This window comes from Ochotona princeps, chromosome 10 (genome assembly GCF_030435755.1).
Source record: "Ochotona princeps isolate mOchPri1 chromosome 10, mOchPri1.hap1, whole genome shotgun sequence".
Classification (NCBI taxonomy): Eukaryota; Metazoa; Chordata; class Mammalia; order Lagomorpha; family Ochotonidae; genus Ochotona; species Ochotona princeps.
In genome coordinates, this window is record NC_080841.1 from 40,496,356 (window position 1) to 40,561,790 (window position 65,435).

General features: G+C 45.3%; 1 protein-coding gene across 1 annotated transcript; it reads left to right on the top strand.

Moving 5' to 3' along the window:
• Positions 1 to 22,593: 22,593 nt before the first annotated feature.
• On the top strand, positions 22,594 to 60,724 carry TRIM67 (tripartite motif containing 67). The gene is made up of 10 exons (XM_004578544.2): positions 22,594 to 23,643; positions 43,871 to 43,966; positions 50,403 to 50,525; positions 51,667 to 51,777; positions 52,802 to 52,955; positions 54,904 to 55,049; positions 56,361 to 56,499; positions 57,967 to 58,270; positions 59,651 to 59,813; positions 60,574 to 60,724. Exons 1-10 carry the CDS (start codon positions 22,612 to 22,614, stop codon positions 60,637 to 60,639), a joined length of 2,334 nt encoding a protein of 777 aa, XP_004578601.2. The 5' UTR covers positions 22,594 to 22,611; the 3' UTR covers positions 60,640 to 60,724.
• The last annotated feature ends 4,711 nt before the right edge of the window (positions 60,725 to 65,435 follow it).

Consider the following 65,435-nt stretch of genomic DNA (forward strand, 5'->3'; position numbering starts at 1 on the left):
GACATCAGATCTGCTCATCAAACTGGCCTTTATGTGCTGAAATATCACAGAGAGCTTTGTCCCAAGTTCTGAAGTTGACAGCCTGTTTCCCACCCGAAAGACCCAAATCCTTCATCAAAATTGTAAATAGCAGAGCATTTCATCTTTGAAATGCTGCCAGTCCAAGGACTTGCTTCAATAGCCTGGGGCTGGAACATACAGTGCATGTGTGTGTGGTGAAAGGAGCCTTTATGATTTGGCTGCTGCTAGAGGTCAAAGGAAGAGGGGATGGAATGTACTGGAATGTCTGGCACATAGCACAGGCAGATTCTGGGACTACACGATGCAGCAGACCCTGCAGAGTTAAGTTTTAATCTCTATCACATGTGTGACTCCAGACTACCTACCTAATCAGCTTCTGTACTGGTCACCACAGCCAGAAAGAGTTGGCATGAAAGAGAGAACTCCCTTCAGCTGGCTGCTGCCAGAACATTGGAAGGCATGATCTGTGATACCTGGAGGTTTTAAGCATTCGCAGCTCTGGCACCCTCCTGAATTTCAGGGAGGCCTCTCTTCCTCCCAGAGCCTGTCCCCAGCCTCCTGCTTGTGTTCAACAAAGCAACTGGGAGCATCACACCAGGTGCTTCAACTCACTTATCTTTCACTGATTCTCGCTCTCTGTCTGCAACAACCTGCCCTACAAATGACACTTTAAGATGCTCTCTTGACAGACAAGAGGAATAGCACCAAACAAAACCAAACGCAAATGGGAAGAACATCCCAATAAAATGACAACGGAAGACTAAACCAATGAACAACCCATTCCTAAAATGACAGGACCAAAATACTATCCATACATATTAACCCTGAATATAAATGGTTTAAGCTCAATCAAAAGTCATACATTAATAGATTGGATTAAAAACCAAACCCATCTATTTGCTGTCTAGAGGAGACGCATTTCACCAACAAAAATCAGCAGAAACTATATTGCATGGGTTTTGATGTTTTCTGTCAGTTTCATCTCTTCTGATTAAATTCTTCAATGACTCATAGAGCATACAGTAGCATCATTTTCTTCAAGAAGGTTCTTGATTTTCATTTCTTCAGCTACACCTTACTCATTTAGTAGCATATTATTTAACTTTATGGTATTGTTAATTTCTTTTTTCTTCCTGACGTTGATTTTGTTTTGTGGCTTTTCATTTAAGGGGATGTATAGTAGCTGTGTAAGGGAGACTGTCATATCTAGTAACATGTTATTTAACTTCATGCATTGTAAATTTCTATTTTTTTTTCTATTGTTGATTTCGTATTATGACTTTTCATTTGAGGGGATGTACAGTAGCTGTGAAATGGAGACTAACATATCCAGATGTGAGGATACAATGTAGTATGCATTTCTACTTCCAGACAAAGATGGACTTACAATGAAACCTGTTTACTATATCTTGACAATAGGATGCTGGACTCTGGTATTGTCCATGCCCGCAATGATGGATATATGACTGTGTATGAAGAACTATACTTTAGTAATGATATAGAGGAACTAGGTGTGGGGGAGAATTGGGGCTGGGATAAGGGAAATACCAGGAGCCTATGGAACTGTATCATAAAATGATAATAATAATAACAGTAATAATAAAATGTAAAAAAAAAAAGAGCTTGGAAGATTCTGGCAGCAGCAAGGAGGCCAGTAGGGCTGCTACTGCAGAGCAAAGGGAGAACAAAAGCTAAATGTGGAGAGTCACAAGGGGTGTGTCCTCACATGACTCAAGTTGGTATTTAGTGGAAAAGGGAAGCAATAGAAATTTTTTCCTTTTTTTTTTTAATTTGCGTCATCACTATAAGCATAGGTAGTTATTATACAGCAATATTCCCAGATTAACAACTGTGTAGTTTTCTCCATTTGCTGAATAGCTGTAGACTGGCATACCCTTTAATTTCAATTTCTACTCTTATATGTGTACTTTATTTTTTCATTATTATATTTATATTTAGCAGTTTATAGTATTCAAGTGAGATTTTACAGAACTTTGTGCATTTTAGGATAATCAAAACAGATTTATAGTTCTAACAAGCCATATATAAACAACTGAGGAGTAGAACAGTCTTAGGCGGGTGCACAGAGAAATCTCCAATAACTTAGCTAGTGAGGAATAACTGAACTCTGCATCCTATTTAGTGAGTTCTAGGAAAAGACAAGTCGGGAGCCTGATTGTAAAGTACAGGCTGAGCAATTATAGGCCAGCTGACTTTTTCCTATCTATTCAAATCTTTCTAAATTAGTCTGTCCCTGTCTATCTGAGCTAATTGTGGGGCTCCTGAGTGACCCTGATCGTCATTGCAAGAGAGGATGTGGAACCCAAGTTGGAACTAAGTAAGGACCGGAGAAAGAAACAATAGAAATTAAGCAGCAGTTAAAGTGAGGTGGTGTGTGTGTGTGTGTGTGTGTGTGTGTGTGTGTGTGTGTGTGAAATCACTGTAGCTGTTGAATAGAGAACGGGGGCAAGAGTAGAAAGAAGGGAAATCACAACTGCAACAGAATAGGCCAGGGAAAAAGACAACGGTAGCATATACTACAGGGGTGGGTTATAAACTGGGGAAGGGCTGATTAGAAACTGAGTCAGAGATTTGAGAGGAAGGTGAGAAATCCAAGACAAGTATTAGGAGTTTTACTAGAACAAAACTGGTAGACAGCAGCAGATTCTGATGTGGACAAGCCTGGGAGTAGGAAGCATACATTTTAACAAAGCAGTGATAAGGTGCAGAGCCGCTTTAGGGAGCAAGAATGGCAGACAAGTCCTCCGTGACTCCTCAGAGGGAGTTCCTTACTCAACACAATGCAACTGTCCCCTCTGACTGGACCCACGCACCCCAATCCTGAGGTGCACCTGGTCTCTGCCTTGGCCAGACTCCTGCTCCCTGTCCATTCAGGGACTCCTCCTCATTACTGACAGCTCCCTCCCAGGTCCTCCAAGGGAAGACGGAGATTCTTGGCACTTACATGTGTTAATTATTTATTTTACTTCCTTTTTAGTCCTCTGCTGTCAGAACTGAGCAGATGAAACTGTTCTGAGATCTGGCAGTGTACAGTGGAGAAGAAACCAGGGCCAAGGAGCTAGCTTCATAAAGAGAAGGCCTCCCCTAAGAGCAGCCACCAGCAGAGCAATTCCAGTTCTGAGACTGAGGGCTACAAATTAGCTAAGAGAGCTGGGGTCAAATGTAGTATACTTACGGCCCCCTGCGCTAGTCTTATTGGGAAAAGAGTGTCAGTTATCAGCCACAAGGACAGGAAATGTAGTCTAACCCTAAGGGAAAATGAAAGAAGACCAGTAAAAATTGGGCAGGGCCCACAGCTATTATCATATTCAATGATTTTCCTCTAAAACTAAGCACAAAATAAGAGTGTCCATTTCCATGACTTTTCAATACTGCTAGAAATTCTTGCCAGCATGACTAGGCAACAAAAAGAATTAAGACATCCAAATCAGAAAGGAAGAAGTAAAACTATCGGGCCCGGTGGCGTGGCCTAGCGGCTAAAGTCCTCACCCCGGGATCCCATATGGGCGCCGGTTCTAATCCCGAAAGCTCCACTTACCATCCAGCTCCCTGCCTGTGGCCTGGGAAAGCAGTCGAGGACGGCCCAAAGATTTGGGACCCTGCACCCGCGTGGGAGGCCTGGAAGAGGTTCCTGGTTCCTGGCTTCGGATCGGCGCGCACTGGCCCGTTGCAGCTCACTTGGGGAGTGAATCATCGGACGGAAGATCTTCCTCTCTGTCTCTCCTCCTCTCTGTATATCTGACTTTGTAATAAAATAAATAATTCTTTAAAAAAAAAAAAAGAAGTAAAACTATCGCTAATTGAAGATAGGAGATTTTATATAGAAAACCCTAAAAACCCTATTAGCAAACATGCTAGAAATAATAAAAAATTAAGTAGAGTTTAAGAACACAATATCAACACTAAAAAAATTAGTATCATTGCTATACACTAAGAACCAACTAATAAAAAAAAAAAAAAAAGAACCAACTAACAGAAAGAGAAGTCAAGGGTGGATATGTTAAGCAGAGGTTACATGCCTCTTGGGATACCTGACTCCAGTGGTGGTTATTCCAATTCTTCATTATTATTATTATTATTTTTAATTTTCTTTATTTTTATTGGAAAGTCAGATTTATAGAGAGAAGGAGAGACAAAGATCTTCTGTCCGCTGGCAAAGGAGCTGAGCCAATATTAAACCAGGAGCCAGGAGCTTCTTCTGGGTCTCCCATGTGGGTACAGGATCCCAAGGCCCTAGGTCATCCTCTACTACTTTCCCAGACCACAAGCAGGGAACTGGATGGGAAGTGCAGCAGCCAGGACACAAACTGGCACCCAAATGGGATCCACGTGTGTGCAAGGCAAGGATTTAGCCACTCTCACAGTACGCCAGGACCCAGCTCCTCTGCTTTTACACTGGAAAGTTAACATGTGAGAGGAACTGAAGAAGACACAAACGTGAGGGCATTTCATATAATTTCTAGGAAATACAAAATTAAAAGGTAAGTTAATTCTGGTACATAATTTTTTTTAAAAACCCAACCTATGGAATGGTAATAAAAAAACATTTTGAACCATACAGGAAGATCTTCCCTTCTCTCTGTCCTTTTCTTTTTCTCTAACTCTGAATTTTCAAGTAAAATCAATAAATCTAAAAACAGGACTCAGCGTGGTGTGGCCTAGCAGCTAAAGTCCTTGTCTTGAACACGCCGGGATCCCATTTGGGTCCCAGTTCTAATCCTGGCAGCCCCACCTCCCATTCAGCTCCCTGCTTGTGGCCTGGGAAAGCAGTCAAAGATGGCCCAAAACCTTGGGACCCTGCACCCACATGGGAGACCCGGAAGAAGCTCCTGGCTCCTTGCTTCAGATTGGCTCAGCTCTGCCCATTGCGGTCACTTGGAGAGTGAATCATTGGACGGAAGACCTTTCTCTCTGTCTCTCCTCTCTGTATATCTGACTTTGAAATGAAAATAAATAAATCTTTAAAAAATTTTTAAAACAAAAGAAGGCAAGAAGTAGAAAAAAAAAAAAAACTAAGATGCCCAAAGAACCTGAATAGACATTTCTCAAAAGAAGATATAAATGTTCCACAAATTTATGGAAAAAATGCTCTTCCTTACTAATTAACAGGGGAATATAAATAAAAACCACAATGGTATCATCTGACAACCATACCGAACAGTCCAGCTCTATGCTGCCCAACGATGTGTCTCATCCTTTCTTCAGCATATTCCCACTCCACAGGCTACCTACCCAGCAGTCACCTAGCTGCTATCTAGATTATCCAATTGACAGTTGTGCCCTGGCAGTACTGGTATTCGAATAACCCCTATTTCACTAAAATGCCCCTCCCCCTCCCAGTGACAGAAATGAAACAAGAGAGACATCAGGGCATGAACTATGGGGGGAGCAATTAATTCTAGACTGATCCAGAACACCATGTAGATACCAAAATCCATGGAGGCTCAAGTCCTTTATATAAACTAGTACAGTATTTGCAAATAGCTATTCACATCTTCCAGTGCACTTGGAATCACCTCTAGATTACTTACAACACCTGGCACAACAGAAATACTATGTGAATAGTTGTTATGCTATTGTAATTTACAGAGTAATGGCAAGATAAATGTTCCTGTTTGGTACAGAAGCATTCTTTTGGGCATTTCCATCCACATTTGGCTGAATCAGTGGATGTAGTTCTTGGTTGCAGAACCCATAAATACAGATGCTAACCTATGTGGCAATGCTGTAGGGAATGTGAGAAAACACAGGAACCATAAAGTTTGCCTTCATCCATGCCTTCCACAGGGGATCTTGGAATGCATTCCGCTTATCTAAGAGAGATTTGTATTGTATGCATCAAAACATCTATCTGCCAAGGGTCTGCAGCTGTTGGCCAGAATCGTGCCACTTCTCTCCCTAAAGCGCACCTAAGAAGCCATCTACTGGGCAGCTGCCTGTAGCAGGAACACAGGGAAAGGCTGCTGCTGTGTAGGTGACCGTTAGAAGACCCTAGACAGCCAGACAGCTCAGGCCAGTGGTCAGAGATAAGGACTGGGAGGTTTCCCTCCCATCTACTAACTGAGCCTCCTGCTGTCCCATTCTTCGTTTAAATGCACTATTCAGGTATTTGCCATGAACTTAAACTAAATCCACTGCCTATTGTTTCATATCTGATATACAAAACTTGTTTCTTCCTCCCTTCCTCCTCTATTCTGCTTCACAGGATCACTGCCCGCTGTATTTATGCCAATAGCTAGGTGCCTTTCATATTGCATTAGGTCAGGTTGCTAGCTGCTACGGTACTAGGATCCCCAATTTGCCTGGAGGCTCTCAAAACTTTACCTCACACCTGCTATCATACCACCATGTGTGTTATTTCCCTATGGAAGTAAGCACTACCACCAGTCCCATTATACGGATGTGGACACTGAAACTCAGACAGGTTGTGCTCGAAGCTGTCTGTGGTGGAATCAGGACAGGATCCCAGATGGCTCTAACTGGGAACTCTTACCCTTTCCACAACAACACCTCACCTTGATGGAGCTTAGTTCAGGACAGGGTAGAGTTCAACATGAAGGCAAAGGCAGGTGTGCCAGTGCCTGTGGGCTTTGCAGACAGGGGAGCAGGCAATGACAGGCAGCTTTCTCGCTGTCCAACCTGCTCTGCTGTCTGTTGGAGGGCCTCCCTGTGGTCTGTAGCAATCAGGAAGAATGTCACTGGCCTTTAGTGCTTCAGTACCTGCAACCCAGGACTTTGTCTAGCTACATCCTTCTGTGGGATAGGGTAGACCCTCCCCACTGCTGCCCTGCCTTAAGAGGCATAATTCTGTTCTGCCAGGTACTGTGCATTTTCCCCTCTTCCACAGCAGTCTTACAACCCCTGTGCCAGCACTTCACAAACTCTTTTTACCAGATAGCGTATTTTTAAAAATGACATTGGTAGAACTTGCAAGTGACACACTGGGCTGGAAGCTCTGCCTGAGATGCCTCATTGGGAACCACTGATGCCTTTGTCTCTATCATTTCCCATTTGGAGTTTATCTCTCCAATTGGCTGAGGACATAATGCCAGAAGGATTCGGCTCTGCCTCCTGACAATCACAGCCACAGTTCTGCACGTTGAAAATTGTGTCTACTCTTCCAATCCTCTCGGCTCCCCACTCTCTGCCATTTCCTTGGAATTGAGGGTGATTTGTGCTTTATATATGTAAAATGTCTAGCATGTGTCTGGCACATAGTTGACATTTGAAACATGCTGGCCAGGTCCCCCTGTGTCCTATCCTAACATATGTAGCAAGGCAATAATTAGATCATATGGCAAGCAACATAGCCAGCCCAGATTGTCTGGGACAGAACCAAATGCAAGTAAGTTACTCCTTTGCAAAAGGGTAACATTTTAAATGTCCAAATTGCAGTAAGTTTAACTTTTAAAAAAGATTTATTCAGATACTATGGTAGGTAGAATTTAAGGTGGCCCCTGGGGAATCCTTGCTTCCACCCCCCCCCCCCCGTGTTCTGCATAATGCCTGTGATTGTATGTGGGAGGGAATTTACTCTCCTAATTAAGTTTTTCAGATGGTACAGTGAATTTAAGATGTGCAATTATCTACATGGTGCGGAGTTCTGAAACAAGCCCTTGAAAGCCAGATTTCTTTGGCTTGTCATAGAAACGTGAAGCCCAGCAAAGGTTCAGTGTGCCCCTGTAGATGTGAAGATAAGCGATGTGGCCAAAGAATACAGGATTTTAGGAACTGAGCCATTCCCACTGACAGCCAAGGGGAAAGTGTACCTACGTGCTACCATGGCAAGGAACCAAATCCTGCTAATAAGAATGAGGTTGGAAGTGGCTTCTTCTCCGGAGTGTCCAGCCAACAACTTGACCTGGTCCATACCTCGGATTCACCTTTGTGATACCCTGACTCCTGTAGCCCATCTCAGCCTGATTGATAGAAGTATGAGTTCAATCGCTGTATCAGTTCATTCTCTGTTACTATAGTGATATACTTGAAAAGGGGATAATGTTGTGGCAGATTAAGTTGCTTGTTTGCTGTGCTGGCATTCATTATTAGAGTGCTCACTTTCTAACCTAACTCCTTGCATGTGCTTGGGAAGGCAACAGAAAATGACCCAAGGGCTTAGGACCCTGCCAACCATGTAAGAGGCCAGGATGAAGTCCCTGGCTCCTGGCTTTGACTTGACCCAGTTCTAACTGCTATAGCTACTTGGAAGTGAATCAGTGGATGAAAGATTTCTCTCTCGCTCTCTGCTCCACTTTCTCTCTGTAACCTGCGCCCATCCTGCCCACTGCCTAGTCAGTTGTACTGCTTTTCAAATAAATAAATCATTCAGAAAAACATTTTAAAATCTTGAAACAGAAAAGAGGGTTCCTTAGCTCAAACAATTGTGGAGGTAAATGCATGGTCCCCAGCATTAGCTTCATTGTGATAAGGTCCTCATGGTAGATGCTGTCACAACAGCATGCAAGGGAAGATCACCAGACAAAAGGCCATGGGACACAGGGCCAGCCAGTTATTATCCTTTTACAACACTCCTCTTGGGAAGCAAACCAAGTCCCATAATTGTTTCTAAGGGGAGCCCTCTCAATGACCTAAACCTCTTCTATGAGGCTCCTCCTCTTCAGGACCCCATCACTTCTCAATACTGCCACCCTGGGGCCGAAGCTGCAAATACATAAATGCTTAAGGTACAAATTCAAACCACAGCAGTAGACATTTTAAACTGCTGGATTTGTGTGATTCCTTACACAGTAATAGAAACTAACACAGGTATAAAATAAGTTCTATAAATGCATTAACAGCATCTAACTTGCTATGATGTAAGATCACTACATTTTAAAAAAAGATTTATTTATTTTATTATAAAGTCAGATATACAGAGAAGAGGAGAGACAGAGAGGAAGATCTTCCATCCGATGATTCACTCCCCAAGTGAGCCGCAACGGGCCAGTGCGCGCCAATCCGAAGCCAGGAACCAGGAACCTCTTCCAGGTCTCCCATGCGGGTGCAGGGTCCCAAATCTTTGGGCCGTCCTCGACTGCTTTCCCAGGCCACAGGCAGGGAGCTGGATGGTAAGTGGAGCTGAGGGGATTAGAACTGGCGCGCATATGGGATCCCGGGGCGTTCAAGGCGAGGACTTTAGCCGCTAGGCCACAGCGCCGGGCCCCAAGATCACTACTTTTAAGTGAGAAGCTCAGTGCAATTTGACAAATTTATGCAGTCATACAATCACCATCTCAATCAGCATATAGAACATTTCTATCACTCCAAATGTTTCCATATAACCCTCTGCTGCCAATTCTCTCAGTGCCTAGTATGTTTTGTGCTCTTATTCCCCATCCCTTTTATTGCCTTTTCCCAAAAAAATCATAAAATGAAACATACAATAAAGTCTTTTTTTGAATATCTTTTAAAAATTATTTTATGATACAGTTCCATAGGCTCTGGGATTTTCCCTCACCCCTCCCAAACTTCCGCCCTGGGTTAATTCCCCATAGAGTATTACAATAGTATAGTCCTTCATAAATTATAAGTCCATCATTCTGTTATTTAAGCATATCCTGACATTGTATGAACAATGGCAAAGTCCAGCATCCTATTGTCAAGATATATTCAACATTCATTGGCAGTCCATCCTCGATTTGCTAGTAGAGATGAATACTGCATTGTATCTTCACATCTGAATATAACAGTCTCTATTATACAGTTACTGTACATCCCCTTAAGTGAAAAGCCATCAAACAAAATCAACAACAGGAAGAAGAGTAGAAAATTTACAACAACATGAAGGTAAATAACATGTTACTGAATGACCTATGTGTCACTGAAGAAATGAAAATCAAAAACCTTCTTGGAGAAAATGATGCTACTATATAATGTGTCTCTGAGGAAATTAATAAGAAAAACTATTTTGAAGAAATGAAAATAAAAATAAGAATTTCAAAACCCATCCTTAAGAAGATGAACATAACAAACTTTTAGCCAGACTAGCAAAGAAAAATGAGAAAAAACAAGTAAAATTAGAGATGAAAAGAAAACATTCAAAAAAACTAGTAAGGTGATGTCTTAAATGGATCCTTTGATCACTACGTGGTGTCCTTCTTCATCACATTTAATATTTTTCACATCAAAGTCCATACTATCTTATATAAGAATGGCTACACCAGCTTGTTTTTCCTTTCCACTGGCCTGGAATATCTTTTTCCTTCCTTTCACTTTCAGTTACCACATAGCTTTGTTGGTGAAATGTATCTCCTGTGGATTTTGTTTTTTGATCCAATCCACTAATCTATGGATGCTGGCTTGATAAGGTTAAGCTATTTACATTCAGGGTTAATAACGACAGGTAATAATTTGGTACTGTTGTTTTAACAGTGGGTTGTTAATTGTTAGATTTAGTCTTTTTTTTTATATATATATATTCACATGTCTTCAGGTTTGGAAAGTGCTATACCTTTTCTCTGTCAAGAGAACATCTTTAAGTATTATTTGTAGTGTAGGTCTTGAAGAGGCTTTTTTTTTTCTTTTAGTTTTTTTTCACTGTGGAAGAATTTTATTGCACTTTCAAAGACAAAGGAAAGCTTTTCTGGATAAGTTATTCTTGGTTGACAACTTTTTTGCTTTTAGAATCTGGAATATGTCACTCCATTCTCTTCTGACCTGTGGAGTTTCTGTGAGAGGTCAGCTGTGAGTCTGATTGGGGTTCCTTTATATGTTAAATTAATTTTATGTGCATATTTAAGGATCTTTTTCCTGTATTCAACTGAAGAAAGCTTAATTATCACGTGTTGTGGCGAAGGTCAGTTTTGATCAACCCTATTGAGAGTTCTGTGCCCCTCCTGAATGTTGTTTCCAATTCTTTCTCCAAATTAGGGAAGTTTTCCTTCATTATTTCACTGAATATATGTTTAAATTAAGCTTCTCTTTCTACACCTTCTGGAACTCCCATAACTCTTACATTCATCCTTTTAATAGTGTCCCTTAATTCTTGAATATCTTAATTAGCTTGACTCAGTTCCACTTTCAGTTTTTGAATTTTTTTCCTATCGTTGAAGGAAATGTTTTCCAATTCTGAGATTCTTTTTTCTGCCTCACTCATTCTATTATTGAGGCTTTCTATTGAATTGTTTAAAAAATATATATTTATTTTATTTTTATTGGAAAGTCAGATATACAGAGAGAAGAGACAGAGAGGAAGATCTTCTGTCTGTTGATTCACTCCCCAAGTGGCAGCTGTCTCTTTTTTTGCTCTTTGTCATTGCTATTCTGGTTAGCAGATTGCTCTCCTTTAGGCATGTTTCTAAGCTGTTTTCTTCCACTGGCCTAGAAGTCTATTTTACTGATTGTGTTCAGTACCTGGTTCTTTGTTTGCAATTACTTGGGTCACTATCTCCAGCGAGTTTCAGTCCCAGGCTCTTGTGCTGGGCTTCCACTACAGTCTCCATTGCCTTAGCTCCTGGCTTACCAGTTTCCAACACCCACCCACCCCACTCCCCACCTCGCCCCCCAACCCTGTGATCCTGTACTGTGGCTTCACCATTGCCTGCACATCCTTCCTCCCACTCCTAGTTAGAGAAGTGCCTAAGTGTAGGGAGATGCCAGCTGCCCTAAATCCCTGGGTTGTCAGTGGTGCTGGGTCTTGCCGGAAGGGGCTAGCCATTAGGTCTGAGGGCTGCCTGAACTTATTTTGGGTGGAACTCACAGGATACTAAGTCAAACTATTTTCCCTGTGAGTCCAGCGCAAGGTATTGAGCTAGAAGTGAGTTCTCTCCTGATTCAGTGCCTGCTCAGGTTACTGTTGCTTCTTCAGCCCCCACAGTTTTTTTTTCCTCAGCACACAAAATGGCACCTGATATGGCACTGGTGGGAGTCCGGACCTGCTGGTTACTAGATCTGGGAGCCATCCAGACCTATCTTGGGTGGAACTTGTAGGATGCCAAATCAATACTGTTTTCCCTGTGGGACCAGTGGAATATATCAAGCAGAAAATGAGCTCGCTCCTGGCTTAGCGCATGCACAGCTCACTGTTGTTCCTCCAGCCCACCACAGCCTTTTTCTCAGTTCATAAAATAGTATCCAATGTGGCACTGGTAGGAATCTGAGTCAAGAAATCCATCCTCTTCCTGCACCTGCTTGCTTGGGCTCTGCCAGTCTGCTTCTGCTTGTGGTCCAATCAAGCAAATCAGCAGGATGTGCAGTTTTATGCCTGGGTTCACCTCCTGAGCTCCCGGTGAACTCTCCTTCCCACTTGGCCACTGTTGGATTTCCAGTTGCTAATTGCCAATCACAGCTGGGGTATCTGGTCGCTGCAGCACCACTTTGCTGTCTGCTGCTTCCCCGTGTCCATAGGTCTCCAGGTGTCCCTCTGCTGTCGGCCTGTTCTCTATTTCCCTGGTTCGTGCCCTCTCTGCTTCACCCTGGCTAATGATTCTCCATCTGTTTAAATGTGTCTCTACTCTATTCTACCACCTTGATTTTCCACCAGGATATTCAGCTTTTTATGTCCAATTTCTTCCATTTAACAGAGCGCATTTAGGATTCATTGGTGTTATTGCAGGTCAGTGGCTCGTTGCTTTATTGCTTAATAATATTTTGTGTATCATAATTTATCAACTCACCTACAGATATATTCTTGGATTATATTCAATTATTGGTAATTATGAGTAAACGTTTCTTTCTGCAGTATGCATCTTTACTCCTGAATAAAAGGACCCCCACAAAACTGATAAATATTTAGTAGAGATGCATGCACATGTGTCATGACATTGCAAGATGCTTTTTTTGAGCAAATATCTAAATGCATAATTGCTGGATTGCAAAAATTTTCACTTTTTAAAGAAACTACATTTTAGGGTTTGGCATAATGGCTCAATTGCTAATCTTCCCGTTGCAAGTGCTAGGATTCCATATGGGAGCTAGTTCATGCCTTGGCTGCCCCACTTCCCATCCAGCTTAATGCTTGTGGTCTGGGAAAGCAGTACAGGATGGCCCCAGTGTTTGGGACCCTGTACCCATGTGGGAGACCCAGAAGAAATCTCCTGGCTTCTGGCTTCAAATTGGCTCAACTCCCACTGTTGCAGACATTTAGGGAGTGAACCATTGGATGGAAGATCTTTCTCTCTCTCTCTGTAAATACATACATACATATATAAATCTTTTTAAAAATTGTGTTTTCCTTTTATTTGAAAGGTGGATAGACAAACACAGAGAGATCTTTTAATTGCTAATTGACTCAAATTCCCCCGACCCCTGCCCCTCCAAGGGCTGGGTTTAATTTACAAGAAAATTTTGAACTGTATTCCAAAGTCACTGTTCCATTAGAAAAGTATGCAATACTCTGTATTATCATCCTTGTATTCTTGTACATTTTAACCAATCATGAGTATGTAGTAATAGTCTCTGGGTTAAATTTGCATTTCCCTAATGACCAATGATGTTCAGCATCATCTCATCTGTCTTTTTGCTGTGTATCTTCACTGGAGAAAAGTTCATGCAAATATTTGACCCATTCACACAGGATACAGTGTCCTACGTACAAGTCTTCTATTAATTATTTCCTGGCTTCAGCCTAGACCAACCTCAGAATTGTGATCTCTTACATCTGTATGACACTGTTATGGGAAATCTCAGATAGCAGAAATTTAGCCAGAACAACAAGGGCTCAAATCTTTGCATAAAACTATTTTTCTTAGTGTCCATAAGAGGCAAGAGTGGGTACTTATGGAACTCAGAAGGAGCTGGGTTTCATATCCAAGACAATATGAAGTAAAAACAAAACAAAAACAGAAATTATTTGTGTTGCAGCAGATGCTCATAGGCAGAGGTAAAACTGAGATGTTAGGGTTTTGGACTTCCTTATGATGTGAAATTACGAATCTGAAATAAGACTATCTGGATTTCAAGGAGCAAGAACCCCTTAGATGATGCCTGTTGCATTTTAAATTGCTGTTTGATTCACTTGATCTTAGAGATCTGTAATGAGATAAATTACACCAGTCTTCCTCACTAATGGTACTTGACATATAACAAGCATGCAAACATTTAAAATGAATGATGATATGAAACCAAAAATGTGTGGATTGAATTCAATCCTATCACTTAATAGTCAAGCACATTTAAGCAGTCACTTCAATCTTTTCCATTTCTTATGCTCTCATCTTTAAAGTAAAATGATTAAAATTCCACTAAAATGGGTAGTTGTGATGATTAAGCAGAATATATGAATCAGACATGTCTCTCACACGACAAACAGGAGAATAAGACATGCAACTTTTTTTTCTGTAAGAGAATCTAGTTTCCATGCCTATCATTTATCAGCTGAATGATGCAGATTTATTATCAATTTATTGTCCTACTGGTAATTTGAAACAAACTCTTGCTTCTCTCTTTGGGTGGGCTAAGCATCAAGGATCCTATTCCATGATACTCACACTCACTAGCATTCCCACATAAGGCTGGTTTCAGGCTGGTTACTGGTCAAACAACTGCAGAGTTTAACTAAAAGGACTACAAAGGGGTTGCCAATTTCCTGGACCATGTCTGAACCACACAAGAAAAAATTCTGGAGTTTTACTCACTTTTGTGGAGTATAGTACCGGCAGGGTTGCCTTGGCCTGTCTGTGTGCATATGGTATACAGCCATTTCAGCATCACTGCCTTTAAGCTCATTAGGGTCCTCCATGGAGCTTGCAACTTCTCAGAAATTAGAGACCCAATTTCCTCTATTTTTTCTCAATCTGATAAATTCATAAGGAGAAATCAGTCAAATGTGGCTGATATTAGGAAGTCACAGTCACTGCATTAAAGTATAGTAAGTCTTGGTTTTGGAGAATGAGCTCAATGACAATAGGGTTTCTGAGTGATCTTCAGCCTGGCATGACAGCTCAGTGGCTAAACCCTTACCTTGCATGTGATGGGATTCCACATGGGCACTGGTCCATGTCCCAGCTGCTCCACTTCCCATCCAGTTCCTTGTGGCCTGGGAAAGCAGTATAGGATGGCTCAAAGCCTTGGGACCCTGCACCCACATGGGAGGTTCCTGGCTCCTAGCTTCAGATTGGCTAAGCTTTGGCCACTGAGGCCCTAGGGGAGGGAACCAGAGGATGGAAAATCTTTCTCTCTGTCTCTCACTCTCTCAGTAAATCCAACTTTCTAATAAAACATAAATAAATTTTTTTAAAAATGCCCTGTCTAGGCCAGGCCGGGCCAGGCTATAGCACCCACTAGTAAATGCCAAGGTGAGGTGGGCCATTCCAGACTGGGACACAGTGCAGCGTAGTAGGGACCAGGGAGAGAGAGGGTAAAGCTGGTATGGGGAATGTGGAGGGCGCTCCCCCTCTGGAACACCTCACCCACTGGAGAGCATGAATTGGGATGGGGGCAGACCACACTGGGCAAGGCTACATGTGAGCCAAATCAGGGAAGAGCCAGGCTTGGTTGACTATCCCTACTGGTGCAAACATAAAGCAGGATGGGTGAGGGTTGGTTGGGCTTTGCTGAAGCATCAGATAGCAGATGCTGGGACCATTGGCTAATCTGTCAAGTTAAACTACAGAACCATCCGGAAAGTGCATGATCCGGGAGTGGGAGTGGCCTAGGAAGGAAATAGGGGGCTCCTCCCTCTTGGGTTGCCACTCTCACTGCAGAGCATGAAAACCAGGACTGGGGTCGGGGTGGCTGGATAGAATGGCAACCACCAGCATGTGTGTGGGCTGGATAGTGGAGCTGGTTGAATTAGGCTTCAATACCCATTGACATGTATGAGAGCTAAATGTGATGTGGGATAGACTGAACTAGTCTGCTGTACATTCTGACAAGCACAGGAATTATGGCAGGGGGTGGGCCTGGTGGGGGTTATTGTGGATCGCTCCAACTAGGCTGCAGCTCCCACTGGTTTATGTGAGGTCCGAGTGTGTACTGGGCAGAATCAGGCTGGACTGCAACACCCATTGGTTCCAGTGGAAGAAAGGGTTGGACACAGAACCAACCTAGCAATTGAAACCACCAGCTAATTGGGGCAATGGACTGTACTGGGCCCTATACTTGCAAGTACACACAGGAATCTGGTCTGGGATCACCTCAGACAAAGTTTCTTTGGAGATCTCCCCAATTGAACTGCCGGACTCAGAACCCCAACCATGAAGAGAAGTGCAGGTTGCATGGTCTGCCATGGAGTGCAAATGCCAGAGCCGAGCCTGCTCCTCAGAGGCTCAGATGGAGCGGTGGACAGCACAATCAGGTGCACATGGAGGATATGGCAGTCTATCAGAACCTGCAGAGGATTCCTGGCACCACAACAGAGGACAGAACGAATCAATCAACTACCCTAGCCATATGTTGGCAGTGAAAAACTGGGCAAATGGAGACTCTAAGATGGACCATGTCAACCACTGGATTCTGCAGCGACTTCATCATGCTTGGAATGGCAAGATTGGCAGCAATTTATAACTGTTGAACTATCAAAACCACTTGAGCAAGACCCTCGGCACATGCCCCACATTGGGGACCAGAGATGGGTGGGAGGCTGGGTGGGGCTTCTCCATTATCTTCTCTTTTATCCCAGATACAGAAAAAAAACATAGTCTTACCCACTTTTCTGTAGCCCTTGACCTTTTGTGCCCCAATTAACTATGTAAAGATTGTCAAAAATAAAGAAATAATTTAAAAAATGCCCTGTCTGGTGAAACCTGTGCTCCCTCTCTGCCCCACTCCTCCACTCTTCTGATAAAGAGCTGCTAGAGAGATGGCCGAATAAACCTTCCAGGGTGTCTTTGCTTCCACATTCCACACCTTGTGTTGTACTGCCTCTTTCTTATTCCCATCTAGTAACAAGGAACTTGTTATCCCCTGCATAGCACTCTTCCATTAATAGCCCTTGGCGCTCTGTTCTTCATTTTAATAAGGGAGAATGCTGGGCTTACAGCATCCTCCTATCCAGTGTGTTCTAACGTCCCATTGATTTCCTGTCAAAGAAGATATTGAGTGGGGAGACTAAGGACATTGTGGAGCCATGGTTCCTGTTGTGGTTAGAGAGAAAGAGAAGGCAGCAACCCAATAAAGGGGGGTAAACAGCCCATTAGAGTCTGTGCAAGACTGAAAGCACCCAGAGAAACCCAATGCAAGAGACCAAAAATGTTGGGCTCTGGACATGAAACAGAATCAAAGAATGCAGGGGGAACAACCAACAGGCAAGGTCAAAATTCAATAGATACTCTGAGATGCAGGACTATTTCTTTTTCCTTTATTTTTGACAATCTTTACATAGTTAATTGGGGCACAAAAGGTCAAGGGCTACAGGAAAGTGGGTAAGACTATTGTTTCTACATTATTGCTTTTTTCCCCCTGTATCTGGAATAAAGGAGAAGATAAAGGAGAAGTCCCACCCAGCCTCCCACCCATCCCTGGTCCCCAATGTGGGGTATGTGCTGAGGGTCTTGCTCAAGTGGTTTTGATAGTGCACCTGATTGTGCTGTCCACCGCTCCATCTGAGCCTCTGAGGAGCAGGCTCGGCTCTGGCATTTGCACTCCATGGCAGACCGTGCAGCCTACACTTCTCTTCATGGTTGGGGTTCTGAGTCCGGCAGTTCAATTGGGGAGATCTCCAAAGAAACTTTGTCTGAGGTGATCCCAGACCAGATTCCTGTGTGTACTTGCAAGTATAGGGCCCAGTACAGTCCATTGCCCCAATTAGCTGGTAGAGAGATGCAGGAATATTTCAATATCCAGACAGAGCAACAAAAGTATCCAGCTACAGTTGTTTAAATATCAGATGTATCAACAAACCCTACTTTTCTGAACCACCCTCCACCTCTGCCAAAACAAGAAAATAAAGAAAAACACAGCCAGAAAGAAGAAAGGGAAGGAAGGAAACTGTAGGTATCACACCTCTAGAGGGGTGTTTTATGAACACAGGGAAGCAATGTAGCTGATCTCAGGAACGTGCAAAGCTACAAGAACTTCAGGAGGCCTCTTGTCTTGTTTGTGCTTTTTATTCTACACCCTTTCTCTGACTTTTCTAGAACCCTTAACTTCTGTTTTAGAAACCCATTCAGATCCTTCTTCTGGATCCCCATTCCATAACCCAGGAAGGAAAGAGTCTCGTCCATCAGGTGGCCACTGTGTGCAGGTTGGGCTGTTGTATTGGCAGGGCTGGTGAGAGCCTGCTTTGTGGGTGAGGACCCATCTTTAGGCTTCACTGTTTCCTAGAATAGTATATGCTGTTGTGAGGATCAAATCACATTTATGAAAGAGTGCCATGAAAAAGGAAAATTTAGTTGTAATTCATAAGACTAGAGTTGGTAACCCCAAAAAAGAACATGGAATCCAAACTGGTTTTGCAGGAATAGTACCTTCCATGCAGTGTAAAGTTTACAAAGATATCCTGGATACTTAATGAACCCTGTACATGAAATCAATCATTTGCTTTACCTGTGGTTTAATTCTAGAAGGGGAGGGCAAGTCTTTTTGAGACCAGGTCACCTATTCTGAAGAGAAGGTGTCTGACAGCAGTGGTGGTCATTACTTGGTTTTCTAAAAACTAACACAGTAAACAGCTAGGATTAAATCAAAGATGTCTGAAGGGGAAAGTGGCTGGATAGGATCTGTTTCTATAAAGTAAGCCAATTGTGCACCCTGTAGAGAATGCCTTATGTTGCTAGAGATACTTTGTTCTCATTAACCTTATCACAAAGAAGCTCCGATGTCTATACTAGATGTTGACATGGTCATTCTCTTTGGGTTGCATGCATAACGCTTGAGATCATGCTGTTCCTCAGCTGAACATATCTATTAAATTCCCTGAACCCTCCTGCACTATTAAAACAAGCATGCATGCTCACACACAACCAAAAGAATCCTATAAACTTTCATTTAAATTTTTGTTTTAGACATTCTTGAGATCACAGCATCTATTTTTTTTTAAAGATTTATTTTATTTTTATTACAAAGTCAGATATACTGAGAGGAGGAGAGATAGAGAGGAAGTGGAGCTGCCGGGATTAGAACCAGCGGCCATATGGGATCAAGGCGAGGACCTTAGCCACTAGGCCACGCTGCCGAGCCCCACAGCATCTATTTTATTCAATTAAAGCCTTAAATTACATTCTATTTCAAAGGGTTCAGAAGGCAACACAGACTAGCTGTCTTAGTTCTAACCTGCTGTGTAGGCTGTAGTAAATTATTTAACTTCTTTGTGCTGTTTTTGGAGGAGAAGTAACATGAGTCTGCTTCTTGAGTGTTCCTAGAACACTTAAAAACATCTTGGCATCCATTATCTAGAGTAACTTGTGCCTGAGTGTTTTCCCTTGATGGCAGTGGGCTTCAAGGCTTCAGTCGCAAATGTTCTTGGCATGATTCCAAGTCACAGTGAGATGTACCATCATCTTACTAAGAACTTTTTAAGATAACAGTAGGGAGAAACAAAGTATGAAACAATGGTAGTATACCTCTGGATTCCAACTGCACTAAAATGTGAAATATTTACATCTACCCATTGAGGAAATGTAGTGCTGCTTATCCCCTAGAGCTGTTGTGAACATTAAATGAGATTATATTTAAGAATATAATCGCATACTCTTAGGTGTTATAAATATTGATACTTGCTTGATCTGCTGTATAGCTCAGCCTTTAATAATGTACTAAAAAACCCCTAGGTGTCATTCAATCTTGAGATTAAATTTCTTAAGAGTAATTTTTTGAAAGGTAAGATATGTCATTCTTAACAACAATTAGTCAACAGACTTCAGAATAAGAAGGAAATTGCAAGTTAAATGAGCCCATCACTAAATTATATAATGGAGGGAAATGAGGGTCAGAGAAACAAAATGACTTTGTGTACCTATGGCCTATGGCACAGCCAGCTGGGACAGAGAGGACTTTCCAAACAGTTATTGCTGACAGCAGCTAGTACTTGCAGTTAGATACATGAGGCACCAGAGCTGGCTGTGTGACCTCAGCGCCAACACCACAGCTGAGGGATGCCAACCCTCCAAATGCACAAACATAGCCTTAGATACAGTCCAGGACAAGTCTAGGCCGATTTAGGTTGTGGCACTGGGGTGGTGGGAATTGAGGGCAGGTGAGAAAAGTACAGATGTAGGTTAAACTGGCTTCCTGCCCATGGAAAACAAAATCAGGCTTGGCCTGAGTGAAGGACTGGCTGGAATTCCAAGTCCTCAGACCAGGAGGCCACCCCATCCTCCAAATAGTTGATCTGCATCTGCAATTGACAAAGCAGAAAGGGTCGGGTTCCTGGGAAAGTAGCTATGATTTTCCTGTAGTCATCAGGATGCTGGGCAGGGTGAGGTCACCCATGGAGCTACAAGAAATGAATCTGAGTGCATTCACCTGTACTCCTTTGGATGCATCTCAGACATGACACCAGATCCCCTAACAGTTATCAAAGCTTTGCAGGCAGAAGCTGGCACATGGTAGTTTCACAGGAGGTAGATGAGGATGGGGTGTGACCATCTCCCACAGGCGGTAGATGAGGATGGGGTGTGACTATCCTGTACCTGCCTCATCAAACAATGGCTCTAAGCTCCTGGGCTGAGGTTAATCGCATCTGGTCTCTTAACTGTGTGCTCCACCTGGCATTAGGCTGGTCACATCTTCAACTGGAAACCGGTTGCATGACATGGGAAAAGCTGGACTAAAGAGTGTAGTATTTTAAAAATAGGATGTACCCCTCACTCTCACACATCAGTATGGCAGTCCTGGCCCCAGGCAGGCAGGCACTACTAAGCCTGTTTCTTTAGGCACCGGGCTCCTGCTGCAGGGACTAGCCAGAGGGCATTCTCTGCAAAGAACCTGGGACCAGGAGGCATGACTCCAATCTTGTCTTGGCCTTTAAACAAATGGTGTCCTAATGGTTAGTCTGTTTCTCGCCACTATGAAACTTCCGTAGGCTGAGCCAGCGGTGCTAGAGCCCACCTTCTGCCTGCCACCCACTGGACCTCCCACTCCGCGGTTCCCTGGGTGGCGCAGAAAGAGCAGTCAGTAGATTTCCAACCGGTCACGGGTGGGAAGCTGCTCCCTGCCGCTGCAGTAGGGGGCAATCATTCCATTCATAAAACTCACACCCCCACTGGCTGCTACCTCCCCGGGGCCTGGGGTCCTACACGCCTCAGCGTCCACGGGGTGGGCCAAGAAGCCTGGGCTGGCAACGCCTCCTGCGCAAGTGCACCCTAGGTCCCCACAGACCGCTGACCTCAACCGCAGACGAGCATCCTGGGCTGGGACGTAGAGATAAGATGGCTTGCGACTCAATTCATAAACAGAACCCCATCCAGAGTTCAGGCTGACCGACATTTTGTGACTTGCATTTGTAGGGAGGAGGGTAGCACAGGTTTCGGGAACGACTGCCCAACTTGACTGCTTATTCTTTTCTAAACGCCTGGCTTTTAGTGCCCTGTTCTTACTGGTGGCGAGTGGCAAAGGGGTGGGAGAGGGGGGTGGGTAGCGACAAAGGCGAGGCGGGGTAGGTGTCCTAAAGCCAGACTCACTCTCCATCCCAATGAAGGGTGGTTCTTGTCCTCCTTGCAAAACCCTTAACGCTGCTGCTGCTGCTTCTGTCTTCCCTAGTAGCAGGAGACAAGCCCTCATTCGCTGAGCTACCGCCTCCCCGCCCCTCCCCACTACTCTTGGCTCTGGAAATTACAACTCCGGGCGGGCGCGCTAAGCAGGCAGGCAGCAGTGGCGGCGGGGAGGGGATTCCCGAGCCCGCCTGGCCCTAGCCCTCCGCCCGCCCGCTGCAGCGTCGCTCGGCCAAGGTCAGAGGCGCTGCAGGAGCAGCAGCTGCTAACCAGGGAAGTGGGTCAATCCCAACGGCAGGAAGAAAGCCCCAGGGAGCAGCTGTCCCACGCTCGCAGCCAGCTGAGAGGAAGGCTGGTCGGGCTCCGCTGCAGTGGCTGCTACGACCTAGCGGGTGGCGCGGCCCAGCTGTTGGCACGCTGGGGAGCTCCCGCCCCAACAGCTGCTCCGGGCGCTGTCCACCGCCGCGTGGTGCTGAACCAAGCGCTCAGCCAAGCCTGCGCACCCGCCAGCTCACCTGCCGATCAGCCAGATAGGGGGCAGGCGGGAAAAGGTGGCAGTCTCTGGGCAGCGGCCCTCCGCAATCGAGGACTGGATATCGAGAGCCCGCGGGTAACAACACGGCCACTGGTCCTGGCGCGCAGAGGAGGCACGCTCTGTAACCAGCTACGGTGCGAGTGCTGATTCATCACCTAGATCGCCTTGCAGGCCACTGCCAGGGCAGCCGAGCAGCCGCAGACTGGTCTCAGGTGCAGGAACCTCGGGAGCAAGAGGTGAGGACCCCCTCCCTTCTCCTGCCCACACACACCCTCCCCACCGTCTTAGGGCGGTGGCCACAGGACAGAGAGAGGGGCGTGCCCTCCCTCCCCCCCTCCCTCGCCCTGGCCCGCCCCCTCGGTATTGAAGCGGTATTAGTGCCTGTGTGATGCTTCGGATCCCATCCCACCGGCGCTAACCCCGCTTGCCCTCCTGCGCCCGTTTCCGGAGCTCCGGCCTGTTTTCTCCAGCCCTCAGCCCCTTCCAGCTCGGGCTACCGGCATCGCCATGGAGGAGGAGCTGAAGTGTCCCGTGTGCGGCTCCCTGTTTCGAGAACCCATCATCCTGCCCTGTTCCCACAATGTCTGCCTGCCTTGCGCTCGCACCATCGCAGTGCAGACCCCAGACGGAGAACAGCACCTGCCCCCGCCGCTCCTGCTTTCCCGGGGATCTGGGCTGCCTGCGGGCGCCGCCACGGCTGCCCCGACTCTGGACCCAGACGCAGCGGTGGGGCCAGCCTGCAGCGTCGCAGGCGGGGGCGCAGCTGGCGGCCTGGGCAGCGGCGCTGGAGCTGCAGGAGACCACGCAGACAAGCTTAGCCTGTACAGCGAGACAGACAGCGGCTACGGCTCCTACACACCCAGCCTCAAGTCTCCCAATGGGGTTCGAGTGCTGCCCATGGTACCGGCGCCACCGGGCTCGTCGGCTGCCGCGGCCCGTGGTGCCGCCTGCTCGTCTCTGTCCTCATCTTCAAGCTCCATCACGTGCCCACAGTGCCACCGCAGCGCCTCTTTGGACCACCGTGGCTTGCGTGGCTTCCAGCGCAACCGGCTGCTAGAGGCCATCGTGCAGCGGTACCAGCAGGGCCGCGGGGCCGCTCCCGGGGCCTCCGCGCCCGCGCCCGTGGCCATCTGCCAGTTGTGCGATCGCACCCCGCCGGAGCCAGCGGCCACGCTCTGTGAGCAGTGCGACGTGCTGTACTGTGCTGCCTGCCAGCTCAAGTGCCATCCATCCCGGGGACCCTTCGCTAAGCATCGCCTGGTGCAGCCGCCGCCGCCTCCAGCTCCGGCCGAGGCCTCCGGCGCGGTCCAGGGCGCCTCTAGCGGAGGCAGCGGCTGCAGGAGCCCCGGAGGTGCGGGCGGCACAACGGCTGGCTGCAGTACGACCCGAAAGTTCCCCACGTGTCCGGAACATGAAATGGAGAACTACAGTATGTACTGCGTGAGCTGCCGAACCCCAGTATGTTACCTATGCTTAGAGGAGGGCCGGCATGGCAAGCATGAGGTGAAGCCGCTGGGGGCCATGTGGAAGCAGCACAAGGTGAGCGCGGTGCCTCTAGGAGGGCACAAGGAGAAGGCTTCTGGGGCGCGAGGGTGAAGCCAGAAGTGCCTCTGCATGCACCACCCCCCATTAGTCCTTTCACAGACGCGTGCTGAATGCTCTTCAGGTGCTCTCAGCTGGTTAGGGGCGGGGTGGAGGGGAGAGAGTGGAAACAGGTGACACCCACCAAGTTCCCTTTCAACCCCTCCTACTGTTCTGCATTTAGGGTCCCCCAAAATGAAGAAGCAGAATTCGTTTACTCCCAAATACTCCCTAAAGGCCCCTCCTACTTTGACCTTTGCAGACCCCCCTCTAGTCCCCTCGCCCCTTTTAAAGTGTGTTACCAGCTGGCTGCAGGAAAATATCTAATATCTTCTCTTACCCTGCTAATCAGCAAGGCATCTCTCTAGCTCTCATGAAGGGATACCCAATTTCCTGCTACAAATACATACACACACTCACACACCCCCCAGTTCGCTTCTGGAGCAGAGATTTTCCGGCTCTTTCTGTCAGTGCCCCAGCCTATAGGAAAGATGGAATTCCTCCTGGGCCTTGTTTGAGCCTCTGGTTGTGTCTACCGCCACAAAGGGAGCCTGTTTTCTCCAGAGCCCCTCTCTTGCCTGGGACTCTGCCCCGGGGCGCTGGGAGAGTGAGGGAGTCGCTGAATGAGCTCTTAGAAGGCAGCCAGGCACACCTGCATCCCCAGGCTGGCCACAAGCCTTCTGCCCCTGGAACTTGAAGGGTGGGGGATGGGGTACAGCTCCCAACAACTTTTGTATGAAATGTGTCTTTGTATCTGATGCTGGCAGAGAGGGTGGGTGGGAGGAAATCTGGTCAGGCCCTTGACTTGGCCCCAAGGAAAGATTTGGGGTCAGTTTTTCTCACATTCACCTAGATTTCCTTTCCAAAGGCCTGAACAGTGAGTGGGCTCATTGCCCAGGGCTATGGGTTACTCTGGCAAATTAGTGTCCCTTCTTCAAGGGCCCCTAACTGCACCTGCATTTCAGACAATACTGATTCAGTGAACTCTTTCCAGGAAATGCTCACCCAGAAGAGGCAGGAAGTCTCTAAACTGCCTGGCTAGAAATGCAGTGTGTATTGGGATGAGGAGGAAAGACACAGAAAAACAAAGCCATTGCCAAGGCCATCTTGGGCCATCTAGCTGGGAATCAATAAAAAAGAAAGCACAGAAGGGAGGAAAAGAAGAGACTGTTCATATGTAGTTTTGCTGTTCATATATATAGAACAGATATAGTTTTACTATACAGTGAGCATGTTTTGTTATTGTAATTTAACATTTTAAAATAAAAATTATGATAAAAGCAATTTGGGACCACTTTAGAAATCCACCTTGGCAAGGGAAATTTGCATAGCACACTAGAAAAAAGGAAATAGGGAGGCAGATTCCTAGTCTTGGAGCAATTGAGGCCAATTTCCATCTCCCACCCCAACCCTCCTAAGGACATTTAGCAATATCTGAGACATTGTTTCACCTAGTGGGTGCCACTGGCATCTAGTGGGTAGAAGCTGGTGGGAGAGGGCTACTTAAAACCCTACCATGCATAGGGAAACTCCACACAATTAACTAGTCCCAAATGTCAACGACACCTCTAGTGAAACCCCATTTGCAATGATTAAGAGCTGGCTCCAGCTGACAGTGTCTGCAATTTACCAACTGTATGAATTTAGGCATACATTTCAACTCACTAAAAATTATGTTAGAGATTAGACATATAAAACTGCCTGTGTAGCTCTTAGCACAGTATCTAGTCCATGAAATGTTGCTTGTTATTTTTTATCATCATGATACTTAAAACCACTAGATTCACAGAAATCTCTAGGGCAGCAGCCAAGAGCTCTCCTTTGGCCTCAGTAACTTGGTTGCCTGGAGAAAAAGAGAAGCTGGTAAACTTTGGTATTGTTAATTCCGATTCCTAAAGTAGTTCTCAGAATGTATGTCCTGACTTAATTACCATTCATATGACATTCTGTGGCATATTGCTTCATGTTAATGGTAGCTGCCTTACTTAGCTCATCTTTTAACGTAATTAGATGACATCTTACAAGTTGAAAAATCCCATTTATAAAGAGGCTGTGATCAATTACCAAGGCAAGAAGTTCTACATCTCACATTAGTATTTCACAGTTGTTAACTTTTCACAGCCAGGGCAGAATAAGCTTAGGAGTGACCACTCAAATGTAAAGAATTAAGGGCTAGTGTGGCAAAATGGGTGAAGCTGCTGCCTACAACACAAGCATCCTATATGGGTGCTGATTCCAGTCCCGGGGTGCTCCATCTCCAACCCCGCTCTCTGCTAATGCACCTGAGAAGAAGCAGAGGACCACCCAAATCCATGGGTCTCTGCACCCACATGGGAGGCTCTGATGAAGTTCCTGGCTCCTGGCTTCAGCCTGGCCCTAGCCATTACAGTCATTTGGGGAGTGAACCAGTGGATAGAAGAGCCCTCTCTCTAATTCTGTCTTCCAAATAAATAAAATAAATATTTTAAAAAGAATTAGTGAAGAACAGAAACTGAAAAGAGTTGAAGTAACAACTTGAAATCATAAGAAAATAAAATATTTGTCTTACATGGAAAAACCAAGTTGGCTAATACATCTTGCTTTCAATAACCACTGTCATGTGGGGATAAATCATTGGTCATCCATGGCTTGATGTTGAGAGCAGTTTTGTAGAATTTCCATTCTCAATGAACAATTGCAAAGTTATGTAGAAATATGGAAGCACATGTGCTTCCTGACGTTAGTAAGATAGCCTGGGGGATAGGACTACACAGGACCTGCTGTTTTCAAGTGTTGCCACTTCAGGGAACTAAGGCAACCTCCTAAACTCAGAAGGAAGGTCACTTAAGTGGAAACCTGTTTCCACAAATGAGCAGGAGCTCTCCTGTGCTCTGTCAGCATGTGCTTCTGTTTTTCTATAGAAGGGGAAATGCTGAGTGTCTATTATGAACATCTCAAGTGGGAGCTGGAGAAGACAAGACAAGCAAGCCCTGGGCAGCCTTTGGTGGACAGACATCCAGACCACCACGTAAACTCAGAGAGGCTACTTGAAAATGCTCTAGAATATTCCATCTCTGACTCCCACTAGGCATGTTAAGTTCTTTAGTAAATCTTAAAATCTCTGGATTGTGTTTGTGTGTGTGTTGTTTTGCCTGAAAATCTCAGACTCCATGACAAAGCCTTCTTGTGTTAACATTCCTGTGATTGGAGAAGCCTTCACCAAATCCTTGCTTTAACTCCACTCTGCATACCTGATTATGTGATTCCTAGGTAAAAAGACATAGGTGACACTGAAATCTATTTTAAAACAAGATTGATTGTCACCTTTTGAAAACAGTGTGAAAAAAATTTAGTCTGGCTAGACACATTTTTATATGATTCTTCTGGAAGAGAATTAACCATTTCAAAGAACTTCTGATGTGAAGAAATTCTGGGTGTTGTGAAAAGCAGGACAGTGAAGGGGGCTTTCCCAGGACAGTGTTTGTCTTTCAATTTTTAAAATGTATTTATTCAAGTGGGGGACAGAGAGAGAGAGAGAGAGGGAGAGAGAGAGAGAGAGAGAGAGAGAGAGAGAGAGAGAGAGAGGTGAATCGAGTTGCCATAAATGTGCAGGGCTGGAACCACCTGAAGCTATAAGCCAGGTATTGCATGTGGGTGGCAGGAACCCAATCACTTGAGCCATCACAGATTGCCTCCCTTGGAAGGAAGCTGGCTAGAATCAGGAACCAGAATCAGGTATGGAATCAGGTACTGTGATGTGAATGTGAAATTTTACCCAGCACCTCTAAAAAGCTATTGATTTGTCTGAAAGGCAAGGTTATTATTTTATTTGAAAGGCAGAGCTGGAGAAAGAGAGAGAGATCCCCTCTGCTGGATCACTGGTCATAAAAGGTCTGGGCAAGCTGAAACCAGAAGCTAGGAACACCATTCTGGTGTCTTATAGTTCACAGGGTTAGGCTACAGCTTGAATCTCTAGCATCCCACACTACATGCCACTTCAAGTCACAGCTGCTGCACTTCTGATCCAATACATACGTAAAAAAAGATTTAAACAGGCACAAACTGGAGTAGGTATCTGACCTGATGGTTAAGCCAAGGGGCAGGCATTGAGGTACAGTGGGTTAAGTTGCTACTTGGGATGCCTGTATCCATACGGTAACACTAGAATGGAGTCTGGTCTCTTGTTTTCCATCCAGCTACCATACCTGGGAGAAGGCAGATGATGGTCCAAGTTTTTGGATCTCTGCACCCAAATGGGAAACCCAGATGCAGTTCCTAGCTTCTATTTTTAGCCTGTCCCAATCCTACCTGTTGTAGGCTTTTGGAAGATAAACCAGTAGATGGAGGATCTGAACCCCTTGCCCCAACCACCCAACCCATCACTTTTCCTTTCAGATAAGTGAATATCTTTTTAGAGGTGCTAAGTAGGATACCACATCCATATTGGAGTGCCTGGGTTCCATTCCTGCTTTGAGTTCCATACCCGATTCTGGTTCCTGAATACTAGTCCCAGAAATAATGTTTAGGTTTACCAATTGTGAGTACAGAGACAATATGGTGCTCAAAGGCTGCATGGCCCAGAGATGGGCAAAAACCTCTGAGGGGTTAGAGTTTTAGGGGCCTGATGAGAAAGGAGCTCTAGAAAACTGCTTTTTGCTGCTTCCGTGGGATTGAAAAGGAACCTTTTCATTGTTTGGGTTTCCTTTTAGTTTGTGTTACATAAAGAAGCAGAGAAAATGTCTTGTCTAATTCTTCTCCATTTTCTCAGGGGCTATCCAGGCAGTGGTAGAGATGATGACAGTCATGCCAGGGATCCCTTCAGAGGATCTGGCTGACCTTGGGGAAGAGTTTCAGTACATTCATTCTGCTCTGTTTAGAATTTCCCTCTGCTTTGCTCTTCATAGCAAAAACTGTAAGGGATTTAAAATTTTGTTTTTAAAGGTTTGCTTTTTCCCAACAGAGGTTACAAACTGTAACCTCCTCAATTTGTAGATGAGGAAATTGGGGTGGCAGTGCTTGCACAGCATGTTATGAAATAATTTTGTAAAATATGGCCCCTTATTGTCCCTTGATGATGCTTTGAGTAGCTATGAAAACAAGATAGAATGCTATATTTCTACCTGAATAAAATCAAATGCACATAATATCACTTGAAGAATCATTATGCATGTAAGAGACATTAAAAACAGAAAGAGATGAGTCTAACCCACTCAACTGAAGTGGAGCAGTAGTAAATGGAAATCACAAGCAGTGGGGTGGGGCAGGCACTTGGTGCAGCAGTGAAGATATCACTTGGGATGTTGGAAGATTGTGTTAAGAGTCCCGGTTCCTCCAGTGCTGCCCTAGCATCTTACTAATACATGCTCTGGAAGGCAGCACTTGGGCTGCTGCCACTGGTGGGAGACCCAGAATGAGTTCTGAAAAACTGCCTTCACCCTAGCCAAACACTGGTTGTTGAAGGCTTTTGAGGAGTGAAGAGTCAGGAAGATCTCTTTTTCTCTCCGAGTTATTTTTTAAAAGATTTGTTCATTTTTATTGGAAAGGCATAGTTACAGACAGAAGGATAGATCTTCAATCTTCTGGTTGACTCCCCAAATGGCCACAATAGCCGAAGTGGAGCTCAGTCAATTTGAAGCAAGGAGCTTCCTCCAGGTCCCCCATGTGGGTGCAGGGTTCCAGACTTTGGGCCATCTTCTACCGCTTTCCCAGGCCACAAGCAGGGAGCTGGTTGGGAAGTGGAGCGGCTGGGACATGAACTGGCACCCATATGGGATCCTGGTGCTTGTAAGGGAAAAAATAGCTAGTTACGCCATTGTGCCGGGTGCTACCTTTCAAATGAAGTCACAATAAGTAAATATGAGTTTTTATAAATTAGGGAGTGATGTTGGGAAGCTGAGGTGCTCTGTTTAGAACAAGTAGAATTTAAGAGTTTGAGGAGTAGAGGAGACCTAACAGAACAACAGGCATGGTTTCTCGATCCCACAGGTGGCTATAAAAGAGATGTGATCTGGAGGAAACAAAGGGCAAGGAAGGATCTGCCAGGACAGGGCAGAGTGTGGTGGGCAGAGGAACCAGGAGGGTGGACATGTCTAAACAGCACACACATTAGATAGGAGTGTGGATGCCTGCCAGTGCTCCCTCCAGAAGGAAGGGCTGGGCCATGGTCACATGCCATCTAAAAAGTCTGTCCAGATGGCTGTCAAAAAAACTAGGTCAAGGTTGTGTCAGAAAATTTAGGCAAATACTTAATGTTTACTCAGTTCACCAACCCTTGTTTGTAATTTGTGTCTGGGTAATAGCTGTGAACAACAGAAATCAGTGACATAAATAATCAGAAATGACAGGCTGCCTAAAATAAAGAATAGATGCTTACTATCAGCAAATTATTTGTTGCCATAGAGTAATTTTACACATCAGATGACTATGTACTTATACAAGTTCAAGTAATCTCTAGCATTTTCATTAATGACTTAAAACTGGATGCCTCCTGACCATCACATCCTTTTTTGTGAGCTTATATATCTAATGAGAATTTGGTCTTCAGTTCACCTAATCACTATTCAGTCGATAAGCCTTCAATGCCTGTAGTACACTAGGCACTGTCTTAAGCCCCTAAGCCACAGAAGAAATTATTCTCTGTCCTCAGAGAGCAGAAATCTAGTCGTAGGAGAAAGAAGATGCAGGAGTAAACAAATACAGCAATAAACTTGATAATTTATGGTGTGTAAGTGTCAAAGTCATGTGATAAATACCAAGGCAGACTTCTTTGGTAGGAAAGAGTGGAAAAACACCTTTAAGGAGGATGTGCTCAAGTTAAGATTTGCAGACTAGACAAGACAGGATAGGCATGCTCAGGTGGGTATGAGGCAGCACATTTCATGGAGGAAGCCAGACCGCAAGACCAGAGCAGGGAAGATCACTCATGTGTGAACAACAGAAATGGGTCAATGTGTTTGTCACATTATGGAAAGATGAATTAAGAGGCAGATGCAGAGAAAGAGAGACAGGGACCAGAAGACACAGGGTTTACCAGGCTACAGAGAACAGTCAAATTTTAAGGTAAACACATGAGAAATCACAGGAGGACTTTATGTTTTGCAGAGAGAAGGTGACCCTGATTGCTGTTTGTAAAATGGTTAGGAGACAAGAATAGAGGAAGGAAGGCCAATTAGAGACTGTTGTGAATTGGGCTATAAATGTGGAGACCTGAATTAGGAGCGAGGCTGTAGAAATGGAGACAGTTATGTATTAGTTTCCTGTTGAGGGTTCTCTAAGTTCTGGACTCCTGGTTTGATGTTTTATTATTTTTGGAAAAGTCTTGTCTATACTCTCACAATACTTCTGCTCAATTCTGTCTCTGTCTCTCTCTCTCTCTCTCTCACACACACACACACACACATTCTGGGACTCCAGTGACATGTGTGCTATGTTTTATGACACCCCACAGTTATTGGATACCCTGTTCTTTTTTTCTACCATTTCTTTTGCTTCTTCCTGTTACAATTTGACCGATTTTACTGACTTCTCTTCAGGCTCACATATTTTTTTCTGATTAGCTCCTATCCATCTGCACTTGGCATCATCTTTTCCACTGTCCTGACTCCATTGTCTTTTTTCCAGCAGTAAGGAGCCCCAAATGGCAAACATCAAGGGCAGTTTTGGGTGCCTCACCCAAGAAGAATTTTTTCTTTTTCTTTGCTTAGACTGATCTCCCTGCTCAGGGTAGCGCCAGAGAAATGGTTTTCTTTCATTTCAGTGATGCTGTCTTCAACTGTATAAACCCTTACAAGATATATAGAGGCACTCATGAAATAAATTGAATAGAGAATAGGCAGTTATCTTGAGTAAAACTGAAGAGAACTATACTCCTGTTGAGAACTGCATTTAAGATACTTCCTACTTCTAAGTGGTGCCCCAATCATTGTGACAAAAACTAAATGCTGCTTAGAAAGGAGCAGGAGTCTTCCCAGCTGTTGGGACATACTACCACTCCCTCTCATACCAAAACAGTAAGGAGACTCCAAAACAAAAATTGTAGCTGGTATAGATAGCACCATCAGCCATCTCACTGCACAACTTCAATGTAAACAGTGATTACATTGTAGGCTGTGATTTTTACCTCTCTGATGTTTCCTTTAGCAAAATATCTGCAGTCCTCATGGATGAATGGTTGTCCTCCACATGGCCCTGCCACCCCAGCATTCTACACGTATTGGAATCTACTGACAATATGAAGATATAGAGTGGGGGACATCAGGGCACACTGAAGGCAGGAAGACTCCACTAGGTGCTGTCTAAAACAGTGAGGGGTCTGGGATTTCAGCCTACTCACAAGCCAATCGCTTAGCCTGCTAAAGTTCATGGGTACAGCAAGAAATGAGACTCCAGAGTCAACAGTTTCTTTTCATCTTGAAGATTAATGAATGTGTTTATTTGCAATTCAGAGTTACATAGAGAAAGAGATCTTCTATCCACTAGTTCATTTCTCAGAAAGTACACTGGCGGGGTTGGACCAGGTCAAAGCCAGTAGCCAGTAGCCAGAAGCCTTGGGCCACTGTACACAGACAGGAGACTTGGAAGAAGTTCCTGGTTCTCCCCTTCAAATTGACCTAACTCTGGCAGTTACAGTTTGGAAAGTGAACCAGCAGATGGAAGATTCTCTATCTCTTTCTCTCTCTGTCTCTGTCTTTCCTTCTTTCTGTAACTTTGTCTTTCAAATAAAAGTAAAATATTTTTTAAGGGCCCAGCGGTGTGGCCTAGTGGCTAAAGTCCTCACCTTGAATGCACCGGGATCCCATATGGATGCTGGTTCTAATCCCAGCAGCTCCACTTCCCACCCAGCTCCCTGCTTGTGGCCTGGGAAGGCGGTCGAGGACGGCCCAAAGCTTTGAGACCCTGAACCCACCTGGGAGACCTGGAGGAAGTTCCTGGCTCCTGGCTCCGGATCGGCACAGCACCGGCCGTTGCTCTCACTTGGGGAGTGAATCATCGGACAGAAGATCTTCCTCTCTATTTCTCCTCCTCTCTGTGTATCTGACTTTATAATAAAAATAAATAAATATTTAAAAAAATATATTTAAAAAAAAAATAAAAGAAGTGGAGTGGCTGGGACATAAATTGGTACTGAGTTGGGATGCTGGTGTTGCAGGCAGTGCTTTACACAGACAGTACTCCACAATGCAAACTCCAAAGACTGAAGTGAGGATTATGCTTGAGCCAGGGTCATGAATGGTGAGTAATTTTCTTAGAGGGGGAAGGAGAAGAAATTATGCAAAACTGCAGTATTGCATATGGTGTTAAGAAAAGTGCTGAAGACCTGATTCCTACTTTTTGAAATGCTTAGTCTGTGCTGATAGACTAGCAGAGGTTAACACAATGCAGAAGGATGTTGAGAAATGTGGTGCTGTGTTTAACAAAAACAAAACGTGAACCATATATTCTTTTAACATCTGGGACTTTACAGAAAACAAACAAATCTGGCAATAAAAGGAAACAATGATGGAATTAAAGAATTCTGGAAACCACATTAAAGGGAGCATGTAGTTTTATCTAGAAGAAATTAAGCTTCATTTCAATTTCAGTGAAGAACCTGGGCCACACTATCATTCTTTAAAAGATTCTTGTAAAATTTCACCATTTCTGAAACCTCTTTAACATCTTAGTTCATTTTGCTAAGTTAAAGCAACAGAGGCAATGACAGATGAAGTAGAAAAACAAAGTGAGGAAAGTGGCTAAAAAAAGAGTTTCAGGAAGAAGGCTGCAGTAAAAGGGGACTGCAAATGAGGTTGGTGAAGAAGTGGCTAAGGGGTTAGTCATTACCTCTAACCATTGAAAGATAGGAGGACTTATTTTCCCAGAAGAAATCCAGAACAATAGCAGAGCACAAATAATTATTGCTAGAAGTGTGTGGAGAGCCAAACTCACATGTGAATGAGTGTGGAGAAGAGGATATTAGAAATGGAATTGGGTTGGGTTTCAAGAGATGAGATGAGATGAATATGGATAGTTGAAAAAGCAAGTCAGAAGGCGAGTATTCTTTTTTGTACTTTGACTAACAAGAGGCAACTCTGAGACAGATTCTCAATAGGCACAACTGTCACAGAAATGGTTCTGCTCTCGTTGTTAGAGAATGCAGTTGGCCTTGTCAGGATGCAGAGGTACTGTTGGTTGCCCAGTGCCAGGGTTGGTTGGCAGTTCACCTGACTTTGCTCAACGGATGGCTTGGGTACATTGGAAAGCTAGGATCCTGCCCAGTGAGCTTCATGCACCTGTCAGTCTGTCCCAGGCTCATTCTCAGTATCATCAGAGCATTGGCTGAGTTGATCCATGGTGTCTGGTCTTTCTTTGTGCAACTATGACTTATTGTGCCCATTTTGTCTCCCAATAGATAGTCTCAAGGACACTTAAAGTCTAGACAGCTTTAAAAATAAAATCCTCAGGTTGATTAGACTTTCCTTATTTACACTCAAGATGTCTTGTAGCTAACAGAGAGTGACATGAGTTCTTCCTTTTTATAAAAGCAGCTTTTTTCATTACAAGCATAAATAACAGTGTACTTTGACTATCTTGAAAGCAAGGACTGTGTCTTTCACATCTTTGTACATCCAGACCCAGTAGAGCATCTGGCACCTAGTAGGCTGCAAGGAACGTATATTAAATAGTACTTAACAGTAAAACATATTATAATATTGATCCTCTAAATGATGATTTCAGTGCAGTCCGTATGAAGCACAGGTTGTATCACAGATGATTCTTAATTAATTCTTCTTTTCTTAAAGATTTATTTACATTTATTGGAAAGGCAGATATACAGAGAGAAGGAGAAACAGAGAGGAAGATCTCCCATCCATTGATTCACTTCCCAAGCGGCTGCAATGGCTGGAGCTGAGCCAATCCAAAGCCAGGAGACCGGAGTCTCTTCTAGGTCTTCCGCACAGGTACAGGGTCTCAAGACTTTGGGCTGTCCTCTACTGCTTTCCCAGGCCACCAGCAGGGAGCTGGATGGGAAGAAGGGCCTCTGGGGTTAGAACCTGTGCCCATATAGGATCCTAGTGTGTGCAAGGCAAGGACTTTAGCCACTGGTCTACCACACTGGGGCCTAAATAAATCTTAAACACACACACACACATACACAAACAAACCAGAAATTTGTTGTCTGATAGCTCTAAAGCCAGGATGTCCAAAAATGAGACACAAGTCCGGGCTCCCTCTTAAAGTACTAGGGAAGCTGGCTGGGTGGTGCCACACAGCAGAGGGTGCCAACACCTGGGCAGAGTTGCAGAGAGGAGGTAGAGAAGAGATGGCAGCATTCAGAGGGAGTCTTTCCACTCTTTTAACTTTCCCCTATACCCTGTGGAAATCACCAACATAATTTTATTGAAAGAATTACCCATGCAGAGCTACAAGAAGAAAAATTATTGTTTTGTTTGACTTATGGTTCTGAGGTTTAAATGTTCTCAGCAAGAGGACATTTGGAAGGAAGAGTAGCATGACTTTTAGTTGCCAGTTGTGAGACTGCTTAATCATGCAAGAGTGAGGATTTTCAGTAAGACACCGAAGCATTTTAGTTTTTAAAGAAAATTTTGTTTGAGAGGGCATAAGCAACCATCTGCTGGTTCACTCCACAAATGCCCATAATGACTGAACCTCGACTGGGCCAAAGCTGGCAAGTCAGGATCTCAATCCAATCTTCTCATGGGGCTGTCAGGAACTGAACTGCTTGAGCCATCATTGCTATACATCACACAATATACACTAGCAGGAGCCTGGAATAAGGATTCAGAGCTGGGACTTGAACCTAGGCACTCCGATAATGAGATGCAGGCATCTTCACTAAGCTAAATGCCTTCTTTCAATATTTGAAGTTTTAAAATGAGAGTAGTTTTATTGTTTTCCTGCTCTGATTTCAGCTCCAACAGATTGTGGAGGAAAGGGAAAATTTTCAAAGAAAATTCTGATACTGTTAAGTAGGAAAACTGGGTGGTTAACAGTTGAAGCTATGGCAGGCAGCCCCTCTGGAGCACCAGCCTATGATGGAGGCAGAGAAGGATGGTGGTGTCTTCAGAGATAACGGATACTTCTGTGTTGAGTCAAGGCCTTGGCCACCTTGTAAAGAGTTTCAGCAAGTTGGAAGCAGCTTTGTTGTGCTGCACAGATACTGGACTAGCACCTAACAAACCCCATTCAAATCCACCTCTCTTCATTGATTCTTGGCCCAAATGCAAGGAGTTGGTGGACAGAGGCTCATCTTCTGAGCTGCTTTGCTTCAAGAGACCCCCAACTCTGGGCAGCCACTGAAGAGAGAGGCTGCTCAGGTCAACCCATGGCTCCCAATTCTTTTGCCAAAGACCCTTTCTTCTTCTGGTGGAGATTTCCATAGCCTGTAATTCACAGGCTAACTTGGCAGGAGCCTGCCCTCATCAATACTCCCTACATAGAAGATACCAAGCTGATGGTTCCTTCTGTGGACTTCTATTCAGGGGCCCATCCTTCTCTATTGTACCTCTTGGTGTCAATCCCCTGTATAGCAGTGAGCAGTCTCCATATCTTGATACTTAGGAGACTGGAACCTGGGAGCTAACTGGGAAGGGGGACATTTGTGGCATTTGGGAATCCAGGAGGCGTGGCTGCCACTACCTCATGGGAGAAGGGTCTGTTCCAAGTCCCCCTTTACAGGTCCTATGCAGTCCTAGCCTTTCCTCACTCCTAGGACTTCCACGTGTTTGCCTCATTCCCATGCCCCTGTGAACTGTTCTCAAGGGCCCTGTGGATTCCTATGTTGCCTCCCTGGATGGGGACCACTGCTATGTTTGTTTTAGTCATAAGGACCATCAAGGTTCGGCTCTAAATATGAGAGCCAATGCAGGCTGGCATGTTATCAGGATCTTGGAGCCCAAGGCTGGCAATTTGAAGAAAACTATAAAACAAAGCTGTTCTCTGCTGGCTGAGGCAGGGTTCTTGCACTGGTTGGCAGCTTACTCAGCAGGGCCTGAGGAAGGGACATCCAGTCTTCAGAGAGAGAGATAGGGAGTGATTGGCTTTAGAAGTACTGTCTAGTGTGGTGACATTTTGGGCCAGAGCAAGGGTGGCAGTTAACCTAGAAACTGTTAAATTCCAGGGGTGGTGGAAAGCATGTCAGTCCACAAGGTAGGATCAGACTGTTAGTGCCCAGCACCACATGGCTCTTTGTGCCCTAGAAACAGTGGGTGGGGAGTGACCATGTGGCCCTTTCAATTATGCCTGGTGTGTGAGAGGATTGAGACTTGAATAGTTCAAGGGGATTAGACAAAAATCTAGAGCTAAATCAATTGCCTGATGCAAATATTTATGCAGCACATTCCCGGTGTTGGGGCCCGCACTGCTTACTGAGTGGTATTCACAGAGGCTCAGAGCAGTGCCTGGGATGGGAGTGGGGTGAGGCAGGCCCCAGGACAGAGGGCTGATGCAGGCCTTGTGCTGGAAGTTCAAGCAGTGTACCCTTGACTTGGGGAGGATTGTGAAGCTTCAAGAGGAGGGGACATTTGAGATGGGTCTTCACAGTTGGGTGGGATAATAACAGGCAATAATGGGCAAAGCAGAAAAGGAGAGCATTGGAGGCAGAAAGGGCTATAAGAACCTAGGCAGGGGACTGGCGCAGTAGCCACACAACTTAAGTCCTCACCTTGCATGAGCTGGGATCCCACTTGGGCACAGGTTCTAATCCGGCAGCCCAGCTTCCCATCCAGCTCCCTGCTTGTGGCCTGGGAAAGCAGCAGAGGACAGCCCAAAGCCTTGAGACCCTGCACCCGTGTGGAAGACCTAGAAGAGGCTCCTGGCTCCGGATTGGCACAGCTCCAGGTGATGCAGCTGCTTGGGGAGTGAATCAATGGATGGAAAATGTTCCTCTCTTTCTCTCCTCTTCTCTGTATATCTGCCTTTCCAATGAATGTAAAATAAATATTGAAAAAAAAAAAAAAAAAGAACCAAGACAGGGAGGAGGACAGAACGAAGTGGTCAGATGGAGCCTATGTAAAGGGTAGAGACCACGGGGACAGGCTGGAGAGAGGAGCTGCTGGAGAGAGAATTAACATAAGAAGCCTTCGGTGTGGAGCCAAGCATCTGGAACTTGACTCTGCTGGGAGAGGAGGACATAACTGAATGGAGAAATGACATGATCAGGAGATTATTTGGATGTGCAGACTTCACTTGCCTAGACTAACCTTTAAGCAGTGGTCACTGAATGACTGAACATTGTCTCCATTAAGGCATGCGGAAAGGCTCACTAACAAGATTTGATAGTTGTGGGAGCTGTGAGTCTATTCGGAGCCTTGTTTCCACTAGTTTAGCTGTGCCTTTTATATACCCCAAAGAAGAATTTTATGGATGATAAATATTCCCACAAACATTAATAGGTGCTGTTAATTGCACATAAACAGCAGACAACATATGATGAAGAGTCTTACTCCGCTGTGCCCTCCAAGGAATAGTTTGGACAGTCATTTACCCCAGTTTCTAGCCCTTTCACATTCCAAGATTAAAGGTTTTTAAATGAGTTGTATCATCTTGGACAAGTGCATAGAAACTCCAAGCGAGAAGAAAATGTCTACAAACATTTCTAAGGATCAGCTGTACAATAACAAGAATTCTTAAAAGTATTTTGCACTTCTACATTGCCTTACAGCTACACATTTTGAAAGTACTTTCATATTTTAAGTGTAAAATTGATTTGGAAAAGCAGAGAAACAGAGATTCTGACTATCAACTGAAATTTTCCTAGATGCACATGTTAGTAGAAATTTAGGTTCCTTGTTTCTAAAATGAGAGAATCTGGGTTATATCATTTTAGACCCTCTGTTTTTATTTTTTTTTAAGATTTATTTTATTTTTATTGGAAAGTCAGATTTACATAGAGAAAAGAAGAGACAGAAAGATCTTTGATCTGCTGGTTCATTACCCAAATAGTTGCAACAGCCACAGCTGAGCTGATCCAAAGCCAGGAGCCAGGAGCTTCCACTGGGTCTCCCACATGCAGGGTTCCAAGGCTATGAGCCATCCTCTATTGCCTTCCCAGACTACAAGCAGGGAGCTGGACAGGAAGTGGAGCAGCCAGGATACGAACCAGCGCCCATATGGAATCCTGGGCATGCAAGGTGAGGACTTCAGTCACTAGGCTACCGCGCCAGGCCCAAGGCCCCCTGTCTTTCTTTCTTTCTTATTATGTTTTTAAAGATTTATTTTTATTTTATTACAAAGTCAGATATACAGAGAGGAGGAGAGACAGAGAGGAAGATCTTCCATCCAATGATTCACTCCCCAAGTGAGCGCAACGGCCGGTGCTGTAAGGCCCCCTGTCTTCAACTTCCAGTACTGTGTTGGGTAATCTTACCTCTACAGAACAGAGACCAAGTTTATAAGTAGTTGACTTAAAGCAGGCATGTGATGTAGCAGTTAAGATGCCACTTGGGATGCCTGTATCCATAGCAGAGTCCCTGGCTTGGGTCCCAGTTCCCCTGCTTCCAGCAGTTTCTTGCTGATACCCATCCTTGGGTGCAGTAGATGAAGGTTCGAATATTTGGGTTCCTGCCTCCGACACAGTAGCTTCAGATGGAACTCTGGGCTCCTGACTTCAACCTGGCCCAACCTTGGTTGTAGTGGGCATTTGGGGAGTGAAGAAGTAGATAAATGGTCTCTTTTTATCTCTCTACCTTTCAAATAAAATGAAAAATAATACTTATTTATAAATTGACCCAGGAACTTCTCCACAGATACCATGGCAAACTATGACAATCATTTAAGAAGCTGTATAAATTGAAAATACAGGTAACTTCCAGGTGGTTTAGATGAACTGATAAATGACCTGAACAATGAAAGAGTTGTTATAGAATGCTTGTGTTACGTGACTAAGCATAATAGTAAGTATTTTTATGAGGCAGAGATTATCATTTCCATTTTATAGAAGTGGAGTGATCCTTATAGAACAAAGAGATGAGGTATCTTTCTAAGACACACAGTTAGCAAGTAATGGAGCCAGGATTCAGACTATGCTAACCAGGATCCTCACACTTAATGTACTGTCACACCATATGCTGTAACACCGTTTGTATATACATAGAGGGCTTTAATGGAATTTTAGTCCAAGTTTCTAATATATGTATGAGCTGCTTCTGTCAGCTGTTGACTAAGACCATGTGCTGGATTATTCAGATCATTGGCTTGACCAGTGAGGAATTGCTGAGGTTTTTAAGTCATCTGTCCAAGCTCAGAGACTCTTTAGGATAACAATTCTAACTTTAAAAGGCCAGGAATGTTTATATAAGCTTCTGCTTTTTAAAATACAGATTAAAAGCCATTTGCCATTTTTTTTTCTTCTTCTGTGTATTTCCTTTCTTTCCAAGAGTGTGATACAGCCAACACCTACAAGAACAGACTCACCCATCTCATTCCTTCATTGCAAGCACCTCCTTCAGACCAGAAAGGGACACTGTTATTCTTTGCTGACACTCTTGCGTGCTGCCCCTAGAAAAAAGGAATGTGTTTCTCAAAAGGTTGAAGCAGAATGGAATATATCAGAACCCCCTTCCACTGCTGAAGAGGACATTAGTTAGTTGTTCTTTTGCTCTAAAAACCTCTGCTCCCTTGCCTCTGGAATAGATGGGTCCAGTTTCCACAAGGTTGATACCTGTGTGAGAACACTTAGGTCGGATCTGGCTTGGAGGTGAAGACAAGCATATACAAATGAGGACAGCCCTCAATTATGCCTGGCCTTCACACTGTCCATCAAAGCTCCTCCATGGCTAGTAAATCAGGACACAGGAACCCTAGGGCGGCTGAGCACACTGCTGGTTCTGGTGCGGTTACACTCAGAAGACTTCTCCAGATGGACATAAACAGGCAACAGAAGGCAACCCAGGTGGAGAGTCTGTGGCCTGGGAGCAGTGTTCCCCAAACGTTTTTATGACCTATTTCTTCTTTCATTCAGGAATCTGCCTGAGGTCACATATCTCCTTCAAAACCACTCTTTTTAGGTTCCCATGTTTGCCAAGCTTCTTGTCTTTTGCCAAGGAGAAAGCAGGTCCAGCAGACTGTGGGAAAGGTTAGGCTGCTGGAAGGATGATGTTGGCCACGCAGAACCATGTTGGTCGCTACTACCGGGCAAGTGGTACATGACCCTCACTCATCCAGCCTCTTAAGGAGAACCAGGCTTGTCCCTTTTTTTCAGGAAGGTGCTAGTAGAGTGATGGACCTTCTGGGATCTGCCCCACTCAGCATGCACCCTAAGGAAGTTCTTACTTTATTTTCTATTTATCAAGGAGCATTTTTTTTCTTGAGTTCCTATTTTCATATAGTACTGTTAGTTTGAAATAGAGACCAAAGAAAAAGGCCATCAAGACATATAAAGGTTAGGCAAAGGACTGAATGTGTGTGCCCCAAAACTTGTATGTAGAAGCTCTAATCCTCAACATGACATTAGGAGGTGAGGTCATTGGGAGGTGACTCGGGTTAGGTGAGGTCAAAAAGATGGAGGTCTCATGATTGGTGCTCTTACAGAAAGAGGAAGAGGCTGCAGAAATCTCTCTGCCTACACCAAGGAGAAGCCAAGTAAGGACCCAACTAGGAATAGAGCCTTCACCAAGAACTTAGCCATACTGACTCATTCATCCAGCCTCCAGAAGTATGAGAAGGAAATCCTTATTTAAGTCATGGTAGGACTATGTTACAGCAGGAGAGCTGAGTGAGACGGAAAGGAACAGGCCCAGCCTCAGTAGAGACAGGGTTTCTGTTTCTTCCCAAACAACTTGAAAATCCCTGGCACTGGGGATAGCCCTAGGGCATAGTAGGCTAAACCTCCACCTGCAGTACCAGCATCCCATATGGGCATCGGATCATGTCCCAGCTGCTCCACTTCCAATCCAGCTTCTTGCTAATGTGCTTGGGAAAGCAGCAGAGTGGCCCAAATACTTGTGCCCCTACACCCACAGTGGGAGTCCCAGACAAAATTCTTGGCTTCTGACTTTAGCCTGGCCCTACCCCAGCCATTTAGGCCATTTGGGGAGTGAACCAATGGATGGAAAGTCTCACTCTCTGCCTCTCCTTTTCTCTCTGTAACTGCCTTTCAAATAAAAATAACTTTTTTAAAAGAAGAAAAATAAAACCCCTGTTGTTACAGGTATTCCTCAGAGCCTCTGAGGGAGGCTAATAACCTCTGTTTCAAGAACAAGAATCTTGGGACAAGTTAAGTTGCCACAAGCCCTGTACCCCTCAAAGGATGGGTGTAGTGGTCTCTGCTATTTCCTGGGCACATGTGGCCACTGAAATTTAAATTAAGTGTTGGTCCATGAGTCACACTATCCGGTACTCAGAAGCTGTCATATTGAACAGAGCAGACATAGAACTCTGCTGGCTGGCTATTTGGCTTCAAGTTCCATTGGATGTCTTACTGCCAGGAACTGGTGGTAGTTGGAGTAAGACTACCATGGGTGAGTTATGCAGGGAAGGAGCTTCGACTAGCTGAGGCAGGGCTAGGGATGGCAAAGCCCAGGGTTAGGTTTAGGGTTAGGAAGGAAAGCCTCAGGGTGGGGTTCCCAGTTCTCTCTGAATAGGACGGAGACCAAACCTTGACCTCACCTTGCTTATTGGTGCTTCTTAGCCCTGAGATCTCTTCCTTCTCCTTCCATGTATCTCCCTATGGCGTCTCATCGATCCCATAGCTCTATTGGCCTCACTTCCAGGGACTGTTCAGCGGAGGATGCACTGGTATAGTCTAGTAGCTTTCACACTGCATCAGAACCCCAGCAGGACTTTGTTAAAACACAGATTCCTGGGCTTCATCATGGCTTGTGTCAACAGATGTGAGGTGGAGCCAGAGACCAAGCATTTTTACCAAGATCCCAGGGGCTGTTGCTACTGCTGATCTTGGGACGACATTTGGAGAACCATTGGTGTGGCTTTAGATTTACATTCAGAGGCAGGCAGATTTACATTCAGTGGGTTATGCTGCTGCTTGAGAAATCCCAAATCTTAGGTCACAGCCAATTCACGTGCAGTATGGGGAAGGGCAGATGCTGACTTTTCTGGTACTGCTTTATTCCACCCTCAGCTTTTTTATTTGAAAAATCAGAGTCAGGGCCACACATTTTATCTAGTGGTTAAGAGACTTGCTTTGATTTAATACTCCACTCTGGGTCTGGATTCCACCTTCTTGCTGATGCAGACCCTTTGAGGCAGCAGTGATGCCTTCAATAATTGGGTTTCTACCACTCATGTGGGAGACCTGGATTGAGTTCTCAAAACCCAGCTTAGTCCTCACTTCAGTCTCAGTTGTGGCCATTTGAAGAGTGAGTCAGAAGACGGGAATTCTCTCACTCTCTCTCTCTGTCCTTCCCTCTCCCTTTTCCTCCCGCCCCTCCCCCACGTCTCCCCTCTGCTTCCTAAATAGAAACACACACACACACACACACACACACACATACACACACTAGAAGTCATGCTAAAAATCAAAGTTATCAAAGCCAGAAAGTTAGCTAGGACCTAAAGACAAATTTGACAATGTGAATATGATCAGAAGCATGATGCTGAGGGTCAGAGGTTGAAGCTCAGCTTGCAGTACCACACTTGTCCCAGCAATTGACCCTCATGCTTTATCACTTCCCCACTAGGGCTTCAAGAGGGATCCCAAGGACTAATAGGACTGACACTAGGAACTTGCGTTCTCCTTCTATAGGCTGCCTTAATCTATAGGCTTCCTCCTGTCCATCCTGACTCCAGACCAAAGGCAACAATATGAACGTGGAATAGAAAGTGCTTGACCTGGAGTCTGGGATGTTTATAGGCATTGACTGACAAGAGATAATGCTACTGTAGGAACTGGTGAGGTAAGGGTGGGAGTGGACAGGGAGGGCTACGGGCTCTCTTTGCCTTCTTCTTGGTTCTGCAGACATCAGAGGCAAGCCTCTTGGCTTCAACCAATCAGTTAGTGCTCCTTATCTCTAACCAGTTTCAGAGTCCACACAGAAGAGTGTACGCTAATCAATATTTATCTGCAACTGCTGGAAACCTCAGTGTATGTTGGAGAGACCCTTGGTTAGTAGCAATCTCTTCACCAAAGGAAGACCATTTATGTGTGGGATCAATTCTGTCCCCTCCTATAAACACAAGCCATTCTGATGAAGTGCAAATTGTGTGCCTTTAACATCTAATGTCTGTTTTCAATGTGTGACACCTCTTTCAGGCACAACTATCTCAGGCCTTAAATGGAGTTTCAGATAAGGCAAAAGAAGCAAAGGAGTTTCTCGTTCAGCTGAAGAACATCCTGCAGCAGATCCAGGTGAGCACAGCTCTGACGTGGGGAGGTACAACCAGTACAGTTAGCTTGCAGAATGTTTCAGGTAGCCAAAAAGAAAGGAAATGCCTGTGGCAAGCATTTTACAGTGATGTCCATTAGAAAGCTACTGTGTCCCACTGTACCACCTTGGACAATGAAGGTGTCATATACTTAATCTATTGACCCATCTGTGACACCTGGTATGGAAAAGGAGTTTTATATGAAGATAGAATTATATAATCTGGCAGTGGAAAGATGGTATCCAGCACTCTTCATGGCTCTGTAGTCATAGGGTCCCATGCAATGTCTGTATATGGTGCCTTTGTAACCAATGTAAACCTTGTAAACAATGCACCAAAATATAAACGTGTCATTTACTAAGTAATGGATGGACAAATAATCTGTATAATGTCAGATACTCAACCCAACACACGATCAGTGAGGCACAGTTTCTTATATTAGGGAGCTCTGTCCCTAGGGGCCAGAGAGCACACATTTGTGGTACTATGTGACTGTGCACATCAAGAGGATCTATTCATACAGATAAGGAACCCATCCATAAACCTCTCCAATATCTGGATGGAGAATAGGGGCTAAGAACCCTTGACAATTTTTTTTTAGATTTATTTATATTTATTTAACAGCCAGAGTTACAGAGAAAGAGAATTTTCCATTCATCAGTTTTCTCCCCAAATGGCTGCAGTAGCCTTCTGGGTCTCCATGTGGATACAGAGGCCCATGGACTTGGGCTATTTTCCATTGCTTTTGCATGTGCATTAGCAAGGAGCTGAATAGAAAGTGGAGCAGCTTGGGCTTGGCAGTGTGGCCTAGTGGCTAAGGTCCTCGCCTTGATCCCATATGGCCGCTGGTTCTAATCCCGGCAGCTCCACTTCCTCTCTATCGCTCCTCCTCTCAGTATATCTGACTTTGTAATAAAAATAAAAAAATAAAAATATTTCATTTAAAAACAAAAAGAAAGAAAGTGGAGCAGCTGGGAATTGGATTGGCCACCATACAGGATGCTGGCATCACAGGCAGCAGCTTAACCCATTATAACACAATGCCGGCCCCAACACATGGAATTATTAAACAGTCCATAAAAACTATTCTTAATAACTTAAAAGTGCAGAGTTAGCCATGGGACACTTAAGAATTATTTTTATCTCATTTGGAAGTCAGAGAGAGAGACAGAGATGAAGACAGAGACATTCAGTGATTCACTCTGCAAAAGCCCTCAACAGCCACACTTGGGCCAGGCCAAAATCAAGAGCTTAGAACTCAGTCTAGGTCTCTCACGCTGTTGGCAAGGACTTAAGTACTTGAGTTACCACCTGCTGCCTCTCAAGGTGCACATAAGCAGGAAGTTGGAATTAGGATTTGGATCCAGGCACTCCCAAATGGCATGTAGGCATCCCAAATGGTGGTGTAAGTGCTACATCAAACACCCATTCACAGGGCATCTGAAGCCCTGCTATTCTCAATGTTTCAGATATTATTCTGTGAGGGCTATGGTAGAAACTGGTGATCTGAGCAAGAGAAAGTTACTGACTCCTAGTTCTGAAGTCCACTTATATGACTTATACAGAATGGGCAGAAGATTCATAATAGCTCATGGCTGTAAGTTGATGAAAAACTGCTAATAGGCATGAAGATTTCTTCCATGGTAGTGAAAATATTCTCATTAGATTATGGTGTTTTTTACAAAACTCCATGAATATATAATCAAATCTGTTGAACTATACATTTAAATGTATGAGGTATGAATTATAAGTCAGCAAAGCTATTTTTTAAGTGGTGTTAGAAGTAAAACTGGAGTAAGCCTGACCTCAGGAGATACTTTGGAACTTTCTTGAAAAATCCTTCTGCATTACTCTTGGGGCTATTAGGGTATATCCCTCAGATGTGTCATGACTTGATCTCCAAAAAGATCACCACTTGGAATCTAGATTTTTGTTAGAGAAGAGAAGGAGAAAACAAACAAACAAAAAAACAAATAAACAAACAAAAAAAGAGAGCGAGAGAGAGGAGCAACTTAATGAACAGACTGAAGTACTTACAAACAGAAAAGGAAAATATGCGGGCCCGGCGGTGTGGCCTAGCGGCTAAAGTCCTCGCCTTGAACGCCCTGGATCCCATATGGGCGCCGGTTCTAATCCCATAGGGGCTCCGCTTCCCATCCAGCTCCCTGCTTGTGGCCTGGGAAAGCAGTCGAGGACGGCCCAACGCGTTGGGACACTGCACCCATGTGGGAGACCTGGAAGAGGTTCCAGGTTCCCGGCATCAGATCGGCACGCACCAGCCCGTTGCGGCTCACTTGGGGAGTGAAACATAGGACGGAAGATCTTCCTCTCTGTCTCTCCTCCTCTGTGTATATCTGACTTTGTAATAAAAATAAGTCTTTAAAAAAAAAAAAAAGAAAGAAAAGGAAAATATGCAACTTCTGGATACAACTCTCATGATTACTTTGACATCTACATGGAAAGAAGTAAAAAAAAAAATTAAGGAAACTTCCATACATCTCTTCCAGTGATGGGGGGAAAAGAATGAATTTGGGGGCTCGGCAGCGTGGCCTGGTGGCTAAGGTCCTCGCCTTGATCCCATATGGCCGCTGGTTCTAATCCCGGCAGCTCCAGTTCCTCTCTATCTCTCCTCCTCTCAGTATATCTGACTTTGTAATAAAAATAAAATAAATCCTTAAAAAAAAAGAATGAATTTGAAGACTTCTGAACCTGTTTATAAAACAAAAACTTCTAATGTACAATTAACTTGATGAGAGTGAAAACTTGGGAAACATGCTGGAACTGACAGTCCCACAAACTGAAGTGTTCTGTTCATCAACAGAACAGAGCTAAGAATCTGCCCAACCTTGAAAGATGATAATTTTTCAGAATAAAAATACTATTACTCCCAGACTACGTGCTAAAGAAGTATATCAGTTAATGCCTCAGATTGGCTCCTGTGGCCTCAGAGCCCACAAAACAAAATAATTTTGAATGCTATTCCATGGGGTAAACCAAGCCATGTATGCCTTATATAGCACTTGCATGAACCCATTTTCTGTTTTATATATATCTACCTTAGTCAACCTATTGCAACAATGATCTGACAAACAAAAGAGGTATTTGTGAGCAGTCCCTGAACAAAGACCACTTTGGAAATATTTATTTTCTCTGTGTAGCATGAGTCACATGAATACTCAAATACAGGCTGCCTAGCAAATCCCAAATCTGAAGAATAAAAACACAATCCTTTTATGAGGTGTAAAAATTAGTGATTTCATGATCTTAGAGTCATGTACATGGATGTCTTAAGGAGTATTTGTGGTTCAAATGTGCAAGATGCCAATATTAGTCTCGAAGGAAACCTAAGATGGAATTTATATCCTGAGTTTTAAAATAGGTAAAATATTGAAAATTGAATTATTTACCAGAGGCTGAGATTAATGCAATATACAGGCTTTTACCTTTATCTTCACTTACATGCTTTGATTACTGCCTCTGAACCACAGGCCATATTTTGCTCTTCAAGAGATTTATTTAGAAATGTCTTCTTAGGAATGCAGCACAGTCATTAAGAACAGAACAGCAGGGGCAAGCTGGTACAGCACAGAAGTTGATACTCGGATTGCCTACATCCCATATTGGAGCCCCTGGGTTCAATTCCTGGCTCTACTTCCAATTCAGCATTCCTGCAGTGCATGCCCTGGGAGGCAGCAGATGATATAGCTCAAGTGTTTGAGCTCCTGCCAGCTAACACAGGAGACCCAGATAAAGTTCTGGGCTCCTAGCTTTAGCATGGCCTAGCTGTGACTGATTCTCTTGCTTTCCTGTATGAATGTTGAATTTTTGCTCTGTATTTAAGATACTTAAATGTTTAGATATTTGAAAAAAATAAATCCTTTAAAATTATAAAATTTTTAAGTGCAAAAACTTAGTAGCATAAGTGACTATGGATATTTATTATATAACAATTTCATTCCCCCTATATCATTCTCCCCTTTTTAAAAATGTGCCATGTTAGGGCCTGGCACAATAGCGTAGTGGCTAAAGTCCTCGCCTTGCACAGGCTGGAATCCCACATGGGCACCAGTTCTGATTCCGGCAGCCCTGCTTCCCATCCAGCTCCCTGCTTGTGGCCTGGGAAAGCAGTCGAGAATGGCACAAAGCCTTGGGACCCTGCACCAGCGTGGGAGACCCAGAAGAGCTTCTGGCTCCTGGCTCTGGATCGGCACAGTACCGGCCGTTGTGGTCACTTGGGGAGTGAATCATCAGACGGAAGATCTTTCTGTCTCTCCTCCTTTCTGTATATCTGCCTTTCCAATAAAAATAAATAAATCTTTTTTTAAAAAAAAAAGTAAAATCATTTTTAAAAATGTGCTATGTTAAAAGATTTAGATTCATCCTATAAGCACTGCTGTGGCTGACAGGTGACTTTCTAACAACTGAGTAAAGCAGAACATAGTCCCTGCTATTTGCATTATTTTAGTCACTGCAGCAGACACCATTGTGAGAGGCAGAGACCCAGGCTTACCTAAGCTATCTTGCATTTATGGAATAAGCAGGGAAGATAATTATTAAAAACAAAGGGAATCAGGGGCTTGTATTGTGGTGCAGTGAGTGAAGGTGCTTTTTGCAATGCTGGCATCCATCCCAGATGAGTCTCAGCCCCCCATTCTAATCCACTTCCCTACTGATGTGCCTGGGAAAGCAGTGGAGGATGGCCCAAGTACTTGGGACCCTGCCATCCAGATGAAACACATGGATGGAATTCCAGGCTCTGGCTTCACCCTGGCCCAGCTCCAGCTGTTGCAACCATTTAGAGAATGAATCAGCAGATGGAAGATCCCCCTGTCTCCTTGACTCTCTCTAACTCTGCCTTCCAAATAAATATATCTTTTTTAAAAAGTAAACAAAGGGGATAATTCTAAATATATATTTGAGAACAAGTGTATTGTGTAAAATAAAATCCAAAGAGGATCAAAAGCATATTTTTCACTCTGCCAAACTAGAAATTCCCACAGATCATTTCCTTGCTTGAGTCAGGCATCTGAGAAGTTATATCAGGATTACATTTAATTTACTGTTTCTGTTTACTGAAAGCAGTAAATCACTTTAGCCACTCTTAATTGTATTTTTTAAAGTACTGTGCTATGTCTTTTGTGTTTCATGGCTTAAAGGTAATATATTTACATTAATTTGACTTTAAGAAAAGAGTATTACCACTTATGTACAATTACAAACCAAAGATCAGGGAGGGCCAGGCATTTGGCACTGCAGGTGGCTTGCAGCTCAGGATGCCCAGTTCCTGTATCAGAGTGCCTAGTCAGAGTCCCGGCTCCTCTGCTTCTGATCCAGCTTCTTGCTAATGTGCCCCCTGGAAAAAAAAGGTGTTGGCTCAAGGACCTTGGTTCCTGCCACCTCAGCAGAATATCTGGATTCAGTCCCAGTCTCCTCACTTCTGCTTATCTCAGCTCTGGTTATCAGGCAGGAAGCCAGATGTTGGAAGATCTCTGTTTCCTCCCATCTCCCTCTCTCTCTTTCTCTTTCTCTCTTCTGCCTTCTCCCTCCCTTCTTCCCTCTCTCTTTCACTGTGAAAATAAGTAAATTACAAAAAATGTTTTAGGTCCCTATCTCCAAGTACAGTCACATTCTGAGGAACTGGAGGTTAAGATATCAACAATTTCAGCAGACATACTTTTCAGCCCATAATGTGATATCTGAATGCATACTGGTCTTGGAGACTCAGACAATTCTTTTTTTTGTTTGTTTGTTTTTTGTTTTTTGTTTTGAGGTGCGAACACTTTATTGAGGAGCCTGAAGGGGTGGTAGAACTCTGAAGTCACGTTGAGACTGGAGGAAATCCGAAGTCCGCGGCCGGGACCTTGCTCCCGCCACGACCCGAAAAGCCAGACAATTCTTTATTAAAACTCATCAATACAGATCTTACAGAAGAATACTTTCCATTTATTTTATTTGTTTCTCGCTATAAAAACAAACATAAGGGTTCTAGACGTTTTTGTAACTAGGAAGAATGAAGAAAAAGCTCACCAATAGCTCACTATGTGAGGTGACACTCTCCCAACATTTAACGTGTGTTCTGTTACGTTAGACACACACACATGCGCACACATGTCTAAGACTGCACTGCGTACAGCTTGCTTTCTGCCTTTTTTCCTTCCTCACGAACTTTCATGAGCATTTCCCATAGCATGAAAAGAGCTTTTTAAACAAGGTTTGAAGGACTACAGACTTCTCCACCATGCAGACATGCTGAAAGTCACAGGACATTCTCCTAGTCCACATTTACTTTGTTTCCAACTTAAGACCCTTACAGGCAATGCTGGGATGAGATTCTCCATTCTCTGATGATACAGTTTTTTGTCAGCAACACCTGCCAGATTCCATCGCCTCTCTAAAGCTCTCTGATTTCCCCCCCGCAGGAAAATGGCCTGGACTATGAAGCCTGCCTGGTGGCTCAGTGTGATGCCCTGGTTGATGCTTTGACCCGACAGAAAGCCAAGCTGCTCACCAAGGTGACTAAAGAAAGGGAGCACAAGATGAAGGTAGGCACCTCTTTAGGGGACTGGCACATCTAACTCCTGGGACATCCTCCACACCCAATGTGGAGTCCAACGTACAGTAGGTGCTAGATAAATCTTAGTTGAGTGAATCATTGAATGAGGCAAGAAAGGCTAAACCAGTTTGTTTAGTAACACTCATGTGATTGGAAAGGATCCAGCCAACAACCTGTGCCCTGCTGTTTGCAAGTCAGAAGCCCACCTCTCCCACCTTCTCTAAGCTCTTCCATCTTTCGAAGAGACTCCTCTTGTTCTCATTTTGCAGAGGTGAACAAAGACAATGAGGAGGCCTAGCTGTGCTCAGGTCTGAAACATTTCAGGTTCCCTCTGATGTCACATACATATAATCAAATATGCATGTACATGCACACTCCCACATGCGCCACAAAAGGAAGGTGAAGTTCACCCTCTAAAACTGAGAATCTGGTACGGGCAGGCACCCATAAACGCTGCAAAAGGAGGAAGAATTATCATTATATGAAAAGCTCCATCTATGCTAGAGACATTCCCAAACTGCATGTGAAAACATCACTTTCAAAGAAAGAAGTAATGAGAGCCCGGTGTGGTAGCTTAGTGGCTAAAATTCTTGCTTGTAAGCACTAGGATTCCATATGGGCACTAGTTTTAATCCCGGCTGACCCACTTCCCATCCAGCTCCGTGCTTGTGGCCTGGGAGAGCAGTCAAGGACAGCCCAAAGCCTTGGGACCCTGTACCCACGTGGGAGACCTGAAAGAGGCTCCTGGCTCCTAGCTTCAGATCGGCTCAGCTCTGGCCATTGCGGCCACTTGGGGAGTGAATCAACAGATGGAAGATCTTCCTGTCTCTCCTCCTCTCTGTATATCTGGCTTCCAATGAAAATAAAATAAATCTTCTGAAAAAAAAGCAGCAATGAGAATTGGACAGGATCCATGATTTCCAAAGGAAATGGTTAAGGCTACTGAGGTTGTCTTCACTTATTTCCCAGTGACAAGAACACTTGGAGCTGAGGAGCAGGGCTGAGGGAGGAGCGGGTGCAGGTTACCCCAGGGAGCGCCTCTTCAGGGCTGTCTGTGCACTGAGTCTCACTGCAGCCTAGCTGTTCTTCCTCTGATGGGATGGTTGCTTAAAGGAACTGTTTTATTGCAGATGGTTTGGGACCAGATCAATCACTGTACACTGAAGCTGCGCCAATCCACAGGGTTGATGGAGTACTGCCTGGAGGTGATCAAGGAGAATGACCCCTCTGGATTCCTACAGGTGAGCCAGCCCCACCAAGACTGGAGCTGTTCCCGCAACTCTAACACCAGTCCTTAAACCAGCTCAAGTTTTACGAAAGAGTCCTCCTTGTCTTGGAGTTGAGCAGATTCTCCTTTGCTCAGTGTTTAAAGGAGTCCTAGCCTCTGACCTTGGCTCTGATTCTTACTAGCCGTTACCCTAATCTTGCATCAGTCCATTCAGCAAGGAGGTGCAATGGGAAATCTTGGGGGATCCAAAGGCTGTGCTTCAACATCTCCCCCACAAACAGCAAAGGATCATTCTTGCCACACAAGCTGGACAGAAGTGAACAGCAGACCCTACCTGGCCCCTTAACTCACTGTGCAGAGCTCTGCAGAGTTGGTCAATGACTGGCCATCCATGGAGACAGTGTGGCCTTCTGGGAATCATCTCACAAGCTTTCAGGTGAGCTCAGAGTCATCTGTAGCTCTCAGAACACAGTAGTGATTCAGCCATGTTTATGGGGGAAATGATGAAAACTCTTGCCTATTCCCCAAGAGGGGAACATGGGATCAAGGCTCTGAAGGGTACAGTCAGCTTGGAGCAGAAGCTATAGAATCCAGTAGAGAATGAACTTCAAAACTCTGGGGATATGAAACTCCCTTTCTTCAGACCCTGAGACAAACTCCTAACATGTTTCACTTTGCAAAATACTAGATCTATTAGAACGGATATAATGAAGGATGTTTATGCATACTTTAGAAAAGCATCATTTATGTCACAAAATGTTTTAGTGCATGTCTTTAAATAGCAAGTGCTTCTTTATATCTAACCTGATTGGACATTTGAAATGTGACTGAAAACACTGAAATGCGTTTCTGTACCATGGGTGTTGCAAAGGCAGGGGCCGTGTACTCTTTGCCATGACTCTGAGAGCTCACAGTGAGTGCAGCCCCCTCCAGGCCCTGAGCCTTGAAGAGGCTCCGATCCACCCCTACACCCATCACACTGCTGCACAATATTCCCTTTGCAGATTGCAACTCTAAACTCTGTGGTTCCCTTTAAGATCTCGGATGCTCTGATCAAGCGTGTGCAGGTGTCTCAGGAGCAGTGGGTCAAAGGAGCCCTGGAGCCCAAAGTGTCTGCGGAGTTCGACCTGACCTTGGACAGCGAGCCACTGCTGCAGGCGATCCACCAGCTGGACTTCATTCAGATGAAATGTAGGGGTGAGCCGTGGTCGGCCCCAATTTAATCAGAGCTTCTTTCCAAAGAGGCACCCAGTCTGAAGGTGGCAGGCTTGGGCCACAGAAGGTCTGTGGCACCCAGAGTACAGCATGGTGAGACACTAGGGACACTGGATGGCTCAAGACCCATTTCAGCCATCATGGACTGTGCAAGTTGGAACAGAAACAGTCCACCTGAGCCTGAGCTTTCCCATTTGCAAAGCCAGGGATATGTGCTTCTTTAGAGACACTTATGGAGTGTCTGCCATGTGCCTGGTACCCTGGGGGCAACAGAGGACAAGTCTGTGAACTCCTATCTGAGAGTAAGCTTCTATTCCACAGAAAGAAGGTAGTATGCAAAGAAACCTATGATATAAATGTCTGAGAGAGGCAGATGTTAAGGAAAAAAAGGGGGGAATACAGCAGATATTGAGGGTATATTAAAATGTAGAAAGGAAAAGGAGAAAGAGTAGGAAGGAAAGGGAAAGGAGTTGTAACCTGGGAAAGAGCATTCCAAGTAGTAGAGAGTTGACAAGTGCAAAGGTTCTGAGGCAGGGATGTTTTCTATGTTCCAAGAGGAGCTGGGTCAGAGGTGAGAGCAGAATGAACAAGGTGGAGGGTAGCAGGTGGTGGCCTCAGAGAGCCAAGGAGGACACCCAGCAAAGGCTTAATTCAAGTTTGTACAACTTGTTGTGGTTACAACACAAGCAAGTGGTGGCCAGAGCCAGAGTCCTGGTCTAGGTATTACCTCTTCAGGGATGCCCAGGAAACTCTCAGGAGGAGGAAAAAATCTGCTTGGCTTTTTGTGGGCTAACGACAACCCCTGCAGCATTCTGTGAGCTTGGGAAGTCCTTGCCTGCTGAATACATGGCCATTTTTAAACTAAAGGGAAAACAGGCATATTGCACATCTTCCTGCTCACTCCCACACAGTTTGCAGCTTGAGTGAGGCTTGGAAGCACCACTTGTTCCAGGTGTGAATGAAACATGGTGACCAGGGAAGAGAGGCCCTGGATGTGTTCAGGGAGCTGCAATGGAGGGGTTGGCCTGGAGAGTGGAGCTGTGTTGGGAAGAGGCTGGGGACTGCTCCACACACTCTTGACAGATGGGGATTTCAAGGAAGAAAGAGGGAGCGGTGAGAAGAGCAGCAGAGCGCAAGAGACAGAAAATACTCCCATAGTTTGTCAGCTGACATTCAGTCAGCCCTGGGACCAAGTCCCTGATAAAGTCAGGGGCTTCACCCTGCCAGTTAACCTGGAAGTTGACATCCTAATTCTCAGAGCCACATTGAAATGTATAGCTTTTACAAATCCAATGCTGCCATCTTTACTCAAAGATTAAGAAAGAGAGAGAGTATGTGGACTTAACTATTTCTAAAAATCTCCTGAGCCTGAATACAGCTGGAAACACATTTTTCCTACTTTCATTCTGGTAAAAATTGTGATGCGCCTGATTCCTGTCCCTGTGTACTTAGGCTGGCTGTCCCGTACTCTGCAAATGCTTTCCTGGCCCAAATCTAGTTTTTTGACTTTCAAATGCTTCTGGCCAGAGGCCCCCACTCCCAGGCCAGAGTGAAGCTGTCTCACTTGGTTTGGTGGCCCTGCAAAGAGGGAGCACACAGGCTGGCCAACACCTGGATGTGAACCCTGTTGGAACTCTTGTGCTTCTCACAAATCAGGGCTTCTCGGTGGGTGGGTTGGAAAAAGGGTGTCTTTCCCTAGGGGTACAGGCTCCAAGGGATAGAATGGCCCTGGGATTTCAGGACACTCCAGACTTGGAAAGCATACAGCATGGGAGTGACCATTTAGGGTGACCAGGGGGTGAAAAAAGCCTCGTTATTCTTTGGTGGCCAGGCGCTCCTGCAACGGGGGGTGATGGGAGAGATTGGGCAGGAGTCTTGGCAGGGGCACCGTCCACTAACCCCAGGCAAGCTCTTGTCACCGCAGTGCCACCCGTCCCCCTGCTGCAGCTCGAGAAGTGCTGCACACGCAACAACAGTGTCACCCTGGCCTGGAGGATGCCTCCCTTCACCCACAGCCCTGTGGACGGCTACATCCTGGAGCTAGATGATGGTGATGGGGGCCAGTTCCGGGTAAGGACTGCTGCTTGTCTGCAGTGGGGGTAGGGGGAACGTTGAAAGGGAGGAGCCCTTAGTCTTGGTTCCATCTCAAGAGACACCTCAGAGACAAAGATGGCTAGCCTTCCTGGGGTGGTGGGATGTGGGGCTTCCCTACTGAGGGCCAGGTCTAGCTGGGGCTGACAGGAAGAAGGGTCCATTGTACAGAATATTCTGGATCACTTTCCCATGGGCCTAAGGAAGAGCTCAGAGAAGGTGTCTTCTATATGCACTTCCTTCCCCAATGCCTCCCAATCCCAGGGATCACAAACACTCTTGCATTTCTTCTCTGAGGAGTTGTATCCATTTACCAAATCTTGCTAAAGGTTAACATTCCTTTAATTTCTATCAAAAGGACATACGTACCTGGTGTTTCATTTTTTTTTTGTTTGAAAAATCTAAGAATATAAAAGTTTGGGAAATAACTAGTTAGTACTCCCTGACCTTGTGTGCCTGTGTGTTGTGTGTATTCATATGAAGCCTTACACACAGCTACTATTGATAACTTCCACTAAGTGAGACACATGCCCTTAGAGAAGCAGCTCAGGTCCAAGGCAGAAATACCTACCACTCTAGGAAGACCAGGAAAGCAGAAACCCTCAGAGGGCCAAGGAAAAGATGCCAATCTCAGGGCAGAAGGGGTGGGCAGTGGCCTGAGCAGGGGTAGGACATTCCTGAGTAGTGTCCCAGTTGACTGCTAATGTGTAGTCCTTGCCGCCCCAGGGTCCACCCCAAACCACCCTGTACCTCTAATGGTAAAGGAACAGGGAAGCTGCTAGACAGGGCTTTGTGCCATTTTAAACAGTCTGTTACCTAGACACAGCTAATTAGAATTTCCCTTATTTAATAATTTTATTGAGATAATAACATTTTTAAAAGATTTTTTTTAATTGGAAAGTCAGATATACAGAGAGGAGGATAGATAGAGACAAATATCTTCCATCTGTTGACTTACTCCCCAAGTGGCCGCAATGGCTGGAGCTGAGCTGACTTGAAGCCAGGAGTCAGGAGCCAGATCTCCCACGTGGGTGCAGAGTTCCAAGGCTTTGGGCCATCTTCAGCTGCCTTTGCAGGCCACAAACAGGGAGCTGGATGGGAAGTGGGGCTGCCGGAATTAGAATTGGTGCCCATATGCAATACTGTCACGTGCGAAGTGACGACTTTAGTCACTAGGCTACTGTGCCAGGCCCAATCACAGTTTTAATATCAATGTGTCTCCAGCAATCATGTGCTAAGAGGAATTTTCCAAATGATACAGCCTAATTAGTAGGCTTGGCTGTATTTCAGGAAGTGTACGTTGGCAAGGAGACCCTGTGCACCATTGATGGTCTTCACTTCAACAGTACCTACAATGCCAGGGTCAAGGCTTACAACTCCTCTGGTGTTGGACCTTACAGCAAAACTGTCGTCCTGCAGACGTCTGACGGTGAGCATCAGAATCTGTTAGTGGCCCAGATGGGCACCTACAGTAGTCATGATGAATAGGTGATGTTGGGCATGACAGTATTCTCCAGGCTGTGGACTACTGGGTCCATGGGTAGACCTACAGAACAGGAAAGTGGGTGCCCAGGCCCAACCTACATCTTATCCTTTAGACCAGGGAAAAGCTAACAGCTGCTTAAGGCAGAGAGGGACTGGAGGAAAAGGGGCCAGATAAGGTGCATCCACCTGCTGCCAGTCCTGTCCCTGCTTCTTGCCTGCAACCTCCTCCCTACAAGCTACCATCCATGCACCCCATTTTGCCGGACCTGGGAAAGGAGACTCAGAGCTCAGAGGAGGCAGACTTCTACTTCTGAAGGGTTGAGCAGTGAGCCACATGTCTGTCAGGGTGGAGACCCATGGGCCCCTCAGTTGGAGCCTTTCTTGCAGCAGGAACGCATCCCTCACACTGCCAGCACAGCAGCTCAGACCTGATGGTTTGCACACTCCATTGCATGCCTGCTTTAGGAATTTTAGGCAGTGAAAGCCCATAACTACGCAGAGGATACCTCATTGTTTGCGTCCTTTGCAGGCAGCAATGACATAAATAAAATACAAATTATAAAGACAGTTTTATATTGGGCATGGTCTAGTGAGGTTACAAAGACAAAGCTCCTACCCTGCTACTGCTGCTTCCAAGGGCAGTGCTAAGCCTACATTTCTTGTCATCCTTCACTTGAGTTTGTCATCTGATCACCATGAGAAAAACACAACACACCTCTGTGGTCATCCAGAGGCAGGAAGGAGAATGAGCCAGAGTAGACCCCAATGTCAGTTAGGGATGCTTTATTGAAAATGGTGTGGCCTGCAGACATTTTATATACTATGTTCACTAGCTTTCTGCCTCTGGGGCTCTCCAGCCTAGAGAAGTCCCATCCTTTGCCACGCATGTTATGGTCACAGTTTTAGAGTAGAAGCCTCACTTCTCCACAGCCTGGGAGATTTGGTGAATAGAAGAGGGTGCACACGATGAGTAGCAAAATGGAGAATTTTGCTTTATGAGCTTGATCATATCACTTTACCGTTTTGTGTCACCAATCTCCCACCTGTGAGGTGAGTCGCTGATTTCTACTTTCTCCTTAACTCACAACAGTGTCTGAGCATTTGCAAGGAAAGGTGTTAGGAATCAAGACTCAAAGAAATGCACTTAGAGTTCAGGCTTTGATGGCTGAATATCTGTGATCTTCAGGCTAGTTTGGGTTCAAGATATTGGAAAAATGGATGAACGCGGAGCAGGGAGTGTGCATGTGCATATTAGTGCATGCATGCCTGCATGCCTGTAGTAGCCATATAGGGAAGACCGTTCAATGCTGCTGCCTTCATTCTGAATCCACCAGTCTGTCTCTGAGCATCTTAGAGACTACCAGTGGATTCTATCACCTGACCCTGTGTCTCTCCTTTCCGTCTTTCCTAGTGGCCTGGTTCACATTTGACCCCAACTCTGGGCATCGGGACATCATTTTATCCAATGACAACCTGACAGCCACCTGCAGCAGCTATGATGATAGAGTGGTGCTGGGTACAGCTGCATTCTCCAAGGGTGTGCACTACTGGGAGCTACACGTGGACCGGTATGACAACCACCCCGATCCTGCCTTCGGGGTGGCCAGGGCCAGCGTGGTCAAGGACATGATGCTGGGCAAAGATGACAAGGCCTGGGCCATGTACGTGGACAACAACCGCAGCTGGTTCATGCACTGCAACTCCCACACTAACAGGTGCGCATAGCCCTGCCCTCTGTGGACATGTGATATTTAAAAATGAGGATCCTGTGGGACAGTGTCCCTTCTGCTGTTTCCAAGCCTAGGCATCAGAAATGAGGGGAGATGTTCTCAGAAACTGTGGTCTCCGGTTTCTAGGTGGTTTTGCCTATGATCAGGTAGAAGTGGTCATTTACCTGAAGCCCAAATGAGAGTATATAATGAAGATAAAAATAGTACCAGCCCAACTAGTTCCCCACGCTGCCCAGGAATTCTACTGGATAATTTGCTAGCAATTTTCTCCCTGCTTCCTCTTCACTTCCCTTTACAGCCACCAACCCAAACTTGAGTCACTACAGAGCCTTAATGGGCATTCCTGGAGGGAGTAGATGTGTTGGAATTGCAGGTCATTGGCCCAAATTTCCCCCTGCCCCTGCTCTGGTCTCACATGGGCTTTGAGCCTTGGCAGAGTCCTCAACAGGGTGAGCCTGGGATGGAAAGGTGTTAGTGGTGTTCCCTGTGAACGAATCTGCCAAGGGTTCCCTCAGCTGCTGCTGTACTCTGAAGGGAGGCTGACCCCTGGAGTAGTGGGACCAGGGTGGACACAGGTGACTGAAATATCATAATTGTGCCAATTTGAGTCAGCTGCTCCACTTCCCATCTAGTTCCCTGCTAATATGCTTGGGGAAGTAGCGAAGGATAACGCAATTGCTTGGGTCCCTGTACCCCATGTGGAATACCCAGAAGCAGCTGCTGGTTCCATTTGAGAAATGAGTCAGCATGTCTCTCTCTTTCCAAACAAATAATCTGTTTAAATCTGTCTTCACCCAGTGAACAGGAATGCAGTATTCACATTCTCAAGGTGACATGAGCTGGTGACTCAAGAGACCTTGATTCACAATTCAGCCATGACCTACCTTCCAGGGGCTCCTGGGAAGCTTCTGCTAAAGCAGGGTGGGGGCTTTACATCTCCTGAAGGCCTGGAGGTTTGCATCGCCCTCAGGCAAAGCATTCTCACTAGCCTAAAACAAAAAAGGGCACCAAGTGAGTCCTTGTCCTTGGCAGGTCAAGGTGACTTCCCTCCCCATGCTCCACAGCTTCAAATGAAACCTACTCATATAAGTCCAAGTCCCTTGGTGTGTACGTCTGATATAGTCAGAAAGGAGCTGGTCAGCCTGGTTCCTCTAGGGTGAAATTTCATTAGTGGCCAGCTTAGAGAGGGTATGCACTGCAAATGAAGGGCATACCCTCAGAAAATCAGCACCCTGCCACCCACCACCTCCCTGGCTCTGTTTTTAGGAAGAGTGTTCCCTGCTTCCTTTAAATAATTTTCTTGAGTTATCCTCTGCATCTTGGGCTCGGTATGGTAATGTGTTTTCCTTGGGCTTCTCTTCCTAGAACGGAAGGTGGTGTATGCAAGGGAGCCACTGTTGGCGTGCTGCTGGACTTGAACAAGCACACCCTGACCTTCTTCATCAATGGGCAGCAGCAGGGCCCCACAGCCTTCAACCACGTGGATGGTGTCTTTATGCCAGCCCTCAGCCTCAACCGCAATGTGCAGGTAGCATGTGCCCCTCCAGGCCAGAGCTGGTCCTCTGCTCGCTGCTGCTTGCTGTGGGTCCTGGCAGCCAGATCACCTATTAGCCTGTCTTGGGCATTCCCTGGAGATGGATCCTCCCTGCTGTTGACTTGTTCATCTGGACCAAGCAGGGACTCTTCTATGGCAGCTGGTGGAGAAGCAGAACTCAGGACTGCATCCAATGCTAGAGCTCTGATGGCACAGAAGCCTACAGAGACAGAGAGACAGACCTGAGGGCACAAGGGGATAGAAATGTGGAGATGCCATCCTTTGTCATGAGCAGAGATTCCCCCCTCTGCCAACTGCTCAGGGTGGGAGTGGGCTGAGGCAGGGTCCTGCTTTGTGCCCATTACATGCCAATTACATCAATCACTCACTTCTGGAGTCTACTGGCCTTTAACCCTTTTGCAAACTGGATTTGAGGCAACCTGAAATATGTGCTGTGAATACAACAGCACTGGATGAGGAAGGAGGGCCATGGGAAGGAAGTAGACCTAAATCTGCAACCATGAGAACAGCACCTGTTGTAGCAGGTGTAGTAACTTTACCTGGGCTCCTGCAGCTTCATATAACTCTAGTTAGCTGTGTGATTCTTATTTCTGTTAGTGACAGCGACTTAATGACAGCACAGTGACGAAATGACAACAGCTCTCAGGAAAGCAGCGGACAGTATGGTTGGGGTGCTGTAGACACTCAGGTCTTTGTGTTTTCCCACCTTTGATTATCCTATCTTCTTTTACAGGTCACCTTGCACACAGGATTGGAAGTACCAACCAACCTGGGACGGCCAAAGCTATCAGGCAACTAGTTTCCCAGTTTCAGCTCTCCAGCCAGGCTCGTGAACCCTGCCATTCTCACTAAGCTCACAATACCCATGAGGGTAGGGCAAGCGAGTCAGGGATGCAACCCAGTAGCCACTGAATGTTGTAGAGATACATTTGTTTTGGGGCAGTGTGTCAGCAGGCCATGCCCATAGCTGCCACTATCAGTCATAAACACGGGTGTGTGTGTGTCACCTTCATTTCACCTAGATGTTGCAATACTCACAAAGAAGCATCTTTCTCAAAAAATTGAGAAATCAGTTGGGCTTGAAGTTTATGTTTCCTACTGTAAGTTTCCAACACTTCTCTTTATTTGTAGGGAGAGAGGAAGGTAAACTTGGAGACTGACACCTTGTGAACAGATTCGGGGAGCTGTGAACAACCCCATCCCTGAGTGCTAAACATTTGCAGGAATGCCCTATTCCTTCAGAGTCCCACAGCTGCAGGTTCTCCTCTTTGCTAAGAAAAAGAAGCCTTTAGTTTTTCGTTGCTGCTCTGGGATTGCTAGAATGGAACATTAATCATTCATGTTTGATTGTTGGTTCCCTCATCGAACTTGTGAGGACTTAAAATGGCTTTCTTAGGAGCCTTTATTAGTCAACCTACTATTTTGCTCACTCTCCTGTTTCCTTCCTTCCTCTCTCTCTCTCTCTCTCTCTCTCTCTCTCTCACACACACACACACACACACACATACACACAGAGGTACACATGCACATACAAGAATGTGTGACAGTCTAATGGAATTCATGCGTTCAGTTCTTAGTTCCTACACATAAATGCAAACACTGGGCTTTTAAAGTCTGTGTAACGAATCTTCACCTGGTGGTGGTGCTTCTCTGGAGTGGATGCCCCAAGAAGTGAACTGAAAACCTGAGTTGCCATTCTGAGCTGTGCTACTCCAAGATGCATAAGCATGGAAGATGGGAGGCATAGGAAAACCTTTTACAGCCATGTCTACCCTTTTCTCCGAGATCACCCTACTGCCATCACAAATGCATCACAAATACAAGAGCTGGCCCTGATGACAGGCACTCATGGCAGAGTGGGTGTGACCTCTGAAATGGGCAGGAAATAAATGGATACATCCCTTGCCTCCCAACTTCCCACAAGCCCAATTTTGCTGTGTTCCGTGTGTACCAGGGCAGGACTCTGGGGTCAAGTCCTCCCCTCCTTCCTAGGAACACCATCCTCCTCCCTTGAGTCATCCCCACTTCTTGGAGAGACCTTGTTCCAGAGGTCTGTGTGATTTGTTCCCTCCTCTCTTCCTGTCATTTCCAGTTCCACCTGGTAGCAACCTCTCTTCTTTTGAGAATATATTTTATCAAGTCTTTTACTTTTGAGGTTGAGGAGTAACTTCTAAGTTGCTGGGTTGGATTTTTTTTTATAAAACTGGCCCTTGCACTGGCGTCAACTGTGCTTCTGTGTTCTGCCTTTACACCTGCTTTCTGGGGAACTGTTGCCAGGACTGCAGACCCTCCTCCTTGGTCAGTAGGTCCAACAATCCTACCTCAAAGCACAGATCACAACCCACAAGCTGCCTGGGCCATCATCCGCAGATGTGACCTGCAAGGGCAGCTACCTGGAGTTGCCAGGAGCTGCTCGGTGCTGAGTCCCAGTCTCCACTGCAGGGCCCTGGAGCTACCTGCTCCTTGGCTCCCCTCTTCATTCTTATCCCACAAATGGTTCCTGGCTTTCCTTCTGCTATCTTAGAATCCTGGCCAGAACTCTTGGGGTAACACATAGGACCTGGGCAACCACATTCTTGCCTACACAACAAACTCTCTGCTCTTGGCAGCTTCCTCCTAAGCCATAGCTCCCTGGGGGCCTCTTGGCTCAGAGCCTTAGGACCATCTCTGAAGAATGAAAAGCACAGTTTTCCAATTTCCTGAGGCCAGGGAAGCTGTGGAAGCAGGGCAGGCAGGTCTGGCTGACATCAGTTTTGGGAAATTTCTCGCCAGAACAAGAACAGTGTAGAGAAGGCAGGCTGGACAGGGCCATCTGCAAGGAGCATCTTCCAACAGAAGAACCCTAAGGGAGAGGCTGTACAGCCTGCATAATCATCACGGCCAGGTCACCAGAGGTCTCAGCTCTACAGGGGCAATTACCTATGGACTCAACACCCACAGGAGAGCCAGCACCTGGGATGGAGAGACATGGAAAAATACAGATATAAAACTCACAATTCCAGGTGGCTTCCTTAAGAAGGAAAGTCCCTGCAGTTCAGAGTAGCCAGGCCCCGCACCCCGCAGCACTGAGTGTGGGGGACTAGGGTTACTCTCCCTTTTCTGATACATCCAGGAACCCAGAAGCAATAGGCTGATACCAGAGGCAGTACCAGGCTGTCCTTCATAACCACCTGGCTACAGCACATAGATCCCCTTCAGGGTCAAGGAAGAACTGAAGACAAAGGACAGGTCTGTACCACATACTTGTGTTTTGAGAGGTTGGAAGAGTAAAGAGAGGATTTATCTGCTCCACAGGGCCTGGAAGACCGTGGGATTTAGGGTAGAAATGACAGGGTCATGAGATTATCGTCTGCCAACGAGTTCCCTATCACTTCACAATGCGGTAACACTTTTATACCTAAAAATGATATCAAGGGATGCTTCTCTTGAGCTAGCTGAGGAATAACTTGGGGTAAACATCCCAAGCAGTCACAGTGAAAAAAGAATTTAAAGTTGTTTAAGAAGTTAAGTTCCAATGCATTGTAAATACTGCCTCTGTAATGTAGTTCTGCAGTTTGTTCTTTGCTAGTGAGCAAGTATGGTCAAGTGTATGCCCTTTCCTTTCAAAACTAACCTCTTTTCAAAATACCTAACTAGTACTTCATTGCATAGCACCCCAGTTCTTAATTCAAAGCAGGAGAGGACATGACCCATGATCTGGGTTTTTCTCCCCCTCTGTCCTCTATGGGAAAATAACAATACCAGTTAAAAGGATTGCCAGTAATACTGACCTGAACCCTTAAAAAACATTTCTAGTTCTAGGCTGTCTCTTGCCATGTGTGTACTGTGTAGCTGTGGTAGCACTCTTAGGTGCCCCATGGCCAACCAGCTTTGGGGAGTGTCCTGCTTTCCAGAGTAAGCCTAGGCTACACTGTGTAGCACCCCAGAGACAGGAGACCATGCTCTACTTCAAGCCCTTTCTCTTGCTCTTGGCGCCCCTGCCTTCTGCCCCATCAGAACACTCTCAGGGAAGGACCAGAATGCAGGTCTCTATGTGACCTTCTTCCAGGGCTATTTGCATTTAAGCCTTAATTCGAACTGTAAGTAGAAGGCTTGGTCCTCCTGTGTAGGCACAGCTCAACCCCAGTGAGCAGACAGTTCACTGATGGATGAGGCACTTGCCAGTCCCATGGCCACCTGCTGGCTGTGTAGATCAAATCCTTTGAGAAACTCAACATATGAATGCCAATTAACACTACACAGGAATTCTCACTCCCTACTGCCATTTGGGAAGTAGGGCCTGCATACTGAACAATGCTTAGCAACATCCCTGGGCTCGTCCCACCAGATGCTAGTAGTGATCTCTAAGTTAGTCATGATAACATGTCAAATATTCTTAGGAGGCCAGTCCCAGCTGAGGACCAGTAGAATAAGCTAGTGCTTTGTCATGTAACAATATACAGACTGATTGTGAATTACCCCCATTTCATGTTATAAGAAAGCCTGTATACAAAACTGCTGGCCTTCATCTTAAAACACAAGATCAGAATTTTCCATGGTCTTTAGTAGGACTGGGCGAGATACGAACAGAGGCCAATCTGCTGGTCTCACACTGCTATTCACAAAAGATGCTACCCACATTCCTAGAAAGCACAGCTGAACTGTCTTCATTTCCTTGGCCACTTTATACTGGAAGCAACAGTGATCTATTAATATATCTGTGGCCTTCAACTGGTGACAACATTTAACCAGATATTACTAAAAGACATTCAAGTTCCACATTTACCATGGAAAATCAAAGGGCTTTTTTTTTTTGCCAGTGAACCAATGCTATATTCACTGATGTCCTTCCTAAGTGCTTTCCTCTGTGAAGATAAAAACTCCTGGCATATTTGTCATGTAAATGGACTGTTACGAGGAAAAGGGAAGATGTAGGGCAGGATGTATGGATCAGACATGGTTCAGCCCTCTGATGCTCAACTCTTAACCTGGCTTCAGTACCCATCTATGGTACGGGTGGGGGGCAAATCTCTTTCATCTTTCTGTGCCTCTGGATCCCCACCTGAAAATGAGACTAGTTATACTAACCTACCTCCTCTGTTATACTGTGAGGATCTGAGAATAACACTTTTTAAAGAAAGAAGTACAGGCTTTCATCTCCTGAGTCTAGGCTAACCGGTCACATTCAATGAATCAGACCCAAGGTGATTTCCCAGAGTGTTCTCTGGCCACAGCATCTTCCATTCAAGCCTCTGTGTGTACCTGGTACACAACTGCCTGGCACTGAGGCGGTCAAGCCAAATAGACATTTAAGAGAGATTTCTTGTGATGCCAGAAAATACTACTACAAATGTTCCCACTCCTGATGTGGTCTGCGAGTGCCAAGAGCAGGACCCTCAGCCAGCAGCATCCTTGCTACCCCTAAAAGCATCGTGAGCAGCAGCCCCTAATACTAAGCAATCGTTAACCTACCTTCTGCCTCTTTATTACCTAAACTCTGGAATCCAAGGAGTCCCCCAACCCATAGTTTATGTCCTTTGTTTCCAAAGTGAATCTTACAAGGTACAACTGAACTAGAGTTTATAGAGGTGGTTGGCCTAGAAGGCAAAGGGGGTT

Excerpts from the sequence above, each read along its gene's own strand:
- TRIM67 (XM_004578544.2), top strand. The coding sequence starts at position 22,612 with ATGGAGGAGGAGCTGAAGTGTCCCGTGTGCGGCTCCCTGTTTCGAGAA. Across the intron at positions 23,644-43,870 it reads CCATGTGGAAGCAGCACAAG|GCACAACTATCTCAGGCCTT; the intron begins GTGAGCGCGGTG and ends CACCTCTTTCAG. Across the intron at positions 56,500-57,966 it reads CGTCCTGCAGACGTCTGACG|TGGCCTGGTTCACATTTGAC; the intron begins GTGAGCATCAGA and ends CGTCTTTCCTAG.